Source organism: Rhyacophila brunnea, unplaced genomic scaffold (genome assembly GCF_057557595.1).
Source record: "Rhyacophila brunnea isolate RB1 unplaced genomic scaffold, BYU_Rbru_1.0 scaffold_8, whole genome shotgun sequence".
NCBI lineage: Eukaryota > Metazoa > Arthropoda > Insecta > Trichoptera > Rhyacophilidae > Rhyacophila > Rhyacophila brunnea.
In genome coordinates, this window is record NW_028233350.1 from 47,303,564 (window position 1) to 47,375,652 (window position 72,089).

The 72,089-nt window shown below is 34.5% G+C and overlaps 7 protein-coding genes across 11 annotated transcripts in view; 2 read left to right on the plus strand and 5 right to left on the minus strand.

Annotated features, from left to right (window-relative positions):
• Positions 1 to 228: 228 nt before the first annotated feature.
• On the minus strand, positions 229 to 10,549 carry LOC147064299 (coiled-coil domain-containing protein 22). The gene is made up of 8 exons (XM_085958966.1): positions 10,384 to 10,549; positions 10,027 to 10,195; positions 7,685 to 8,021; positions 6,779 to 7,092; positions 5,151 to 5,384; positions 4,642 to 4,793; positions 4,141 to 4,306; positions 229 to 962 (listed from the first exon to the last, which is right to left on the minus strand). The coding sequence occupies exons 1-8, from the start codon at positions 10,431 to 10,433 to the stop codon at positions 723 to 725; spliced, it is 1,662 nt and encodes a 553-aa protein (XP_085815092.1). The 5' UTR covers positions 10,434 to 10,549; the 3' UTR covers positions 229 to 722.
• Positions 10,550 to 16,858: 6,309 nt separating this feature from the next.
• Positions 16,859 to 30,922, minus strand: PRAS40 (Proline-rich Akt substrate 40 kDa). Its single transcript, XM_085958701.1, has 7 exons — positions 30,665 to 30,922; positions 23,802 to 23,969; positions 22,587 to 22,870; positions 22,087 to 22,258; positions 21,201 to 21,339; positions 19,062 to 20,294; positions 16,859 to 19,001 (listed from the first exon to the last, which is right to left on the minus strand). Exons 1-6 carry the CDS (start codon positions 30,785 to 30,787, stop codon positions 20,044 to 20,046), a joined length of 1,137 nt encoding a protein of 378 aa, XP_085814827.1. The 5' UTR covers positions 30,788 to 30,922; the 3' UTR covers positions 16,859 to 19,001; positions 19,062 to 20,043.
• A 1,094-nt stretch (positions 30,923 to 32,016) lies between these two features.
• On the plus strand, positions 32,017 to 42,221 carry Vps36 (vacuolar protein sorting 36). The gene is made up of 7 exons (XM_085958975.1): positions 32,017 to 32,245; positions 32,343 to 32,538; positions 34,259 to 34,596; positions 37,136 to 37,300; positions 37,381 to 37,481; positions 38,072 to 38,186; positions 39,339 to 42,221. Exons 1-7 carry the CDS (start codon positions 32,150 to 32,152, stop codon positions 39,507 to 39,509), a joined length of 1,182 nt encoding a protein of 393 aa, XP_085815101.1. The 5' UTR covers positions 32,017 to 32,149; the 3' UTR covers positions 39,510 to 42,221.
• Positions 42,222 to 46,424: 4,203 nt separating this feature from the next.
• LOC147064302 (piRNA biogenesis protein EXD1) lies at positions 46,425 to 55,068 on the minus strand. The gene is made up of 3 exons (XM_085958976.1): positions 54,457 to 55,068; positions 51,369 to 51,485; positions 46,425 to 47,337 (listed from the first exon to the last, which is right to left on the minus strand). The coding sequence occupies exons 1-3, from the start codon at positions 55,066 to 55,068 to the stop codon at positions 47,092 to 47,094; spliced, it is 975 nt and encodes a 324-aa protein (XP_085815102.1). The 3' UTR covers positions 46,425 to 47,091.
• Positions 55,069 to 55,149: 81 nt separating this feature from the next.
• LOC147064303 (vacuolar ATPase assembly integral membrane protein VMA21 homolog) lies at positions 55,150 to 55,599 on the minus strand. Its single transcript, XM_085958980.1, has 2 exons — positions 55,486 to 55,599; positions 55,150 to 55,395 (listed from the first exon to the last, which is right to left on the minus strand). The coding sequence occupies exons 1-2, from the start codon at positions 55,504 to 55,506 to the stop codon at positions 55,150 to 55,152; spliced, it is 267 nt and encodes an 88-aa protein (XP_085815106.1). The 5' UTR covers positions 55,507 to 55,599.
• Positions 55,600 to 56,002: 403 nt separating this feature from the next.
• On the plus strand, positions 56,003 to 61,277 carry EMC10 (ER membrane protein complex subunit 10). 5 transcript variants are annotated; one of them, XR_015072006.1, is made up of 6 exons: positions 56,003 to 56,130; positions 56,249 to 56,327; positions 57,767 to 57,931; positions 58,730 to 59,037; positions 59,220 to 59,553; positions 61,013 to 61,277. XR_015072006.1 is itself a non-coding variant. In XM_085958977.1 (6 exons), the coding sequence occupies exons 2-6, from the start codon at positions 56,274 to 56,276 to the stop codon at positions 61,184 to 61,186; spliced, it is 705 nt and encodes a 234-aa protein (XP_085815103.1). In that variant the 5' UTR covers positions 56,003 to 56,130; positions 56,249 to 56,273; the 3' UTR covers positions 61,187 to 61,277. The 5 variants fall into 5 exon arrangements, 3 of the variants coding, with proteins under 3 accessions (XP_085815103.1, XP_085815105.1, XP_085815104.1); XR_015072007.1 differs by having other exon boundaries at positions 56,003 to 56,039; XM_085958977.1 differs by having other exon boundaries at positions 59,220 to 59,316; positions 61,106 to 61,277.
• Positions 61,278 to 69,313: 8,036 nt separating this feature from the next.
• eas (ethanolamine kinase 1) overlaps positions 69,314 to 72,089 on the minus strand; it is a 13,501-nt gene continuing 10,725 nt past the window's right edge. Inside the window, exons 5-7 of the mRNA XM_085958784.1 lie at positions 71,735 to 71,961; positions 70,216 to 70,435; positions 69,314 to 69,845 (exon numbers count right to left, since the gene is read on the minus strand). Coding sequence (XP_085814910.1) covers positions 69,776 to 69,845; positions 70,216 to 70,435; positions 71,735 to 71,961 — 517 coding nt within the window. The 3' untranslated portion in view covers positions 69,314 to 69,775. The remainder of the gene's footprint in view (positions 69,846 to 70,215; positions 70,436 to 71,734; positions 71,962 to 72,089) is intronic.

The window sequence follows — 72,089 nt, forward strand, 5'->3', positions numbered from 1 at the left end:
TACTACAGGACGCATACATTGGCGAGAGCGTTGGATAAAGTGTGAGTTCTTTCGCCGAGCACCGCATCTCACATTTTTCTTTTTACTTTACGGTCCAAGTCATCTTAACAGGATAAAGAGAGAAAGAGAATATTGGAGATTTTACTTTTGTCCATTTGACAAGAGATATAATGGAAATATACCATTTTGAGGATTCCTAATAATGAGTGCAAATATTTACAAAGATTATATTATATAAATACTTTATTTGATCAATGCTCTTATTTCATATTGTACAGATATCAAAATAGTATGTCATTATATTATGTAGGTACATACAACAAAATGTAACTTACTTTGTAATAATAATTATACAATACACTTATAAATACTGGTGAATACAATTTTTTCACATAATCATACAAATCTGCAGTCTTTGGTCAAATTATGTGATATGTAATAAAGTGAAAAATTGTTTTGAATTTTGATAGAACATTATGTACATAGAAATAATACCACAATAACTGACCAAACACTTCACTCTCTTCAGTCTTTTCTATTCTTCATCCAATGAAATTTACACAATTATATTGGTCATATTAAATTTACTATGTTATGATATGGGACTGATTGAATATAAAACACGTCATCTAGCATAACAAATATGTATGTATGTAATTTGTATGATGTATTAATATTTAGCCCAACAATTTTCTTATAGTATGTGCTGTACGTCAATAACGTTAACTTTCTTTTTCCTGTTTTTGTTTATTTGACTGCTCATACTTGAGATCCAAGTAAACTCGTTCCATGTTTTCTTTTATCTTTTTCTTCCTTTCGGTTTCAACATTTTTCTCGAGGTCTCTGATTTCTCTCAAGTGTGACCCGATATCGTTGACCATATTAACGATATCTCCGCAGTTAGTGTGGATATACGCCAGCAGTTTGTAAGCTTTTCTAGCATGTTCATCTTTTTTAGCATCCTTGAAAAAATACCATAATATGAATTAATATTATTACATAAAATTGATCACATAGTGTCCGCTTACACAAAATGAAACAGTTTTATTCACAACATGACAGTAAACAGTCTACAGAGTAAACTAAATAAAGTCTATTTAAAGAATTTATAAAACAACATTCATCTAACTGAGTAACTCAACTCATGTGAAAGGAAAATATCAATATATAAGAGCAATCCAGATAGCCAGTGCTCTGCTCTATCAATTATTCATATATTAATAATAATTTATAACGGATGTTACACTACACTTTGGAAGAAGAATGAATTGATACTTCCGATTTCTCACAAATGCAGTTACAGTAAAACCTCGTTAATAAGAACACGGATAATTCGAAATTTTCACGAAAAAAAAGTCCCTTGAACATTATTTTAATATAAAACCATACCTTTAATTCAAAATGATTTCACAGTTCTGACATAAAAATATTCAATAAATCGTAATAAGGTACACTATTTCATGAGCCAGTCATTGAAAATTGTGACAGACTTTTCTTAAAATATCATAAATTACTTATTTTATGAAGGTAATAGAAATAATCCTGACATTTTATGAACCATTAATACACACAGCGGTTTGTCATAAGAGGCACAACTGCACTCCACTCAAAGGAAAAACAATAACTCACATGTTTCAGGGCTGTAGGTATTTAATTGTTGATTGTTTATTGGATTTTCACATAGTTTTACTAGAGAACCATTGCCAAACAATTGTGTTAACAAATTGAAAAATAAAAAATATTTCGTATTTTTCTATAATTCTAGCTCACCACAATATGGTGGTAAATACCTACCGACATTACTGGGTAACTTCAATTAATGGATTAACGACGCATGGTATTTGCACAGATGTTAATTTGAAAGAATTGTATTGGAAATTTGGTAGGCAAACGAAATAATTAATGAAAATATATTTTTTTTTTTTCAATACTTTAATATTTTTCCCCCATATATTTCGTAATTCAATTTTTTTTCGATTTTCGGTCCCGCGGAATTCGTATTAACGAGGTTTTACTGTATCTATAAGTTACACTCAACTATTCAGAATAGAAAACTTAGCAGAACTCTCATTTAACCAGATGCCACAAGCGTGTTTCCATGCGCACGAGGAGTGTGCTCACTCATTATACTAGCCCTGATTGATTGTTTTAAATAAATATATTGTACATACAACTACCATCTCTTGGAATTAAATATTTAGCTGAAATACAAGTCTTTATGATGTACTTTTAATATATTTCTAAAAAAGATATGTTCTTTCCATATAAATTCGCGGCCCATGCTGCGACAAATATTCATTACATTAGATTGCCTTCTCTTCAAGTGCAAGTGTTGAGTTTTTAAGTCATGTTTTGCTAATTTTACAATTTCAAACGGATGAAAAAAATTGACACAGATTGACATCCGGCATCTGCGTCACTGCTAAAAATGGGAGGGTCATTGCGATTTTATACCCGATAGTAAACACTATATACAAATATAACAATAATTTATGTCTTATTATCGATCTAATTTCGAAGTGAATAAAAAAAAATAGCTATGTATATAACTACCTACTCAGACGGTCGAGTTCGAAACTAAAATTGTCTATCAAGAATAGATTTCTCACAAACGCCATTTATTTTTAAAATATGTTTTTCGAATTATGGATCGCGCTTTCGATTATTTTGCTCTCGTGGCGTCAAAATATCCAAAACACATTTTATTTAGTGTTGATACAAATTTTAAAAGAAAATCAATAATTAAAAAAAGCTCTTCCTTTTAAATAAGAAATGTATCTAATACATAATTTTATATTTTTAAGTATTAATATAGTATTTTACAAACGACTATACTACTTTATATTTTCCAAATATTTCTGTTTTTTCCAACATATGTATTTTTTTCTCGTGCTTATAGCAGAGAATTTTTTATGTTTTGTTTGTATTGGGTAATACAATAAACTGTACATTAAAGGTTCGTTTCTTTCAACCTGAACGAAACAAATCAAATTAAACCATAGACAATATACATACAAATTGTATGAGTAGAAAGTTGACCAGAAATGGTTTGAGATTTGACATTTGGTTCAGTGTATCATTGAAAATCAAACCGTTCTCGGACCATCAGAAATGGTTTGACATGAAACGTCAAACCAATTCGGACGATCCATAGACTAAAGGCAATCTGTCAAAGTGTTGATAAGCATTATTCGGCATTTATATATCGTGAGGTGTTCATATTAATATGTTAGACATTTACACCATAGAAGTTTACTTGAATTATGTGTATTATAGATTAATAACCAATACCTATTATTCATAAGTAACCATACGCGAACAAGAAGCCGCTTTTGGTCTTATTATCTCAAAATCCAACCATATTTTCTATGCAAAGAGTTCGATTCAATATCATTTCTATAATTATTATGTCAGACTAAGAATTTATTTTCATTTTATTTATATTTTGTAACGGAGATTCTAAACTACAAACTGTGTTAAATCAACCCGGAATTATCTTTATATTACTTACCTAACGAATTTTATCAATTTAATATGTTCAATTGTCGTCTAAGTCACAAAATCATACTGTCGACATGAACAAGTGGTCAATTATAAAAAGCTCTTATCAAATGTAATTTTTAAAAACTTGTCATACCTATAAATCTTATAAATTAACTAAATGGCTACCTATTCACGAAGCATTCTTTATATTTTGTACATTTAAAATGAATGAATACGAATTTGTATTATTGTAGACAACGATAGGAGGTTAGAATTTCATAACAAGTTGACGTTTCAATAAATATGTTTCTGTTTTAGAGACTAATATGTTCTGAATTAATTTTAAGTACTGGCAACACTAATTAGTCGTCAGAAAGCGTTTCCGTGGACATTTACCAAACGGTCCCAAACCAAACGGTTCCGTTTCGTTTGTTTGATTCAGGTTGAATGATACAGACTTTATATGAATAAACAAATGTATTTGAAAAAGAATCATTTTGTTTTATGATGTTTATTACAAAAATATAGTGTCTCGAAACCCTGGGATTTTTTGTGATTCACTCCTATTTCCACTAATAAAAAAATCAAAAGAAAAAGTTCTATACCGTCTCAACCTAATCATCAATCGTTATCACTGAAAACTGTTATAAAACGTACCTTAAAGACCAGTTCATCCACAACAGCAAAGGATCTATCCAATTTGCCATTCATGGTGTTCAATTCTTTTTGAAGGACTCTGGTATCAGACAAAATTTTATTTATCTCAACTTTCTGTTTCGATATGTTACCAATAATTTCCATTATCCTCTTTGTATAAGCTGATCTGCAATAAACAATTCAATTTATTATATTAACATATTTTTAAATATCAGACCTTTTCAAATTTGCACACAAGTAGTTTTTAAAAATTACAAATTAAACAATGACGCTCACAGGGCTCCTCCAACATAACACTTAACTCCAAAATCAATAAAAATAGTGATTAAATGCTATGACGCATTCCAAGAGTTTCCATTTCTCAATGGCACCCCTGGCCGACGTACTATCTAGATGGACGGTAATTATATCTTGGGTTGCGCGGATTTGGAAAATTAAAACTCATGCCGTGCGTCATGTCAAAAAAGATAAATGGTAAGTCTTGCTTAAAATAAATTTTACCTTTTCTTCACAAACTTCTTCTTAGCATTTTTCTTCTCGATTTCCCTTGTCAAATGCAATTTGAGGCTGGTTTTCTTCTCACGTTCATCACTCATTCCCTTGATTTTTTCTTCCAGTGACTTGATAACTTTGGTTTTTTTAGACTGTTCTATCTAAAAATATAGGAATTGCCTCAATCATTACAATACAATAATACAGTATCTCTATAAAATGATAACAGGATATTTTATTTTTTTAATTGTATGAAAGTATGACACAATGGCCGAGCGGCTTACGCGTCAGGTTATTATGTCGTGAGTCGTAGGTTCAAATCCTGAGTCTGGCAAATACATATTGTTTTTCAATTTGTGTTTGATGTCAGAGTATGGACCTAATAGGTTAAGCAAGTGACTAACATCCATTTCTTGTAAAAAAAAATCTATTAATACAAACCTACACTCTGCGGAGGCCCATATGATCCTATAGTTTCAGACATGGTAAAAAGAAAAGAAAAAATATCAAACTCCTACCTTTTGAATTTTTTCAACCTCCCTTTCTTGAATGAGTTCTTTCTCGCGGACCTCATTTTCTTCTATTTCTTTTTTAAGGTTAGCAATCTTAGCGGCTTCTTTGTCATATATAGTTTGGAGTTTAGCCATATTATGATCGGTGTCCGGCAAAAGTGACGCCACTAGAGAAACAGTATCTTTCTTATCCGCAATTGCTTTTTTCTTAGATATTTCACTCTCTTTGTCTGACAACATCTGTAAAAATTAACTGTTCCATTAGTGTAATTTGTGAGTGCGGTGAAATTGAAACCAGAGAGCATGCTTTTCCTGGAGGAGTTTCAGCCATACACCAAACCGAGCTGAACAGGAGGCTGCTGCATGAATTAATGCCGTACCAGTTCCACTATGACTTGTTATATGACTAGTTTTATGATTTTGTTTTCTGGAGCATTTGTTTTTATAATATAATATTATGTAACTATGTGTCTAGAGATTCATAATATTGGTTGAACTTACAAGTGAGTTATATGTATAATTCTAATAACAGTTAAACATTTCTAAGTCATGCGTAGGTTAATAAACTATTTCTTTTATTCAATGAATAATTCACAAGATTCAGGAATGTGACACTTTTGAAATGTTATTATCCAAATTATGTATGTTCAATAAATCATGATGAATAAAAAAAATAGTTTATTAAATTATTATTTAAAATTTTAAGAGATCCAAAAGCCAGCTGAAATCAAGGTAAAATGGCTATTATTGGCACCTAGATTCAAAACCACAAGTCTGTAGCCAATATTAACGCTTCAGTTGAAAGACTATTAGTTGGTTTTGTCATAATTGAGGAGCAAACATTCAAAAAGTGATTTGTCACACATTTTGAAAAATGCCGTTTATTGTCAATTCTGATAGTCCATATTTAAATCTATGAAAGGAAACCAGAATCAGTGTTCCTTTTATCCTATAAAAAAAATATAATGCCTTGATTTTCATTCAAATAGTGTTTTGCCCACAAGTTTCATGCAAATCGTGTTTTGTCCAAATTTCAAATCAAAAAATGAACCACTTCCGCGAATTTTGGATTATACAAAATACCAGGTTTAAAATTCTTTCCTTAAACAGTTTTATAATAAAAAAACCATTTTGAGTACAATATGTTTTTCTTGATTACCTCAGCTCAACATTTGTGTGACAAATCACGTTTTGAATGTTTGCTCCTCAATTAGGTAGGGTGCTGGTGGCTAAATTGATAGAGTACATCTGGCGGATGCGGGTTCAAATCCTGCGTAGCACCACATTGTTTCAAGATTTTTTTTAATATGTGTGTTTCGGAGGTATTTCCAAATTACGTATCGTCGCTGTAGGAATGGTTTGTCGAATAGACCAAATGTTCAGGATACGAAAAACAAATTTCATAATCCTATATTTAAATACATGGAGATATTTAAATTGTTATTTTTACAGCATATGAATGATGTATTCATTACCATTACAAAGTAATTTAAAGAAAAGGATGGTTCTAGTCCATTTAGATACAAAAAAACATTCTGCAGTAAAAGGTCGATTTCGACAAAAACGGATATTCGACAAACCAATCCTATAGCGACGGTATGTTAAATGGTTAAATTATAAAAATAACTACATACCGTTTTTTTATTTTCTTTTAGGGAGTCTATTTCATTTTGAATTGATTTAGTTTTCTCTTCAATATCATTCATAGCACTGGTAACACTTTCAATTGATAATACTGCAGCTGTATCGAAACTGTCTTTGAATAAGTTAGTATCGCCAGGATACGGCAAATTGTCTTGAATCTGTCTAATGTCGCCCTTGAGTGACGATTTAGGCCGATGATCTTTCAATTTATTTATTAATACATTTGCTTGCACTATAGAATCTGTATTTTCAGAAGCACTTTTTAAATTCCCAGGCAGAACTTTGTTCCAATAGTCGATTACCACTGTAAACAAAAATAAAATGGCAGCGCTTTAAATTAAGTATTATAATCAAAGAATTCGGACTATAAATACGAGGAGTCTTTATAACACTTGGAATTAATTAGCTAGCGCATGAAGCATGGTTAAATTGGTAAACTCCACAAACATTAAGGACAAACGGCGCCAAATTGATGCCAATTGTCCAGAATCACCAAGTGGTCAAAGTGATTGTCTCCACTTTGCTTCAATTTTGTACATTTAGGCCCCCACCTCTATAGAAGAATGTTTTATTCAACATATATTATGATTATAATGAATTCAATACAATATTTAATTTTGTCAAACTTTAGGTAGACGATACTTTCTTTTCTATCATTGAACACGAAGGAATGCAATAGATGTATGATCATATTCGACACAATTTTTTAAGACTCGTTCAAGAGTTTGTTCCAAATCATTTATGTTCAGTATAATATTAATACTATCGACCAAAGGCACTTGATGGAATTTGAATTTACTCAAATGGAATATTACAAAACTTGAATCCATTAGAATTTATGTTCAGTATGTTTATTATTTTTGAATAAAAAATAATTTAATTAAGTAACCCTATACCTTGCACTACGTTCTCATCTTGTGGTGATATTTCCAAAGGAACTCGGTTAAATGGGTCCACATAGGAACAATCTGACAGAGACCACTCACAGTTGGATGTCAATTTAAGAGCTTTTTGTTTGCAATACGGCGGAGTCCACGGATCATTGAGTTCTTCGGCTATCTTGAGGCCGATGTTTTGCATGAGTAAAGAAAGACCATCTCTGGGAGCTGTTAGGTAATTTTTTTCAGATTCCTTGGGAAGCTTTTCGATCAAGAACATGAAGATTTTTCTGACATCATTCTCATTGGGATATAGAAACAGCTGATAGCCCAAATCGCCTTTGTAACCCAATTTCTGAAAATTAATAACATGTACATATTTAAATCTTATGCTTAGGTGAGTAGAATTTTGAATGGAAGTGATAGAGGGTGAAGACTGAAGAACATATAGCCGCTTATGTACGCCTGACTATATATATAGAAATACATAATCCATGAATATTTAATTAGCAAAATCATTGGAGTATTATTTATTGACTTTTCAGCAGAAGATCAAAGCTGTACATCTTTGAAGATTGTGTTCTAACAAAAAAAATGTAAGAATGTGTTTTGCTGAAATAAAATTTGGTACTAACCCAATTTCAATCTGGAAATGTTTCTTCAAAACAATCAATCCTACTCTACTGTAGGACCTTCCAAAGCATTTTCAAATATTTTGGGAGAAATAAATGCTTAACTTTTTGTTTTTCTTTTTACAACATTTTTTCAAATAAATACTCTAAGACCGGTTCAATATAGGAAATAGTATGTACATGGTATGTAAAACTCCCACCTCCGCACCCGTTATGTATATGCAGCCACGTCATATCCGGCCGCCTAATATAACCCTTACGTGTGCCAGATCAAAGAATTTAAGTCCTCATTTTGTCCCGAGCAGAGCCGCACGGGACTGGTGATGCAACCTTGCACCGAAGTGCGAATGCATGATGTTAATTTATATGGCAACTATCAGAGTGACTTTAATTTGAAGAGTCGCAAGGGGAGTCGAGAGTGTCCCGCTCCCCGTACGCTCTGGCGAATTTAGTAAAGGCCGCAAAATTGGCCTTGGTTGCCACCATGTCAGGACGTGCTCTGCATCCTGCTGGTCGTGTCCACATGAGCAAAACCAAACCTCTGCAGTTTGGCCGCAAAGTTTCCATGGCCAGTCATGAATTGACTGGTCCAGTGGGTCGGCATCAGTCTCCTCGTCATGTGTCTCACCGAGACATCTGGAAAGTATAGAAAAGTCTGGCGGCCCTTAGGGGAGGCCACCCATCTCGCCTGCCATGCCGCATATGCGGTCTTGTAGACCAGAAATAGTATGTACAATGAAATAACCAATAAAGTTATGTAATTTTTATTTTCTTAATACCACGTCAATATAGCAACAACATTGGCCTAGTTGTTCGAGCAGCTGCCTCTGTAATACAAGGTCGTGGTTCTCGGGTGTAAACCTGCGTCCGGTCAAGAAATGTATGTATTTGATCCAATGGCTGAGGCGATGTCGCTTGACTTCAGACAATTGGACTTCTCAGTTCTTAACCAGACACGGTGGTATTGCCTTCAAGCTCTGTCAACTTAGCCAAATAGAATCTCCGACTAGCCTATGTAGCGAATTGCAGTTTGCCTATCACATCCTCTGGGAGTGTCTCCATAAATCGGTTGAAAAGGAAAAGTTGGTTGGGAAGTTGCTCCTGGGGCACTCTCACAACATTGAAGGGTGCTTAAAGTTCGTTATGCCACGGTATACCTGTTATGTATGCATAACAGGTGTGAAGACGTGACGGGTGGTGGAAGGAAAAACCAGTATGGATGTAATAGGTTGAGCAAGTGGCCAGCATCCATTTCTCATAAAAACAAAAAATCTGTTAATACAACCTCTTATCTAATCAGTAGAAGCCATTTGATTCTCTTACGATCGAACATGATGATGTAATGTAATATTGCAAGACTTTCAAGGTTTTTTACGAGCCATAACGTTTGTAAACTCTACATACTTACAAATTTATGCTTAGTAAAAAAAAATCTGGTGCCATATTTTTCGAAATTGAATTTAATTTAGTACCATATTTTATTGAGAGTAACTCTCAATCTTTATCGCTTTTGGACCCTGCAAATTGAGCAGTAGCTTCATCTCCCTCAAGTTTTTTTTTTTATTTCATATTTCAGATCATGGTGTCCCTTTCAATTTGGGGACTCTGGACTATAGTCCCATTCAGCCCTATGGTAAATCCGGTCCTGTGAATTATGCCTATGGCCGTGCAATGGAAGAATATAATATTGTTTTATTATTATTTTCAAAACGCCACATTGTTACATACCTTGCAAGTATCTGCTAATTTAGTAGCAAGTAACACTTTTTGCGACATCACTTTTGGTTCGTCATATTCTTCGTTGTCTTCTGTTATTACATCGATGCATCTTTTCGCAGATTGCAAAACCAATTCATCGGGAAACTCATCCAACGTATCTATGTCTTCCGGAAATGGCCTGTAAAATTAATGGTTTTGTGTTTCATCAAACGAAATTTCATTTCAGTTTTAAGTTCAATATGGAATAGATGCCAGTATTATTGGCATAAACTAATAATCCACGATATTATTGATGGCTTCAGTTAAGTTATATTCCATAACCGGTTCTATCAACTGATACAATGTGATAAATATTTAAAAACCTACAGTCCCAACTGTTTCAAGGATAGCAGAATAATATGATCCACTTCTTCCATTTTTGTATCCACTTTGAATTTTCATTAATTGTTCAACCGAAAACAATATTATTCTCAAATTATGTACTAACAAAATTTACGATACACTGAAATGTCATTGATGACAGTTCAATTTCTGTCACTCTTGCCAGAAAGGAAAAAAATGAAAAATTATATTTATTTTTATTTGAAAAGTCTGTATCATTCAACCTGAATCAAATAAACGAAATGGAACCGTTTGGTTTGGGACGTTTGGTAAGGCCTACCGCGCATGAACGATTTCCTATCGTACGGTCAACAACCGAGGAGTTGTAACCATCGTATTGCAATGCAACCCCGCGCATGGACGATCGAGCGAACGGCCGAATTGAAAATCTGTGTTCAGACACAAAATTTTACACCGATTCGAACCGGCCGGGGTCCCATTGGCAATGCTTTTAAATGAGAGCCCGCACATGACAAGTCATGGCCGGCCGAGAGTGCACTTGAGTGCACTCATACATGCACGCACAAGTGACGCGGTCGTATGTAGCGCACGCATACATCGAACCGTCACATTTGACTTGACAGTTCATCGATGCGTACCTATTGGCTTTGCATGCGCGTACCAGTCCCATTTTTTCAGTTTCTTTCTTCATAAATTAATAATATAGGTATACACCCACATTTTAAAACAGTTTGATAATCTATACAAAACCTCTATATATTATATAATATAAGCTCTACAAAATCCATTTTGACGTTTCTTATATTGCGTCCGCCATTTTTCGGTGCGGAAGCATATTTTCAGTGCGCGCGCATTGCCTCCGATCTATATCACGCCATGCGCGCTCAAACATACTGGCCGGTAATAATTTGGATCATGCGCGAGCAAACCAACGATTGTCCGAATGCTACCGGCCGGTTATGTAATCGTCCATGCGCGGTAAGCCTAAATGTCCACGGAAACGCTTTTCTGACGACTAATTAGTGTTGCCAGTACTTAAAATTAATTCATAACATATTAGTCTCTAAAACAGAAATATATTTATTGAAACGTCAACTTGTTATGAAATTATAACCTCCTATCGTTGTCTACAATAATACAAATTCGTAGTCATTCATTTTAAATGTACCTTCAGTATGATTTTGTGACTTAGACGACAATCGAACATATTAAATTGATAAAATTCGTTAGGTAGGTAATATAAAGATCATTCAGGGTTTATTTAACACAGTTTGTAGCTTAGAATCTCCGTTACAAAATATAAATAAAATGAAAATAAATTCTTGGTCTGACATAATAATTATAGTAATGATATTAAATCGAACTCTTTGCATACAAAATATGGTTGGGTTTTGAGATAATAACACCAAAAGCGGCTTCTTGTTCGCGTATGGTTACTTATATGAATAATAAGTATTGATTATTAATCTATAATATACATAATTCAAGTAAACTTCTATGGTGTAAATGTCTAACATATTAATATGAATACCTCGCGATATATAAATGCCGAATAATGCTTATCAACACTTTGACAGATTGCCATTTATTAGTCTATGGATCGTCCGAATCGGTTTGATGTTTCATGTCAAACCATTTCTGATGGTCTGAGAACGGTTTGATTTTCAATGATACACTAAACCAAACGTCAAATCTCAAACCATTTCCGGTCAACTTTCTACTCATACAATTTGTATGTATATTGTCTATGGTTTAATTTGATTTGTTTCGTTCAGGTTGAAAGAAACGAATGACGTATTGGTTTACGTTTAGAAGATGATACAAATTTTAAAACTAACTAGGTACTGGTTTGTAGCCTATTATTTTTTAAATCGTCAAAATTAATTCCCAAATTTATCTTAATAAATGTTAAAGCAGGCAATTATTTCAGTATTTCTGTGATTCAGAAAAAAATTTGATATCATTGATTTATCTTCTTATACAACAGGTACTCTGCAAGAACATTAAAACATCACACAGATATAGATATGGGAAATGAGTCACTTAATAAGGACTCCGACCGAATAGGTCAATTACGGATAGCGATTTGTTCGGACAGATTAGGTCAATTGTGTCTTTTGTTGTCGTAATAAAATGTATAGTACTAGCGTGGCAGCGTGTCCTTCCCACCCACGTTTCTTCCTATACTGCGCGCGCACTCTCGCGAATCTCGTTCGCCTCGAACGACATATTCAGTTCGGCGGGCAGCGTGTCCTTCGCACCCACGTTTCTTTCTATACTGCGCGTGCACTCTCGCGTATCTCGTTCGCCTCGAACGACATATTCAGTTCGCCTGGCAGCGTGTTCTTCGTACCCACGTTTCTTCCTATTCTGCGCGCGCACTCTCGCGAATCTTGTTCGCCTCGAACGACATAAGCGCCAGGTGACACGGGACCGATTTGTTCGCTGGTTATAGGTTAGTTTAAAAAGATACGTTCGTTCGAGAACGACGCATGTCTACACAGATACTTACTGACAGTGTACCAATCTAAAAAGATTTAAATTGAGTGACGACGACTGATGTCCATGCGACGGTTACAAATCTCAAACTGTGTGGCATGTCATCAACATGCCCAATTGGTAGAAAAGGAGCGATGGACTCTCGGAACTCTTGTGTAGACGACATAATCATGAAATTGACCCCCAAACACCTCACGAAATACCAAACAACAAAACAACACGAGAGCACTACACAAAATATTTAATTCTGGCCATAAAGAAAAAGACATAATAAATGAAGGAATATAATTAACTGCACACTTTGCCTAAAAACTATAGTCGAGCAAATTTTTCAATATCACCATAAATGCGAATAAGTAGGTATGTAAATGACTAAATGTAGGTAATTAACTCTTTCAACCACATTGTACGAAAAAGCTAGGGCATAGTTATTCAAAAACAAAAATAGGTGCTTTAATTTAAATTAATAAATAATCATAAGGTAATCCATTGGTATACAACCAATGAGAAGTCAGCCGATTGGTATGGAATGATTTACATTGTTTGTGTCCAATAAAGTTTTATATCTAAGAAAGTCAAAACTGATAATGGGCTCTGTATGATTTTTGCTTGTATAGGTGTATTGGGTGTATCCATCAACACTGAAAAAATCAAAACTCCTTGTTTGTTATATATAGACAGACCCTTGTGATTGAATATTATTTGGTATGTAGGTACCTATCTACTATTGTTACAATATGGTCTTTTATTTCAAAACTCAAAAAGTAAGTTTAGTGTCTATCTAAAATATTCTTAGTTTTGGTGGATACATTGTTTTACGTGTGGTGTGCCGCGGAATTCTGGGAAGACCTTTGGTGTGTCGTGGGTGAGAAAAGGTTGCGGAGCACTGCTATAAACCGTTGTCTTCAATTTATAAACCATAAATTAATAGTGACATTAAAACAAATATCCCACTGAAGAATTCTGATAATGTAATGTATGGCACTTATTTTTTTTTGGTACATATAAAATAAACCAGTGTGGAAATAAGTATTTTGGTTTTTCCATTTTATTTATCTAATATGTGACTATTTTTAAATACTAAATAAATAAATTTGGCACAATTATTGGAAAAGGTTCACCATCCGAGTTTTAGTGAAACAAAATTTAATCTTGAACAAGCACAGATACAATATGTTGTAGTGCGCAGGGCGAATGTGAATATTATTGCGTTTGTTAGACTGTACATACTTACATCAAACTTACTGCGGCACTTTCTCTGGCTCGGCGGCACTTGCTTTGCAGCAAAACTATCGACTTCATGACAATATGGTGTTTATAAAAAAACTTAAAGAAAATTTGGCAGCACGCCAGTTAAGCAAACCAGCATACACTCTACAACAGTGCTTCTCAACCCATTTCGCATCATAATATACTGATATTTTTTTTTTTAAATCAGAACACTGAAAAATACTCTATACCTAATACCAACCAATCACTTTTTCTACCTCGTAAATGTAAATCATCATCAGCCTGAATCTATCCACTGCTAGATGTAGGCCTCTCCAAGCTGATTAAACTGTGCTTAAACTCAGTCTTGTGCGTTGTGTTGCCGCGTACTTCTGCAGAACTTAACCATTTCTTCGATCCAGCAGCCTTTGGTCTACCTTGCGAACATTTTGTACCTTTCGGGTACCACTGGATGACTAGATTTGTCCGGCGATTGTCCCTTCTTCGAGCTATGAGTCCAGCCCTTTTCAATTTGAAGTTTTTACCGAACTCTATTAGTAGTAGTAGAAAAGTATTAAATAAACATACCTACATGATATTAGTTTGTACATTTGCAATACAATATCTTTGCAGTGAAGCTTTCTAATAAAGCTATTTTGTAATTGTACTAAATTATATAAAAACTATAGAAAGCGTAGAAACCTATAAAAACTTTATGACAGCCAAATTTCATAACAATTAATAGTGCTATGACGGGTGACCAATCTTTCAATAAGATATCGACTTGCCTCATGGAATATGTGGCACACTAACTCAAAAATGTCAAAAAAAATTGAAAAAAACGTATAGCAAAAACCATCTGAATCATATTAAGTATATACTAATCTTTATCATGATATTAATTTAGGAAATAATAATCAAAATGTATTTTTCCACACTATATTTGACTACTAAAATATTCCATCTAGATTTGGTGTAATTTTTCCTGTTTTTATTTTTTCATAAATTATAGAGCTATAAATTAGGCTTACCGTACGTCCCGGTTTCACACATAGGTCACGGTGTCCCGGCCGGTTTGGCATTCTGTCCCGGCTGTTATTCCGCGTATGAATGATTGGCAATAATATCTAAATATTGTCATTATTGGACGTAGACAGAATACGTATTTTATAAGTGTTCAAAGATAAGTAAAACTACTATAGCGCCTGTAGTTGTTAGATACTTTTTATCATTTGAAGGTGTATACGTAAAATTACTGGATGTTGAGTCTGTTTACGGCGGCGAGTCATCGGAAATATTGACTGAAAACATAATTTCAATATTGCGTCGTCATGAGATTGATAAAAAGATAGCTGCATTTTGTGGTGACAATATTATTGTAACAAGAATTTTGAAGGCGAACATAGAAGAGGCCAAAATAACTTTTACAGCCGACTCAAACAAGAACTTTGTGTTAATATCGTCGGCATTGGATGTGGAGCACATATTGTGCACAATACACTTCAATCTGCTGTGGATGGTCTGCCAATTTTCAAGCTCTTGTTGTGAATATATTATATAAACATGTTCATATCTACACAGTTCGAGTAACTCAATTGGCCACTTCGGCATTACGGGCAATTTTTTTTATTAGAGAATTTAAAAAAAGTACTGAAAAAGGTTCATTCCAGCGAGTACGACTAGTACAACAAATAAATAAATTTAAGTTTTGCTGCAGCAGAATTCTTCTTTTATACATACTTTTAATAATAAAACAATTTTTAGTGGTTCAATTTGTTTCATTGGCCTATCTCCCGTTCCTGTCCCGGTTTAGAGTTTCATAATTATAAGCCTAGCTATAATACATGTTTAGTGTTATTCCACGTACTTAAGTATTTTTTTCTATGAAAAAAGTATTGCATAACAAGACATGGTGTTTTTCCACGATAATTTGGAAACAAGCAGTGATCAATTTTAAATTAATAATAATCGATGACGATCGTTATATTGAAAATGCTCGATTGTAGATATCACTGGTGAATTTTAAATTAAGATTTTTTTATTGGAAAATTGTATGATTGTGTAAGGCAACATCAAATTCTCATTCCTCACAAACTCAAAATATTTGCATTAACATTGACCTGGAAATCGCCCAAAGAATAGTTATATATTTATATTATTTATATAATTTCTCTCACTTGTACTTGCTGTTTGCGAGTTTTTAGTGGAATAGACAAACTGTATGAACTAGTCTAGATTCATAATGTTGTTAATAATAGGACTCCCGTCCACGGGGTTATTCAAAGACGACACAACTGAAATTTAAATTACCAACCGGCAGTCGTAATGCGTCACCGCTAATGTATCTCAATGGGGGTACGTTTACTGCGTGACATGACGTTATTAAACAGTGTGCAACGCATCCGCGACCAGCGTGACATGCCGGCTGCTGAGCTACCGGTTACAAATTAAAACAGCATTGCCACGGCAGCACTGTTTTATTTTGTAAATCTGTTACCCGTGTAACCCCGTTCATCGCGAATGTCTGAAACGTATCACCCGCGATCACATTACATGTAATAGAATTGAAATACCCCTACCTGTACAATTTTTTAGTATTCCCACAGAATGTTCCAGTTTGATTTCATTGATCGAACGGTATTGTCTTTTTTGAGTATCTCAAGAGAGCAGAAGGCAGAAAGACCCTACACTACACATTTATGAAATGCCATCCTGGACAAAATGAGAAATTGACCGATTTTATAATTTTTGCGGGCGGGGAGGAATAACATAAATAATGAGTCAGGCTATCTATTTTTTTAAAGATTTATTTTTGACTGTTTCATTAGTGAACATAATAGTTGAGAAGATATCTACCGTGAATCGGTTACTTTACAGTTTACACTTTATTGACTTACGAAAGAATGTTAGGATAGATCAATTGGACATTATTGTCTCAACACAGAAAAATTATGAAATACATCAACAATGATACTTAAAAACTAAAAATGATTTCAAAATATTCAAAACAGAACCGTCCGCTAAAAATATTTTAAGAACGATGATTTAAAAATAAATATTAAAAAATGACAATAAAAATATATCATCCGCGGCTGACGCCGGCTTAGATCTAATGAATAAAAAATTAATACATTCGGGGGATCCGCAATCGAAGACGAAACCCCTTCAATATAATCTGCTGTCAAAATAGTACATCTGTCAAAATTAGTCAAAGGCACAACCGATACATACGTGAGTAAATCGTAGACATAATTTTTTAACATATCATTATGAAACGGCGAATACATATTATTTAAAAATGATCAAATCGATTCAACCTTTATTAATGGTAAAGTTATTTTAATAAAGCTGCTATAAAAAATAATAGCTAACATCTATAAGTCTAATTCTAATGCTAATGCACCCATCAATGCCGCAACACTCGTAAACATGATTCAAATCATACATAATGTGAAAACAATTTTATATTTATATGTATACGTATAAGTATTAGCATGTAAAAATTTATCAAAAGATTTTCATTCACCCTGGATATGCAGCTGTACAATAAAATTCTAAACGTATTGAAGAATTTTATTTCATCGATAACAATACAACAAAATACAAAATAAGATTAGTAGACCGAGTAAACATAGATGTACGAAAACAGAAAACAATACACTTTTGAGACGACTCGCATACCTCGCATATCTACTCATTTATCCTTATTTATCTTTACTTCAACGCGCTCACGCTCGCACTCCTCAGTGTCGAGCGAGAAGATCAACGATGCATAAAATATATGAACCTAAATCTACTCCACGGGTCATCATAAACCGACAGAAGGCATTCTATGACCACGTACAAAAATACAATATGAAGGTTCCGACTGATCCACGTTTTGTACTGTTCCATTTGAATCATTTTTAGCGACCTGGGTTTCACCTTGACGGGCTCGTCTATGACAAATACATATACAACTGTCGACTGTCTATACGCTAAATTAATAAGTTAGAAAATCAAGGAAAGGTATACTTGACACAAAGAATAGAACTATCCAGGCATTGGAGAATCTAAAAAGAGAAGGGACAGATATTGTTGCATAATAATAAACTCATTATCCAAGATTCTAGAAATTTATAATACTTAATATCCAATACAGTAGAACCTCGATATAACGGACTTCGGATATAACGGACAAAATATCCGAGCAAATGTAAAAATTGTTAAAAACACACCGTTAATGATATACATGATTAAATCCAAGTGTCACCGCTTATAAACAATGTCCTACGCATGATAATCGCGTCATACCTCTCGCACTCCAATTCAAGTCATATCCTTCCCGCTCGTAGACTGTACATAACGTTGACGTTTGAAAAGCTGATTGCTAATTCACACAGCTGCACGGCAGTTTCATTTGTTTACTCAATGTGAATGAATGCATTTATTACTTAATTCAATAAGTTTACAATGGTCAGAAGTAGACGAAGGTGACCCCGGATATCATAATCATGACTGAAAGTGAAATAGCAGATGAAGTTATGATCTTGGAAAATGAGGATGGAAGTGAAGATAGCGAGGAAGGAGAAACAACATGCCCAAAAACAAAGTTATCAGTGATAAGATCGCATCTTGACGATCTAATAAAATTACTATTTGTCAGATAACGAAATTCAACTTATTTCAACATGTTACACGCATTTTCGTAATTTTAGAGATTTGATTATAAAAAAACAGCAGACTTCCAAAGTGCAAACAAAACTTGATTCTTTTTTCAAAACAGGATTACCGAAAGCAAGCGCGTCGAAATCGAACATTAACGTCACTCCACAACAAGTGTTATCCGAAGACGAATAAACAGGATCTTGTTTGTGTTTTTATATAACGGACCTTCGGCTGTAACGGACACCCACTCACCCGCATTAGTCCGTTATACCGAGGTTCTACTGTACCTGGGTGTAACGGACACCCACTCACCCGCATTAGTCCGTTATACCGAGGTTCTACTGTACCTGGGTTCGGTGGCATAATGAGGGGTGAGCGAGCGGGGCAGCCACCCCGGGCGCAACTCAGGTAGGGGCGCTGAAGTGGAATTCCGTTGAAAGTGCAAGAATAAAAAGTGAATGGAAAATTTCATCCTGATATGACGAAATTATGGCAAAAAATGCAAATTACTTTGGTGTATATTATCGTACATTATGTACCTATATAATATTACGTTTTCGATTATTGTTTATCAATTATTTAGCACTTTTGGATAATTATATTCAATGTTGAAAATTCATTGTTATTTCTATGATTTTTATGGGTACTTTTAGTTTTAAGAGACAATACAATTTGAAAATACACTTATTGATCCATAATATTTAAATATGTTAATGGTGACCGAGCACTTAAAGCAGTTAAACTTAATACTTATAGGTAGTAAGTGTGCATAGGTACAAGTTTTGTATTAGGTACCTACGTAGGGAGCTAATTTTTATTTATGCCCCTGCCTGAGCTTATGAATAATGTTAGCTTTTCAATATTGTAATGTTACGTCAGTTTTTGTACCTATATGTGTTTTAGTGTAAAAAAAACACTTGAGATTCTCCAATGCCTGGGCAATTCTAATGAACAATGTCATATCACAATCTTTTGACACATAATATATCAAAATAATATATAAGCAGGGAGTGAGTCCAGTCTGCGTTGGTTGTATATTTACCACAGGCGAATGCACCCAAATGCCTGAAGATGCCGAAAGATAAAACCGGGGTAGTCAAAAACAATTTGAATGGAATAGGTCAAAACTTAGAACGGTTAGAATTCAATTTCAAATTCCATTGAGTGCCCTCAGTCGATAGGATTAATTTTACATTATGAAGTCACTCCGGACGTTTCAAAGAATATACCTGAGGTACCCCGTGTCTCTTAAACGCTAACGCGAGCCTGCTGAGGCCCGCGGAACAGTCTACGCCGACGGGCGCGGCCGGGCGGGCGAGCGGGCTCGGACTAGATCTGCGTGCTGAAGCGCGGCCGGGGGAGATCACCGAACACGTCTTCGTGCATCGAGCGCGCCAGCGCTTTAATACTGGCCGCTATGTCCTGCGGCTCGTCCTCTCGCTCATTGAGGCCGTCCTGCGACAGGTCGTGCAGGTGCGCAAAAGACGGCACGCTCACAGGAAGACTTTTGGCGATGGAAGAATTCCACGGTTGAGCCGCGATTCGCTTTATGTGGATGCCTTCATCTCGGCTCACCGAATCTAAACATATTAATAATTGCTGTCAGTCGGAGACAATATCGTCAATCTACCTTGTAAATCTCATAAATCCACAATTGATTTTTCAGTACGTAGTACGACAGTCAAAACATCACATTTCCATGGAAATCTTATTTTGTAGATTGCTTTTTGAAACGATTGGACATGTCATGGGTGCGAGTGATTTACAGAGTTAGATTACCGATAATACAGGCATATTGGTATAATAATTGAAACACGGCAGCTCATTTATCACTTTTCGATAAGAACCCGATATGAATATGTTTTTAGTTTTCAGTGAGTACATAATATATGTATGTTGGGAATGTTCACGCACACATGTTCATGAATTCGCAAACTCAAACTCATCTAATATAATGTGAACAGTTACGATTCAATTTCATATTATTCAGAAACCATTTGTCAATTCATCTCTCAGTCGATCCTCAATCATTTCAGGATAGTCTGTTTTTCATTTTCCCTCATGCATAGTCAGATAATGTCTTATTGAACCATTTAAAGTCAGATCCAGATACTTTGTAAATTGGACAGAAATTGAATTGAATGTTTCAGTGAATCTAAAATTGCTCGCAGTTTTTTACAGATGCGAGTGAAAATTATGAAATTTGGCACATAAATCTTCAATGCTAAATGAGTTGTAGCTATTGTAAACAGAAGATAAGGAATCCTTTTTTCTGGCTTCATCGAAATAGATGAAATGGTTTTCTTCAACATCTTCGGTTAGAGACCACGTGAGCGAGATATATTTCTATTAACCTCTTATAAAGTCGGAAAAATTGCACAATAGAGTACTCTCAAATAGACAGAACTGAAAAGGAATAATGAATATTAGTCAAGATTAATGACATGACATATGAATGGAACCGTTGAAATGTAAAAGATCCTCACCGTCACCGTCAGTATCCGATTCGTAAGCGTCTGAATTGTCTCCATCGTGCGGCGGAGTGGACGAATCCATTCCTTCCAAATCAAAAATTCCTTCAGAGTCCAGAGAGTCTTCCTTATAACTCCCGTGGCTGACCGAATTCTGGAATAGAAAAGTATAGATTGAGGAAGGTTCGTCTTTCTTCGATTATTATCCAAGACTCCTCATACATAATAAGTGAGTACATATTTCTAGCTATAAATACAAAAAAGTCTTAGAGAAGAAAATGTATTATACAGTATGTATCCAGGGGACTTGGAATTTTGACCTACCTATTAGGGTGCCGTTACATGAAAAAAATTGTGAAACACTGATACAGACAGCACAAAATGGTAGAATGGTATCAATTCAATTTGTCTTGTAAGCAATGTAGCTTGTAAGTTATTGAAGTTGTTACAATACTCACAGACTCCATTGTAGTCCAATGAGTAATATGCCAACTTTTCATCCGGGGGCTCCCGGTTCTATCACGGTGTATGTCAGAATACATTTATGTACACAGAATAGTTCTATTACTACACTACTGTCATTGGGCCTCATGGCCTGTTGTATGTAGTGGTGTTAAAGCATATTATTATAATATACATATAGAAAAATATTAGATTTTTTATGATAATTTTCTACATCTGAAACATTGCATATACATGTAGAGATGGAGGCCAGCATAGACGTAGATAAAAGAATTTACTCATAGCTATGCGAATTGATATATTGACAAATTGGTTCAACATCCGGATGTCGGCGAATAGAACAGGGAAAATTTCTACAATTAACATTCGATGAAAGGTGGCATGGGGATCAGAGGTTTCGACATGTTCCAATGAGGGTTAATAGGATTCACAAGCTCACCTTAGTAATATTCTTTGGCTTAATTTTGATATTTCCGCGTGCAGCGTGGCGACGGGCCTCGGCGGGGGGAGGTATCTGTCGGTGGGCGTCTTCGCTCATAGCGGTGGCCGACGGATTTCTATCTATATTTGGCAAAGACGATTCTACATTCTCTACTCGGCTGGTGATCATGCTGAAATACAATAGGCGCAAATAAATTATTATTCAGAATTAAAGGATCACTAAAAACAATAATTAATAGACATAGGTATAAATCATTTATAAATAGTATTTCCACCACACCTTTGATGTAATAATGTACAATAAGTGATTCATATGATTAATCCAAATCGATGACAACATAATAGATTTGTTCCCGGAAGCGTTGTGGACGATTTGAAAACTGCTATCGAACGATTGGCGCTTGCGCAACAAGTAAACCGGAAATGATTTTATTTCTATATCAGCTAGAATTTCTACTACCACATTGTAATACAGCGATAGAAGTGAGGGTAAATTACCCGGCCAATATCCTGTGATCCCTGTGAGCCTGATCTTTGAACTGCTCAAATTGGGTGTATTTCCTCTCCCGGAAGAGGCGGACGGCTTCCTCGACGGCTTCCACTTCAGCCTGCAGCGCCCGCGTCAGTCTCTTATTGAGGTGACCGCACTGCAGGGCGGCCGCTGACCCCGCCGCCGCCTGCTTCTCGCACATCATCTCCTCGTTGGGAGCGCTAACCAGCATCTTGAAGACGGGGGAATACATCTCGCATTGACGCTGGGCTGCCAACTTCAGTTCTGTTGTCTGCGGATTAAATATTAATTCAATCGATTGCTACGACAATAACATGCATAGACTTATATGAAAGCGAGATGGGTACTTATTTTTGGAAGTCAAAAGTGTGGGAAACTTAAATGTGTCAGTATGTCCTCTCCACAAAATATATTTGATCGTTTAAAAACATTTTGACCCTAATGGGTTATGACAAACATTATGACACTAGTTAAGTGCAAGTACCTACCTAATTAGTGTTTTCGCTGACAATATTGAAAAAGTTTCCACGCATATGGTTGATTTTGCACGTAAAAAATCCAAGGTTTGTGAAGTCAGTAGGTACCTACCAGCGCTCATTACAATAAACAACTTCATTTGTAGTTTATGAACGTCATGGTTGTTACGGGGAAAAATTCTAATTGTGTATTTTTGTTTGAATTGCGACTTTTTGTGTTATGTGATCGCTCATTTAAAAATACCTATTCTCTGATATAACGAGTAACGCCTATAACGAGTAAATTCAGTCAGTCCCATCTTCCTCGTAATAACCAAGTTCAACTGTATTGCATAATATGTTGTTGCAGTCGCCAAAAACCTGTAGAACCTATAGAAGATCACTGATGTTTCATATTAGTTAAATGCAATCAAATTCTTGATATTTTGTACTAGGTACATAGTAAAAGTTTGAAATAATAATATTAAGCATTTCAATTGATTTGGAAGAAATTTCCCTGACACTCATACTCATGGTAAGTTTTTACAAAATCTCATTTTGATCAAGTAAGAACTTTTGCCTCAGAAATGTGAATTATCATATATTTTTTTTATTTGGGTTGGTGTCTGCACATATTATTTACTAATTACTTCAGCATTAGAATTTACATTACAATTACAAAAATATATGCAGCTCAAGAGAGAAAACTGACAGTTATAAGCTGAAAAGTAATGAAAATCAACATACGACCAGGGCAGCGTTGACAAGCATGTGGTGGGGGGGTTGCGAGTGCGAGGCGTGGGTGTGCGTCCGGCAGACCACGCAGCGATAGGTCTGCCACGCCCCGACACTCCGGGCCTCCACCAGCGACACCTCCTCGCATTGGACGGTCCATTTTGAAGCCGAGCCTAATGTCTGTAACAATAGCATCGATTCATACTGTTTGAAAAACATCACATCACATTGGCTAACGTATATTAATTACTAAGCGACAAAGATTGCCTGTCAGATGGAAATGAAAAGAATAACAACCGTGCACCGGTCACACACGGTGAAGCCCGACAATTCATTCAGATAAATTGTCCTAGGACAGCCATATTTAGAGGACTTGAATTTGAATTTTGTTTCACCTTCAGCCTTTTACTGACAATGAAATATTATAGTTTATTTTTTTATAAGTGATATTTCACTAAAAAAAGACAACATACACTAAAATAGATATTTTACAGAAAAAGTGATGCCCAAGCGCGATTTGAACATGGGTTAAGAAATTCTACAGTCTCGATAGTTGAGCTTCTCAATCAAGAGACCGTCGTCATCTAATGTCATGCGTAAATTAATGTATAGGTACATATTACATATAAAATTACATCGCTGTAAAATTAAAACCGCATAATTATATACGTAAAGATGAATATCAACATATGATTTCGTAAATTTATATATATTATTGTATATAAAATCGATAAGCTAAAGTACCTAAAACATCAGGGGACGTTATAGTATGACGCTTCTTCTGAGGTGTGTGCTTGTGCTTGTGTGGTGTTTTTTTTACAAAACGAATGTATGTTTTGTGTGCGTGAATTACTCCAAATCCATCAGAACCTGAATTGCTAGACCTTTCATTGTATCAGTTTATGCGATAGATAAGATGACAATCAATTTATAATACATATCTACAGAGAGATGCCATCGGCGGTAAGCAAATTATATTATTTTCGTAGAATATAAAATAATGAAGATATTATTTAAATATTAAGTATGTCATTAGTCAATTAATAATTATTTTTCATAAGAAGGTAGGCTTTAGCCGAATATGGTGTCTTGGCCGCTGCCGTCTACAGTGCACTGTCCAAACTATTTGTTTTTTTTGATAGAATATGTGTGTTGCATAGTATTTTGTTTTGATCTTAACAAAAACATCGGACAAACACCAAATGTGTTTGATGCGACATCAACATGAAGCACTCGATGCAACACAGGCCAACTTATAATGTTGGTACATATTGCTGGAGGGTGGAGGGGTGGAGGGGTGGAGGTAGGCTGTTAAGATCTGACATAAATAGTGCACATTAATCGTTCTCAGTCATACGTAAGACTACAATTTACAGATGGAGTTGGTTATTTAAAAAAAAAAAAACAATTTAACCCTGCCTAACCAACCCATAATAATAGTTTTGGCATGTTTTGGGAGATCCGACAAAATTGTTTCATCCATACTTGATTTGTTTTCGTTGAATTAAAAATACATATTACACATGTTGATGGTCGTCTTTTTTAAGTTCATTATGCCCTGCTTAAACTAAGACATAATATATAAAAATATTATCCAAAATTATGTGTGATTTAATGTCATAATTTTAGATATTTATAGATAAATGAGTATTCTATTACTATTATCTATTATCAGCACGATATCTATTTCGCAGGGTTGAATTGAATTTTAAGAACTAGCCAACACCATCTGTAAATAGACATAGGTACGTGTAACTGACAAAGTTTAGTATGCATATCGGATCTTAACAGCCTACCTCCACCCTTCGCCACTGCTGGATACCCACATTTAAGAACGGCTAAACCTGTAATTTTAAATAAAAAGACTCGGCTATACTAAACTCACAATCTTTCGGGGATCATCGAAAGACGAGGAGTATGATGCGGGGAAATGGCGAATTTGACTTTGTTTATTCGACGATTTGTTTGATAAATCATTACATCGCACTTTATTGATTTATAAATCAAACCAGACAACCGGCGATTATCACCATGCAATCGACTTTGTAAATGATGAAAAGTGGCTCTCAGAAAAACGTATTCGGAATTTCCGATTCACACATCACAATCACAATGTCGTGTTGAATTCTGCCCCACATCATTATCATGTAAAAACAATACGCAAAATAGGCTACAAACTCAAAATATTCCATTTACAAGTGATATGCAGAAACCCAAACATGAATTAGTGAAAAAATGTTAAGGAAACCATAAATTATTCATAGGATGCTAAAAAAAAGTGGAAGAAAAGACAGCAACGATTATGGTTAGAGGTAAAGAGTAGTCTTAAAATATTTAATCATACAATAACGTGTGAAAATGATTATATTATGGACACGGAGGAAGTCATAGACAACCTATCGGAGATGACAAATTTTATACTAATTTGAATAACGCATTATGTAGTGAGTCTGCTAGATGCAATGACATTAATATAGACGAAGCATCTGGAAAAAAAAATGACACTCACTTTTTTGTCGGGTCTGCCGAACGGCTTAATCTGTTCTAACGCCATTACAATTAAGGTGATATTGCTATAAACTCCCGATGCTTTTTGTCGGGTCTGCCGAATGGCATAATTCATATTTTAATATCAATATCGCGCTCAAATGAACATTGACACCAGGAACACATTACGATAAAGGTGATATTGCTATAAATTCCTGATGCGTGATATCGCATAATGGAAATTGCGAAATTTTGTCACGTGACGTCTACCTATACATGTGTATTGAGTGCGTTGTCCATTAATAATGTCATTGGCTAAATGTGACAGAGACAGCTCGCTAGATGGAATTGTAACCTTTGATAAATAACATTTGAAAAGTTAGGTACATATTACTATGTGGCAGTGGCGAAGGGTGGAGGTAGGCTGTTAAGATCCGCCATAAATAGTGCACATTAAACTTTTTCAGACATACATATTTGTTTTCATTGAAATAAGACTACAATTTACAGAAAATGTTGGTTAGTTTTGAAAATTCAATTAAACCCTGAGAAACCAAGTCACAATAGATAATAGTCAAAAAATATGTGTCTATCTATAAAATATCTAAAATTATGCAATTAAATCATACATAACTTTGAATATTCAATAGATAAAATAATATTTTTTATTTATTTTAGTTTGGTTTAGGCAGGGCTTAATGAAATAAAAAAATAAACCAACAATATGTGTAATATGTATTTTTAATCCAACGAAAACAAATAACTATGAATGAAAAAGTGTGCACAATTTTGTCGTATCGCCCAAATTAGACCAAAACTATTATGGTTTCGTTTAGGCAGGGTTTAATTGATTTTTAAAAACTAACTAACACGATCTGTAAATTGTAGTCTTAGTTCAATGAAAACAAATACATATGACTAACAAAGTTTAGTGTGAACTATTTATAGCGAATCTTAACAGCCTACCTCCACCCTTCGCCACTGCTATGTGGTAGGTATGTGTTTTATATTGATACACGGATTATATTGATGGCCATCCGGCTTAAGCGTCAGCCTATAGAGTCATGGGTCCCAAGTTCGAATCCTGGGTCTGGCGAGTACACATATTGTTTTTCAATTTGTGTATGAGTCAGAGTATGGACTTCATAGCCCCCAGGATGTTTGGCGGGCCCCCTTACCTATCACCAAGGTTAAGGGCAATGTGATGTTCTACAGTTGTGTTCCCCAAATGGTATTCCGTGTATTTATCTATATTTTTAAATAAATCGGACCTCATATCATATTATTGGTCGTTATCATACTATGAACAACTGGTCGCGACCCCCTATTGTGGTAGCCAAGTAGCATTCGACCCTTCGATATTGGATAAATAACCATTTTTATTATTCTAGAAACACTAAAAATAATTGTAATATAAAATGATACACGTGAATTATCATATAGTTACTTATATCATATTTTCATCATACTACATATTTTTTTAATGTTAATTTTGATGAAGTAGTAGAGCGCCGCATGCGATTTTTTATAATACATATAACAAATTTCTGGTGAGTGTTTATCTCACAACTGCTCGAGCCACCACGCCGGGCCCCCCTAAGCCTGGGCCCCCAGGCTGTAGCCTTGTCAGCCCCCCCTTTGTGGGGGCCATGATGGACCTAATAGGTTGAGCAAGTGGCTGACATCCATTTCTCGTAAAAACAGAAACAAACCTCCACTCTGTGGAGTCCCATAATATGATCTTATCAGGACCGGACATGGTCAGATACTTAGGTACTTTTGTGTATGCATATTTCCTGTTTCTTATTTTCTTCCCAAACACTTTCGGCTCATCCGGCGATGCCGAAGATTGCCGAATGGCCGATGTCTTAAGAATATTCATTCAACCTCTACCAACTCAAGCTTCGGTAGGTACCTACGATATTATTAAAACTAACAAGACTAAATTAATGGAGACACGGGCATCGTCTTATTTAATGACATAACAATATGAAAGACACTATTTTTTCGACCATGTCCAATCCTAATAGGATCATATGGGCCTCCACAGAGTGGAGGTTTGTATTGACAGATTTTGTTTTTTACGAGAAATGGATGTCAGCCACTTGCTCAACCTATTAGGTTGATACACCCCTGTTACAGGCGGGCTTCTCCCGGTGTAAAATAATCATTTAGTAGTCATAAGTCGAAACGTAACCCTGACCTCTAGAAACGGCTTCATAAAACATCTAATCTGATTCCTTGCTCAACTACGTAATTTTTCTTATTCATAAGTAAAGGCCTTCGTCCGGTGTGTGAAAATCACATATTGGGCGGAGGTGTAATTAAGATAAATTTAATTTAATTTAAAAAGTATAAATGATGATGGATGAAAGAGATAATTTTAAGATTAAATATAAGTACTTATTCAAATATAATAAATTTTGCCGCACTTGCCGGCAACGTTAAAATCTCTACGCGCCTGCGCCAGGGTGGTCCTCGTGATTCGTCAAATCAAAAGCATCACGCGATAAAATTTGGTCAATCACGAGAGTCCTTTTTGCTGGACGGCGTGGGTACGCGAAATTTGAAAAAGAGAAAGAAGTTAGTAAGCGTCCCTTTTCCAACATGTACGGACCTGCGAAACTTATTGTTAAAACAAAATATATAAACGTGTAAAGAAAATGTAAAATATAAGATAATACCAAGTTACGCACGAGACAGACGTGGTTTCATTTAATTTCTCCTCAATTTAATATATCTTTTTTTTTGTGAATCCGGGGTTCGATAGACACCTGAGCTAGCCGCTGGAACCCCGGGTATCTCAAGGTCCATACTCTGACTCATACACAAATTGAAAAACAATATGTGTACTTGTTAGACCCAGGATTCGAACCTGGGACCCACGGCGTTATAGTCCAATGCTTAAGCCGCGCGGCCACCGTGGGTGTGAGACACTATAGTCGAAGATTAAATGTATTCGAGTGATGTGATGATAGGTATAAGTAAAATATATATGTTTATGTGTAATAATGTTCATCCAATATGATAAATTTAATGTTTCTCTTCTTCTGGGATCTTTCCGTTATGAAATTGACATAGGTGGTGTGACACCCCCGTATGGTCCCCATTTGGGGATGTCTTTGTGTATATGGAGAGGCCCGAATCGGTATCAAATCCAACAAAGAGTAACGGCTGATTGCGAAAATAATTAAATAATGTTAAATATCTGCCGGCAACATTGTCTGAATAGCGTTAAAAAAAAATACGAATGGCAACGCCGCATTTTGTACGGCTCTCAAGTGACCGTTGGTTTTAGCGAGAGAAGCGTTTTTGACAGCAACGCTGTAAGCAGTGTTAACCTCGCTATCCGTCAAAATTAAATCGAAACGAATCTGTATAAAAATGTAACCATTTAGAATATATTAACTTAAATATATCTTGCCGTTTCCAAAACAACTCCGGTGTGTTATCTGTTCACCTCCACATCCCGAATCCAGACGAAAAACCAGACAACAAAATAAAAGTGACAGTTTGTTTTCACTTAGCAAAATGGAGGTAAATGATAGTGGGTACATTCAAAGATTCAGAAGCATTGTGAAGTTGAGTTATATTATAAACAATACTACGTCTAGACTTAGGACAGAATAAATTAGCAAACAGAAAATGAGTAGACTGGCCCTACCGGTAAAAGAGTTGTGCAGCGCTGTGACCAGTGATCGTTAGTTCCAACTTATTATTTGCTAAAATTTAAGGTAATTGTGCCGCAGATGCCGTCATGAGCTTGTATAATATTTTTTTTACGAAAACAGTTTATTCCATGTAGACAATTATAATAACTACCTTTTTCTGTCGGCGCATAGACTTTTCGATCCAAATTGTTAATTTAAAATTTGAAATTTTTATACATTTTGATGCATCATTATCACAAACTAAGATTATATTATTATTAGGTTGGTGTAGGTTAGGTTAGACTATGTGTGGTTAGGTTTGGTTTGGTCTAAAAAAAAGTTATAAAATCTCAAGACGGCATCTCCGGCACAATTACCAAATTTATTGACAAATATTATTTTAATATATCGATGTGAAGATATTTGCACGGTATGTAGTTTATCTAAACGAACAATTTTGTGCAATTATATTATTGATAATAAAACTTTGACAAGATAAAATTATGTATTAGTACTTCAGCAGAAATTTCTTTTGTCAATGTGTGTGTATAATAATATGTGTAGAAAACGAAATGAGTGTCAAAAACGTCGAAACCAGATTGCTTTTGGTCAATAACAGAGTACTCTTTCCATATCCCAGCCCTCGAATGAGTAAAATATGCACATATGACTGGAAGATGCAATATTTTTGAGAGTTCACCCTCACCCCCTAAAGTCAAGGTCAATGAATTTGTTTACCTCTGCGAAGAAAGGGTCTCTTTGTTCCGAGGGAGACAGCTCGAGCTTCTCCATTTCCATGTTGTCAACGAAGCCGTTTTCATATCTAATGAGCACATTTAAACATTTGCAAGCGATAATCATATCGTAAGCGGTTATTGCACTCCTTCTAATTGAGAAACACTAAACAAATTATCAAACTCTTTGTGATTTAGCCGGACTGCGGGAACAGAGACGAGTAGAGAGTTGTATGAAATGGCCGACAAATGACAATAAAGCAAACACAATAATATGTAAGTTTTTTCTCGTTTTTGGTCGGAGCGGAGCTCGGTACAGCTGATTGTCAGTCGCACCGCACTGGCTGAGTGGCTGGCAATGGAATCACACCACCAGCGTGCGTCTCTTTTACTCTTATCTGTGTTCCATATGGCTCGCGAGATAAAAAGATACGAGGTACCCTGCGAACTGCGAGCAAAATATACAGTGGAGCATATTTCGTTTGTTCGGTTGTCTCGTTTTGTATCATCCGAAAATATAATGTTATGTAAAAGCAGATACACGTACTTGGTATACCTGCCTATATTGTGCTATTTTCATAACATAATAATTTATTATGAATAAATTTTGGTTGCATGTTTGCACACAAAGCATGATAAACATTATAATATCGAGAGTGAGTTGCGTTAATGCAATATAAATAGATAATTTTAAAGAATCTATCGCTGTAGCCGTGGAAAGGATCAGAAAAGTTTAAAGAGATTTTCGGATGTCCCATTTTCAAATTTAGCATTTCAGTCGATTCGATAACGCTGCCTGTTGCCCGATCGCGAAAGAAAAATATATTTGCACAACATTGTAAATTGTAGAGGAGTATATTTTGATTGTAAATGTGACTCAAAATATTATAAAATTTTAACGTTACCTACAATCTGTTTGGATATGCAAACAATAGTGGTAGCCCGTCCCGATTTCACGTTAGAAGTTAATGAATAAATTCACAAACTTTGCTAACTACGTAAAAGGATGTTGAAATTCTTTGTTTGGAAACGATCCAAATTGTTAATATTTTATAACGTGAACTAGAATTTGATCTACCTATCAATAAAAATACTGACGATCTCAAACTCATATTTTTGTAAAACATACTGAAAATCGTTTGTGTACATTTGAAGATAGTGATTATATTTATTAATACTAAAAACCAATGGCATTCGGTGTTAGTGATCTCATAATTTCAACGTTTGTGGAAGATTAATTATATTCGTAGTAGGAAGACAAAATATGGGGATTTTTGTTTTTGAAGGTACAATGTAGTCTTTTTAATAAATAATATGTTAGTCTATGGTCAAAAGTATTGTCAATTGACTGACATTACGTCTGTCAAAAATGACTCAATGACTGCTTGTTCAAAAATAATATAAGGCTGTCGGCGGTTCTATAACAATTTTTATTCTTAAAATTTTGATGTCACTTATTTAGAAGAAGTAATAAAATTCGTCGTCAGCAATGGATAGGTTTGAATATATTCAGGCGAGGCTTACTGAAACCGAGAAGTATTTAAAAGGAGACAAGGGTGTTCGATTATACGACGGCGATGACAAGGTTTACATTTGTGCTTCATTTTTTAGGTAAATTAAGTTACCAAAAATAACCTGCATTGCCAATACGTGTTCGTTGATTTGTTTCTTATTATTTGCAGACCCAATTTGTGAACGGGGAAATTGTTTTGACCAGTCACAGGCTGCTGTGGGGCCATCCCGGCGATATTTCTCGCGGCCAAACGTGCCTCTCGTTAAATTTGCAATATATTTTTTGCTTGGCCGAAGAGAGCGGAGGACCTTTCGGTCTAGGGAGGATCAAAAAACTCTCAATTCATCTCTATCCTCCAATTTCTGGTAAGTAAAATAATATGAAGACAATTAATGAGTTAATTAATGTCTACACGTTTTTACACATGTTTGCCCATATAAGTTGTGTATATGTTGCCAGTATATCTGTCATAGAATAGATTTTTGTATGACGGCTTTGTGAATATCTTGAAATAAAATCTAAATGTATGAAATCGATCCACCCAAGGATGCGTCTAGAGAGGGTGTCAGGACTGCGATGCACTGGGGCGGCAGGATTCAGGGTCGGCTACTCCGAAAAAAATATTTTTAATGATATTATAAAATATATACTTACATAATTTGAAGACTCTGAGAAATATAATATAACCGATAGAAAATAACTTTTTGAAAAAAATACGGGACTCTCGGGAATCACACTGCCGACTATGCTATTGGTATCTTATCTAATTGCGACAAATTTTAACTAATGTCTCTTACAATACTCTGAAGGGCTTTCTAAATTGCCTTACTAATTGGCAATCGGCTTTTGTATTTTGAATCAATGTAATAAATTGCCTTAATTACTAACCGATATCGGGACTGCTCCAAGTTTTTTGTTATAACGTACTTGCACTTGCTAATAGTTTAATTAACTATAAAATATGTTATTCAATTACATAAAATGAACTATACGGTGGAAAAAGAAGACGCAGTTATCTTTCGTGATATTAAATATTCATTAATTATAAATGCTTCCATGCTTCCACGTTCTATCGATTTAAGATGCTTTGTATTATAATTCAGAATGTTACATTATTAAACGAATAAAATAATATGTCAAATTGTTGTTGACAATAAATGATTGGTTCAACTTTTCTTTGACCTCTGTCATATTATGTCCAATAAAAAGTAGTTATTATTTGGGGGTGGGACGGAAATTTTAGACTGGCACCCGGGCAGCAGCTACCCTTGGCGCGTCCCTGGATCCACCTCCGGTCTACTGATTATGTTAGCCGCAAGAGACTTCATTGCAAGTTCATTTGAAGAGAGCTTCACACTTCTACTATGAAATTCTATGGTAACTTCAGATTCATCTAATGAGTTATTAGAAACCTACATGATTCATTGATGTGCAGTGGCAGGTATTGCCAAAATAATCTTTGATTAATTAAATTCATAGAATTGGATATAATTAAATTCCACTTCAATTTTAACAATACATGTATCTCACGTATTGACGTATCAAAACAGACATTTCAATATCAAATTTAGCTATAAATAAATACTTATGGAAAGATACTCCCTCGTCAATTTTTTGTTGGCAGCCAAAAGCAATACATTGACTATTATTTTTAACATCATGAATAATCATATAAAACATTGAGAAATGCATACATAATATATATGAAAATAGGGCAAAAGACTTTAAACCATAACGCAAGCTGCCATTTTGTTTTTGTGTCTACCAATAGAAGAAGAAAATAATGAACTTGTTACCAATACAACCGCAAGTACAATCATTTGATTCGAAAATCAAACTGCCACATTCCTAATACAGAATGTATATAAGATTCTTCTAAGTCAAAATTATTCAGAGGTAAGTGACTCAGCATCCGACTTGTTTGTTGACCTGATTTCACTTTGTTAAGCTTGCCAAGTATTTTTTTTAACGAGCCTATATTCAAATTGTATGTTTGTCAATAACCATGATAAAGGATCGGCAATCGCGGAAATACAATAATTTGTACTGATCGTATTATAATATGCTGAACTGTCCATTTTTCAGGGAAAAATCCCGGTCCGGTAGTGCATAGTGCCAATCAATATATAAAGCTTTCATTTAAAGACGGCCTAGACCACGAATTCCTCCAGACTTTAAAGGATGCTTTCGAAGCGAAGAGTTGGGAAAAAGACATAGTGCCTAAGACGGAGCAAGAAATTCGAGACGACCTCCAACTTCTCGTGAAGACCAGGACCGGTATCGTCGGAATCGAGAGAAGCCTCGAACAAAAACACAAGGCGACGGATGAGAGCATTACGGTTGCATTTCAAGATTTGAGTAAACTTATGACCATGGCAAAGGATATGGTCAATATATCAAAAAATATTTCGACCACTATACGAGTACGAATACTTTCTATTTTAACTGCTACTTAGGCCGGTATTAGACTACAAAAGATCTTTGACAGATGTTTCATCAAATGTTTTATAGCATTTCCTTTAGGAGCATTCTTTTATAAAACACGCGAGGGCATATTATTACAATGCGTGAAATGTTTTATTAAAGTTATGTTAAAAAAATATTGCGCCTCGCGGGGGGGGGGCTGTGCCCCCTTGGGCCCCTCAGATGATGGTTACTTAAACCCTGACGGCTAAAATTATTAAACATGGATACATGCTTTGCCTGCTGATTCTCTGAATGCCGGTTGTCCAAATTTGAAAGAAAATTTATTTGTCAAAGTAACCGAATCCAAAGGATTCAAACAATTGCACTTTTCTGAAAATTAAAATTTATGAACTCGTATAGTAATGTTGGTGCGTAAGTATTTGCTACACATAATTGTTAGAAGTAATGGTTAATATGGGTTTATGATAGCTGAAATAAGTTATGTAATTTTTAGAATGAATTTTGTCGATGTGGCGAGCAAAGATCAAATCGATGCACGACCCACCACAAGTAGTCGAGATAGCTGGATTCATTATCAGCAGAAGTCCGAACGTTTCCTTCATAAAAGTGATGAAATGTTGGTTTTCTTTTTTCACTTTTTTACTGTACTGATACGCCTCTTTGACTGATTACCTCGCATTAAATTAGATCAAATGATATTCACTTGTATTAATATAATATGTAGTAATAAATAAATATATATATATAAAATATATTACGGAGTGCAAAATTATGAAGTGACAACTCTACATTTATCATAAAAAATGTTCTAAAACGGTGTTGAAGGTGGAAATATATTTTTAAAATTATTAATTGTAAGAGTACATTATTCTCAGAAGGAATATCGGAAAACCATCTTGACGAAGAGAACTTACCTTAAATACCTAATAAAAACTGCTCATGCATATTATCAAGACTACAAAAATAAACGACTCGTTTCGACGTCTTAAGATTTAAAGAAAAATTATAGAACAGCTTGAAATTTGTTATTACTTAATACCGCTCGCGGCTGACTGAAGTCTCTAACGGCCGGGCTACAATTGTGACATGAATTTATTTTACACCTGTACGATTTTTCGTAACGAATCCGCCCGGGAGGTCAAGGCAAAAGCATGTATCCATGCTAAAATGGACAACAAATGGTCGGCTTGTGCGTTTATGTTTCCAGTCTTTTATTTTTTTTGTAATCTGAGCGGCGACTGTTATTATAACATGTCATTTTTCGTGTTCTACAATCAATAATAAAATTGAGTAAATACCGTTGAAGAGATAGGTGCTATGTGCCATTAATCAAAAGTGGGGGAAATTAATAATAATAAATAAAATTGAAAATTTGTTTGTCAGTAAAATTAGAATGCAGCTCCCACATTACGCCTCATACCATACGTTACAATATTTATAAAAGCAATATGATAATAATATGTATGAAGAAAAAAATGAAAATTAATAATGGTGTACGACATGCAGTTATCGTAAAATTAGAAAGAGTAAAATGCCGATACAATTTTTTTCCATACTTATGGAGCTATGGCATTTAACGCATGATAGTACGTACTTGGCACCCGCTCCACACAAAATAGGGTTTTTTTAATTTTTGGTGGGTACTTGGCACCTTTCTACTCGACGGTATTCGTATTTCAATTGTGTGTTGGTTAGTTTATTGCCGTTTTCCATTTTGAAAGAAACTGTCACGAAAACAGTCTCTACCATAAACTAATTTTTGATAAAAGGTAATGTCATACTATTTATTACCTTTTATCAAAGGCATATTACAAAAAATATTCTAAAAGTTTTTATGAAATATTTTTTATGAATGATATTTTTCAAATATATTTTTTTGTGCTTAGGCATTAAGGCATTTAGTATGAAATAAGTGATCTGATCACAAATGTTGAAGAAAACCTTCTTCCATAGAGATTGAGCCTAAATGTATGAAAGTGAAGCTGCAAAATGACCCATAGTTTACTTATTTTCAATGAAAGTAATAGTCAGAAAGGCATTCATTGTTTATTGCATAGTAAAATGGTGCTTATAACAGACTAAAACTTGTTTCAGGGAAACCACAAAAGAAGGTTTTCTTAAACATCTTTGGATTTAGCAATTCGAGGTATGGGCAGGAAATTAAACATACCTACCTACAGTGGACAGCCTTAAACCTTAGATTCTATTGAAAAGTGAAACTTTTTTATGCATGGTATAATAATTTCACTAGTTAAATGTGATTTTTTTGAGTTCTCTACAATAACAATGCAGAAATTTCCAATTGACACGTCTTATGTTTTGTTAGATAAAACTTTGTCGACTCAATTCCGCCAAAATCGTGCACAAAGAGTATTGCAAAGGAAAATTTTCAAATGCATCTGTTAAATAAACTTCCAAAAGTAGACGATAATGTGTCCAAAGTCGAAAGCATGACACTAAGTTTAATTTCTGTCTTGTACTCGCCAAACACACTTATTTTTCAATAATTAAACACGAATTTTCTCTATTTTTTAGGAAAAACAGGGTGATATTACGGAAGATGATACATTGAGGTTTAAATCTTATCTCATGAGTCTCGGTATCGATGACCCTGTCACTCGGGATACCTTTAGAAACGATTCAGACTATTACACAGGGCTAGCTCAACAAATATCCGACATGCTTGTGGGGGCATTAGTGGTAATTTATTTGGTTTTGTAACATAGCCTTTTATTTTTATAATATTACAATGAGAGCACTGTTACATGGATTTGTTACAGGATGTCGGAGGTATGATGGCATTAGCTGATGTCTGGTGTCGTATAAACAGGGCTAGAGGACTCGAACTCGTTTCACCTGAGGATCTACTGAACGCTTGCAGGTTATACACATTATTTACGCAGTTTAATGAATGTTCAACAATACTACTTTTTTACTTTACTAAAGAGTCTAGAAATATCTGAATTAAATATAAATATGTCTTTTCCATGTCATCATGATTCAGGATGGGACTTAGGGTCCTAACAATAAAGTTATACTTATGCGTTATGTAATCGATTTTTGAAACTAAATGTAAATATAGTATTTGATGTCATTAACTCAATTCCGACAAAACAATATTGTATTGAGTACCGATTATCTACACAAATATGAAAGTCTAACAGTAGGTATTAAAATGTCTTCTTATGTAATTCCAGTTTGATATTTTATATGCATATTGACGTAGTGTTGCAATACTTGCAATTCGAGTATGTAGTATTTTTCAAATGATAGTGACCCTGTAACCGTGGTGCGTGCATTTGCAGTCTTAGATGACGTAATATACGATACTTAGATAACATCTTTGCATTTTACCCCTTAATGCAGAAGTATTTTCTGTCCTTCCGCACAGTCTTGCCGCTTAAATGAATTGTTACCATTATACAAATATAAAATTCACTATGTTGTGATTAATTTTGTTTCTTTTTTAAGGTTACTAGATTCTATAGGAGCACCGATGTCACTTAGAAAATTTCCCAGCGGAGTGTGCGTTATACAACTGCGCACTCATGATGATAATGTTGTAATACAGTCGACTAAAGAATTGGTAACTATTTGTTTGTTAGCAGTTTCAATACACAAATCTTTAAAAATACGTTAGATTCACCAAAATCAACACTGAGTAGGTATGGCGATTGAAGGAAAGCCAACACTAATGCCAACTATGAGTAGTAAGGTAAGTCATACAAAATGTTGACTTATCTGACTACTCATGTAACTTAACTAGGTACACACCCCGAAAAATAAAAAATATGTTTTGACTGAAAATGCATCTCGCCAGTGGTGAGACATACGACTTACCTGACTACACACAACGAAAGATTTTTTTTTTTTTAGTATATTGGCATTCATATCTTATTTTTGCTGTTTTGTGACTTACCTGACTAAACATCCCGACCCACGAATTATTATTAACTGCCGTTATAGTGAAAAACAACAACCGGCCATATAGGGTGGTATGGAATCATAAAAATTCACATTGAGTATTTTGTTTTGAGGTGTAACAAATCACAGGTTCCCAGCGTACGGGTCGGATCCTCCAGGGGGACTATTCTCTGAATATATCGCCGACTATTAAAATTGACTTGATTTAATTTAACTACATATTATAGTAACTAAACCTTTGACTATAATCCAAAATTCATTTTTAATTAGCATCTTCATGTTTGAATATCAGAGTGGATGTGTATCTTCTTCGGACAGAATTTCATATCAATGTTTATTTTGTGCATATAGTGTATGGCTGTATATTTATATGTATGTGCGTGCACATGTGTAGGTAATTGACATATTTGATCGAAACGTTGAATCGATCGAATGCACACCTCATTGGTCAAAAATCGAAGAGTTCGTTTAAAAGTGATTAATAAATGAAACCAAATGCAAATTCACATGTTAAACATAGACAAAGTGTGGCAAAATGTGATGATCGATAATTCACATGTAAAAGTTTATTTTATGATTATCCTTATATGTTTTCTTCACCTTATTAGTGGGCAGTCGCAGAATTCTTGACTATTACAAAAAGAGGACAGCTCGAAAAAATTTAGGAACCTTGTATTGGATTATAAAAAAGTTAGCTACACCTCTACGAGGCTTTCATAAAATGATGAATTGGAAATTGGTTGCGAACAATAATTGCTGTATAAAATGTTTGAATTGACATGTCAAGTGATATTTGTATGCATGTCTGTTACAGTTGGAGTCAGATGGGCCGCTGACTGCGGAAGAGTTGTCCCAGAAGGCAGGCGTGTCTCTTCTTTTAGCCAGAGAACGTCTCGCAGGGACAGAGTCCGCTGGCTTTGCGTGTCGCGATGATTCTATCGAAGGCCTTAAATTTTACAATAATCTATTTCTTACTAAGGATTGATTTGAAGATTAAATAATTGCTGTTTGATGTGTTAATTATTTAAAACCTTCGCTTTGATGTGATGCAATACATCATAAAGTAATTATGAAGTATTTAAGAATTATGGTTCAAATGCATAGAATGTCGACGTTATGTTAAATTAAAATTAATAACGATAAAAGCCATGCATATACAGTAAAACCTCGCTAATACGAATTCCAAGGGACCGAAAATAGAAAAAAATTCGAATTACGAATTATGAAATGTATGGGGGGAAAATATTAAAATTTTGAAAAAAAAAATTTTTTTGATTTTCATTAATATCGTTTACGATCATTGATGTGCCTACCAAATTTCCGGTTCCGTGTGTGTTAATAGGTCATAAAATGTCAAGATTATTTTTATTACCTTCTTAAAATAAGTAATTTATGATGTTTTAAGAAAAGTCTCACAATTTTCAATGACTGGCTCATGAAATAGTGTATTTCTTTATGATTTATTGAATATTTTTATATGCCAGGACTCTGAAATAATTTCGAAATAAAGGTATTGTTTTAAGGTATTTTTTATATGAAACTAGCTAGCCGGCAAACATTGTTCTGCCATATAAATTATTTCTAGTGAATATTTTGGTTGTTAAATAAAAAATAACGAATGTATTTTAAGTGTGTGGGGATGGGATCTATGACAGAAAGAGGAATGGAGCGCTGTAGACGATGACGGCCGATAAAAACAAAAATATACCAACCATTCATTTTCTCAATTCAAAATGAGTAATGATGGTCATAATGAATGAATTACCTGTGGCGGGATCTCGTTGTTTAATGTTATGCAATATCTGTCTTATCCCTTCCAGAAAATTAGCGGATATTGGAGAACGTCATATGAACGGTGTGTGTCAGCGATGAACTCCAGATTTTTTTTCTTCTTCGAATCACGATTTCTCGCGTCGATGTGCGGTCGCCAACCATGATTCCAGCAACGTCGTCAACAACAGGCGCATCGAATCGACGCACGTGCTCTCCAGCTGGTGTTTTATCAGGATTGATGACAATAGCGTGATTGTCACTTTGCAATTCATGCATGTGTGATTTGAAGAATTTCAATAATTCATTGTGCTCATTCAATAGGGCATCCAGTTCGCCGACGATGCGCCTGGCATTAGGCGAATTGAGGTTATTGTAGCCGCAACGTGCATCCACACGATTGATGTCCTCACTGCCCATGAAGTAGATTTGTAAAAATTTATGTGGTTTGTTTGGCATTGGCAGCAATGAGCCTACTTTGTGGTACACTTGGCCTTTGATTTTGAACGTTGAATGGAATTGTTGACCATTGATTGCCGCAGTATTGTGAACTATTTGTTGCTCCGAACGAAGTCATTTGGAAGCATGAATTGAATGTGCGAATGGACTTCAGGAACAGGTTTGAATCTGGAACCGTGCCGATGAGCAAGCCGTTCAATGGTTCTGGTGGTATCTCAATTTCTGGTAGTTGCACTTTTCCTGATGCACAACACGTCCCGGCTGACTCATGTTTGAATTTGAGCGCATGACAATGGGGACATTCTTTGTCCATAGCACCAATCAGCGCTTTCGGATGAGCGAAATATTCAATATCTGGCTCGTACTCGAATGCGAGACGAAGGAACGAAGCGGGTGCGCTTGGCTCCGTTCCAATTGTCGTTGATTTCGTTCAGCTCGTGCCTCTTGTGATTGAGATGCGCGCAATTGCGACATGCTCACACGCACATTTTCGTTATCTTGTTGGATTTGTTCGTCTGTTCTTTCTGCTCTACTATTTCGCATGTTTGTTGCTTTATTCGTTCTTGCGGGTTGTTGGCATTGTTCACTGTAATACACGCACACAAATAGATAAATTAAAATAAATCGTACAAAATTTTGCATGCACTGCGTTGTGATATGCAGAATGAAATGTCAAAATGACGCGACGCTTCTCTTGAATTCTTCTCGGACGGAGCGCCATCTGTCATTGAACAATATAAATAATTTCGTTCTGTTTGAAATACGAACGACGGTTAAATTTGTTCATACAAAAATACTAAAATCGCGATTAAAAAATGGGAGGGTGGGGCTACTCCTACGAGGGTGAAAATTTGGGGTTGATGCCAAATAAAAAAAAAAATGTCAAAAAAATAAAAGGAAAATTTTTCTGGATAGAGATACCCTAATCACCTAGCGGTATGAAATATACTTTACAACCTATTCTCATACCTAACAAATATACATAAAAAAAAATCATAAAAATCGGTCGAGTCGTTTCGGAGGAGTGCGACCACAAACACCGTGACACGAGATTTTTATATATATAGAGAACAAGGGACTTTTTTTTCGCGAAAATTTCGAATTATCCGTGTTCTTATTAAAGAGGTTTTACTGTATCACAATGGAATGACCGATTCAAAAATTTTCATTAAGGCAACATTGCTACCAATCTGCAATAAAAATGTTTAAAAACTATTTATTTGATAGTTGATTAAAACTCGCATTCATTATGACAGCTGTAAGACGTGCTGCTAGTGCAGTGGTTCTCAAGTGAAATTTAACTGTGGCCGCACAATTGACATTGACAGTTCTATGTAAACGTCTGGTGGCCGCAACAAATTTCACTTTTGATGTGATTGAAAAAATTAAAGCTAAATTTTATTTACTAAAAAAATGGATCAATTTATTTACAGACAAGTCCATTTAATAAAAGACATTTGAACATTTTAGTACATATCTATTTATTTAAAAATAATGCAAATGGAAATTCCTCAATACCCTTTTTTCAAATGCGAGCCGCATGGCTGCTTCTAAGTTTACATATCCTGTCAACTGGCTTCGATATTTGTTTTTTATGAAGTGCGTTAAACTGAATGATCGTTCACAGAATACAGTAGTAAGAAAAATCGACAATATTAATAAAGCAATTGCTGGTTGAAGCAATTGATTCTTGGTCAACGTGGATCATTTGAGCGTGGAAAAAAATTTAAGATAAGTCATGTGTATTCAACCAATTTTATAAATATTATTCTGTAAAGCGCAGTAAAATCATCTGGTGGCCGCACATGAGAACCACTGTACTAGTGGCACTACCGGCGCACTCTACCTGTCATAAGCATATAATGTACCCGAATATAAGTTGATTAGTGTTTAGTGGCCATTACATATTACTACAATGGGGATGTTTCATAATCATGTTATTTATAATTTTTTACACAAAAGATTGTCTGCTTGATAATAAATATTATGCAGTTCCCTGTTCTATTAACAAAAATACTAGGTAATTGAATACTGATTTGACTTCTCAATTCATTACTGATTACTGATAATAACATAATACACAAATATATTATGAATTATTTTTAATATTCTTTAATCTTATGAAGCCATTATACATCCTGTAAATTACATAAAAACACATAAGAAAGTGGGAATAGTAACATTTGCTGTAGTCAAGTAACTATAAATTTTGACCTATTTTATGGTAGGTAAGGGTCTGCGAGTGCAGGGTCGAATGCCGCATCTGGCAAAATTCACATGTTGGTTTTTTAATGTGTCCAGCAATGGAAATCTTTACCGACGGCCTCTGATTCGTCACATCATCCAATGGAAGGCGGTTATCAGTAATAAGATTCAGTCGGTGTTAATCTTCAGTCGGTTTATTAGTCAAATCTCAGAACACCTATACATGTTATAAAGGGGAAAGACTTCAGGAGAGTTCGATCGAAGTGAAACAATGAGAGTAGCCCTAAATTAAGTATGGATGATATTGCAATTATATAATATTGTGTCGTAATTAGACAAGACGCTCGTAGCATAATTGATTTAATGCAACAGTTGGCGCGATTACCAGTGGTTATACGGGTTCAAATCCCGTCGAGCTTCGTATTTTTTTCAAATATAATTTTTTCTAGTGGGTATATATGTGAGATGTTTTCAAGTTATGTATGTTCATTATACTGTGCAGTTTGGCACTAATTCCACACTTGACAATTTAAATTATAAGAGAATAGATATTTTAAAAATTGGTCATAATACTGACGTGTGAAGCAATGTAATGTCACCAATATTTAAATGCATTCATGCAAATTGGCATTATTTAGATTGAAGGTGATTTAATGTTCTATGCACGCTCCTCTAAACCGAAGCGACTCAAGACTCAATTAGTGTGTCGCTTTAATACATACATACTGATACAGGTAACCCCACCCCGTTCATCGCGGGGGATACGTTCTGGACATGGCCGCGATAAGCGAAATTTCAGAATCAACAGGGGGATTTCCTCGTTTGGCCTCTACGTTTACATATTGTGCAAACTTTGTTATTACTGTCAAGTAATGCATTGCAACCACGTTTTACAGCACTCACTCGTTCGTAATCTTCGTCGGTCTCTCTAACAACCCCATACATTGATTGTGAAGAGAAAGGGCCTTTTTAATGGTTTTAACACATAACTTTCGCACGGGAACAGGTTCGGATACATCATTTTCTAGGGACGTATGGCAGTCCATTTCCTGCAGCTCTTCATTAGTTACGGGTTCGCCGTGTGATTATAACAAAGTCTAAATATCATCTACATCAACACCTTCCATACCTCCGGATATGGCTATAAGACTAATCTATTCGATGATATTTTGAATATCATTTTCATTTGTAGTGAACTTCAAAATTTTCACTGAACAAGCTTTTCCAAACACCCTTCATATACGACTGGGTGACTTCATTCCAAGCTTCATCGTTGTTTCCGATAGCTTTCATAATATTAAATTGTTTCCACCAAACCCGCATGGCATCTCTATCACCTCCATCAGTTTCTTCAATGAGTTGAGAGAAGAGGAAATAAACATACGTGTTGGTATTCGTTTCCAATAGTGTCCCATCTCATTCACATGAAAAATTAAATTTGGTGGATATTTCCCATTTCCACAATTTCCAGTTTTAAAAAAGATCGAGATATAACGAATCCGCACTCGCCGGGGTTGCGGGTTACCTGTATATGGATTTAGGAATGGAGTTATTAAATTAATAATACACTTTTTTCAACTAAAGCTGTTTTATTGAAATGCCAAATGCATATGTAATAATATGTAGAGGATATTTTTTAAGATTAAGAAATACATATTAGTGTCATTATGGAGTCAAATCATTGTATTCTAACATAATTAAAATATCACAATAATTCATAGTTGTTGGTGTTTCTAATATAACGATAATTTAGAGTGATATTGTAATTTTCGCTAGTAATAACGTGACTCTAAAAGGTAATACAATAAATTCATGTCATATTTATATACAAATTGATATGAAGATAACTTTTATTATAAAAACTCATTCGCTACAATTTAAATTTGTGAAAGGATTAAATATGTTATACTATGCTAAGGTCTATCTATAATTCTATACCCATTGCAATAAGATGAGTATTGCATTTTTTATTAAAATCCAAGATATTTTAGAACCCATGTGAAAATATTTGATATCAATTTTTAAACATTTTTAGCGGGAACAAAAAGAACTACTTATATTAAATTTGACAGTTAATGTGATTCATTAATTGTTATTTGAACATACACAGTATGCTATCTGATAAATTTCCATTCATTAGGCTTCAAAATTTCATAAGACATAGAACAGGTGAAAAAATATTGTCAAGGAATTTATAAAAAAATATATCACTTCATTTCACATTGGAATTTTTAAAATGCTTAAAGCTTATCCATAAATAATCAATAATATCGATGTTTTTCTTCATTTATGTATAGATAGAATGCGAGTACATACATACATATTGCAATAGTAACGTAATGAAATAAACCTCATCACAGATATATTATATCTATGTAATGAGCAGAATCTAAAAACAATTTTGAAAAGTGATCCCTCAGGCCTAGTCCACACCTACCTACACGAACAAATTCATTTTACATATTGCACAATGTAAATTATTGAAAATGACGGTTGAGCGGTTACCGCGTCGGCAGATAATGTCTCGGGTATGGAATATTCGCATGTTTTATTTCAATGTGCGTATGGACCAGAGAATGGATAATAGGTTGAGCAAATGCCGAACGTCCGTTTTTTGTAAAAACAAAAATCTGTTATACAACCTCCACCCTGTGGAGGCCCATATGATCTTCTCAGGATCGGACATGGTTAAAAAAAAAAGAGTTTTGGCCTGTCGACACCTGCACACATTGCTATAAAATTAAATTTGCTTTGGACAGGCCACTTTGTAAAAATTTGCCGAAACAATAGTCCATGATACATCCAGAGGACGAATGTTTTTAATCATATTTTGTTTGCAGGCATATGTATGTAGGTCTGTACTAGGTTTTATAAACATGATAGAAATATAACAAAGCGAAAATGTATTGCACTCTGCTTTTCAAAGAGTTCTCAAAATTAGATTAAATATTCATTTAGATAGTACATATTTACCTATGCACGGGTCAATATTCTAATATTTAATTTGGTATAACTTGACCGGGGGGGGGGGGGACAAACAGACAATCGCTGTGTCATCTGGGATTTGCGGATGATATTGCTGTTGTCTGGCAAGATGCATGTGAATGCAGGAACTCCCAAAGTAAGCTTTAAGATAAATATCGGGAAATCTTTATCACCATAATCATCTCAGGCAAAAAAATTGTAGATTTTTGATGAGATTGTTCCTAGACCGAGCTGGGATTATTTTCAAAAGCTTCAGCTAATGAGCGGTTCCGGTGCTTACGGTCACGCATGTGTGCAAAACATGGACCCTTATTACAAAAGATATCTGAAACTCCTAAGTAGCACAACGTGGGACGGACGGTGCATGTTGGGCAGAATGCGTAATGACACGAAGAGAGAGGGACCAATGGGTGAGGGAATGTTACATGATTACAAACAAATTACCATGTGCACCCCTAAACAGGCAATATGGACCTCCAGTATTTTAGGTAATTAAAAAACAATTATTTTAATTGCATAACTATAAAATGCCTCATACCTATAAGAAAAATCATGAATTGAATGGGATTTGAAGGCATAGCAATTGCTGGTCGACTGCTTTAACGTTTAACCGATGAAGCTTTTAAGTGAAACGTTCTTGTGGATAATATTACTAATATCTTGGGCAGTAGCGGTATTCTTTGGTAGTGTAGTTAAAGTACTCACTCGGCAAGCGATGAATATGCATTGGAATCCCATTCAGCCCAAGGAGGCTTTTCCATGCTATAGGCTTTCAATAAAGAATGCTACATTCTTAAATCTTGCATATTTTCAGTCTTGAATAAAAAATAATCAGAATTAAAGACGATTACTGTAATAATTCCTTTGTTCACTAACCGAAAAAAAAAGTTTTGTTCGGTTATATCTTATTGTAATGACAGGCACGAAATATTTAGTAGTAAAGACAAATTACTTAGCCAAAATGTTTGCTTAATATTATATATCTTCAGTTTTTACACTAAAAATAGTTAATACTGGTTTAGATCGGTCAAGTTATATAGCATTTAGTTTCATATTGTATAAAATATTTGATTATATTATATATACTCACAACAACGATATATTCGACATGTAACATAGTTGATAAAATAGAGTATAAATATTTATTTTTATTTCAAGTTGACCGCATCTTGAAACGCCTTCGGCAGCTGTTTATTTTGGCTGCTGATGTACCAGGCATCCGAATCATTGCTCTGCCGTTGACAGTCCAAGAAATATGTCACTCCTTTTGTGAACGGCGCCATTAATTCTTCTTCGATAGTGGTCGACAATGCGTGCAAGTAGACAGCATTATTTGCAATGTACTCCTTGATCTCTGTAGATACCGGACGGTTTGCCAATTCTACTATATCCACCTAGTGAAATAAATATATTAACACAAAATTAGATATTTCAATTCAACTTTTGGATTTATCTCCCCTTTCCTTTCACATAAAGATCTACAGAAAAATCTACACATCTGGTTAAAGTGGATTGGAGTTATGGTATGGTGAGCAACGACACTGCTATACTCAAGAATTGCATAATGTAGCATTCTAGGGTATAGGACAGGGGTTCTCTACTCTTTTCTAATAGCGACACACCCAAAGATGTTGAAAAAACCTTCTATAGAGATGGAAAAAATGTATGAAATTGAAACAAAAAAGGACCAGTGGTCTACTGATTAAGTTACCTACATACAAGAGACTTCGCAATCAGTGTTGCCAACTTTCGTTGACAAAAACTTGCCAGAGGGGGTATGTAAAAAAGCTATTGGCAGGAAAAATGCTAGATTTTGTGAAAATGAAATTTTTTCTACCAAAAATGAAATCAATATCTTTATTTTGCCTGAGAAAAATTTGAAAAATCATTGACTAAAAATTCACACTATATTTTTCAAGAGACTTTAATTACGAATAGACGAAAATTTACAAAAAAATCCCTTTCTATCCTATTGTCTGTATACATTCAATAGGTACCGCACTATAAAAATAAATTCAATTAAAATGACACCTACTATATTATGTTGTTTTATTTCTCATATACCGACCTACATTCATTATCAGAAAATTGATATGCCTGAAATTATATAAACTTAACATCTATCGGATTTTCAGCATATTTTAGTTGTTGGAAGTATCAAAAAATGCCACAAGCTAGATGAGTTTTTTGCAAGCTAAGATGCCTATCGAAAAATGCTGGATCAGGCAAGAAAAATGCCAAGTTGGCAAAGCTACTATAGCTAAACAACTTAGAAACGGACCTGCGCAGAAGCACACATACTTTCGTGCGCATATAGTAGCTGTGTAAAAGCTGCGTCTGTGTGTGAAAAGTCTGTTTTACATGATACAATAGTATATTTACAGTTTTACAATGAATACCCCATCTCGATCGGGATATTACAAAAAACCTTTACAAAGACAAACATGAGAAATTATTGTTTTTAATGTGACCGAATATTTAAAAGTGATGAAAAAACAGTACAACTATAATGATAGGTAGATATATTATTTTTATAGAAAATGATTTTCACAGTATGCGTTTCATAACAACTTTACTAAAAATACCAATTAAAAGACATTATTTGAAAATTATAAAAAAATGTGATTGTGTCATCGATATAATATTTAATATGTATACTGTTCACTTCTATTTATTAAGCCATAATTTATGTTCTCCTAATTATTAAATTAATAAATATACCTGTAGCAATATAATCAGTTAATAAATGTGGGTTTAAAGTATTTCCTTCCAAACTCAATAATTACCCAGTATTAATTATCCTAACTATCGTAATACTAATAATTAAAAGGTGAAATTATTTTTATTTATTTTTCTATTGTTAATTATCGAATAATAATTGAGCTTCTAAGTGAATTACTAAGAATAGAATTGATATAAATTAAAAACCTAATTTCACTGATTTGTTTTCTCAAAAAATGACAACAAAATTTTTTTTATACACGCGACTAAAGCGACTTTCTATTATCGTCGAAATCTTGTTGTGGACACTATTTAATAATCTATTCATATTGAAAGTAACTTTGACGATTTTCTACGTATAATACGGTCTGTTTCCTTCTTAGACACTCATGTGCTGGCCGAATATAGCCGAACACAACCGAACATCAAAATGTTCACTGTTATGTTGTTGCACTATAGCAATGCAAGTTTATTTGCCCTTTGCAGAGAACTTCACACTACTGCTATGACATTTATTTGCCAATGTGTAGGGCATATACAATGACGATCTGTCACAATGAGTAGATAAGGAGACGACAATAATACTACACTTCAGCATTATTATTCATTTGAAAATTTGTGTAAAACTGCTTATAACTATCTACTCTCGAGAAAGTCACCACAATGAACATAAAAAATGGCCGCCATTGCTTTAACATGGGCATCCGAATGGCAACTGAGCGATCACTGCTGACCTTTTAATTCCCACATTTAAATAACACGTTAATTATATCTAATGGCCAAGTACTCCAAACGCGCCAGTCGTGGTGTTAGCACAAAATGAGTTAATATTTGTGAAGTTTACCAATATAACCACACGTAATGCAAACTAAATCCAAATGTCATAACAGAACTAATAATAAGTCTCTTTCTATCTGTAGTCCAAATTTTTTGGACACACCACATATATGTTGGCCCATGGCTCATGGCTATATCGTGTTGTGCAGCTATTGTCTTTAGATTTTGTATGCAAATGATCCATTCTTATTGTATGAATGATGGCCGAGCAGCTTACGCGTTGGCTTATAATGTCATAGGTTCCAGGTTCGAATCCTGGGTCAGGAAAATACACATATTGTTTTTCAATTTTTTCAATTTGTGTTAGTCAGAATTTGGACATAGGTTGAGCAAGTGGCGAACATCCATTTCTCATAAAAACAAAAATCTGTCGACCGCTAACGTGCTAACGTGATAATGTGTTAGTATTTGTTACATACATTTTATATTGAAATATTATAATTGTAATTGTATTGTAATCAGTTAATCAGTCGAAACTGTCCCTCTCTCGCTCATGCTCTAAATTTTAGCACAGGCAGGGGGCATGCCGTTAAAATATATCATTTATTGCAACAATTAATACCGGCTAATTATAATTGTTACAATACGTGTTAATAATTTGATACAAACTTACCCTAGTTAGCGGTTTTAGCGGACGAAAGCAGCCTTTTGTATAGAATAGACCCGCAGAGGCGTCTATTTTTAAAAGCCGAACCACCCACAATACAATATTTGTAATAATTAATGTTTTTGAGTGTTCGTGCGTAAGTGTATGTCTTGATTTTAATTTTAGTTTATTTTTTCCAATAGAACAATATGTATGTATTAATTGAATTGGTATTTACGTGATTATAATGGAACTCCATTATAACAGTTTTCCTCTTGAAAATGCAACACATGTTTAACCAAGGAATGTCTGTTCATTTAAGCAATCAGCTGTTGCAATACAGCCATTTTGTTATACCACTGGAAATAAATCAGATGTCCCATAATATAATATTTACAATCAAAAATGAAGATAATTAATTCCACGTAATAACACCTTCACAAGGTACATTGACATTCTAAGTTGTTGAAATGTTGAGTAGTGACTCTAATCTAAGCAGAGATTGCCACCAAAAATGCCACTTAATATTTAGATATTTCATAACCCTGAGATATGAATTTTTTAATTAACTATCTCTTTTATTCAACGAATAATTCACAAGATTTAAGAATGTACCATTCTAATTATTGAACATACATAATTTTGAAAAACACTTATATTATATATAACCAATAGAAAAAATCTTTTTGAAAAAAGTAAGAATTTTTGAATAAAAGAAATATTTAATTATAAATTATTAGCAAGTTCAAGTAAGTTACATCATAAAAATATTGGAGAAATCCACAAGGTCGGTTAGTAATTGAAGTAATAGGTATCTACTTTGATTTCATAAACAAAAACCGATTGCCAAAGAAGCTTGATTTAGAAGAGCGCTGATGAGTAGGTATTAAAAATTCCAATAGTTAAAATTTGTCGCAATTAGTATGTCACCTTGTAGCATAGAGGTAATGCGCGGACGGGGCATAAACCCAGGAGATGCAGGGATCGATTCCCTGCCGGGGTGTCTTACTTTTTTCAAAAAATTTTTTTCTATTGGTTATATATAATATATTTTCTCAGAAGTGTTTTTCAAAATTATGTTTATGAACTTTATGTTCGGAATACACCATAGCACATGGAACATTTTTTTATGGTTTCGGAGTTAAGTGTTACGTTGGAATAGATTGTTTAGTGTCTCTGGATAAGATCTTAGAAAAAATTCCAGCTAGTAAACACAAATTGAACATAAAATCAAAAAAATAAAACACAAGCAAACAAACTTTAACTCTTTCAAGTTGGTACCTTAGCGTTATCAGGCTTATCAGGAAACCCCAAGTGGTTAGACAAACATTCCTGCAACGTCCTCACTTTGGTAGGAAAACGGCCACAGTTGTTTTTGTATACAATAGCATCAGCCACCTAAGGAAATAAATTAGATATAGTTATCTACATAAATAGAAATTCTCGTGTCGGGAGAGGTAATGTTTCTTTTACACCATGGGCACCTATTGAAAAATTCTGGTATTAAATGTCTTTAGAAAGAAGTTATTAACAGAATTAATATAATAAATAGCAGAGATTCTGGATTATTGAATATTGGATTTTAGAACATTTATTATCATAACAAAAAAATAATATTGTATTTTATATTTTTTTAATTTTCAGTTTGAGACATCTGTCGATTGAATCTTTAATACAATATTTATTAAAACAGTGAACCGCATAGAAAAAAATTAAGTATTCATGTTTCCAACCAAATTTAAAATGGAATGCACTTAATAATCTGCTACTAAGAATATTGACCTTTTTTTTATTGGCGTTGAGAATGAACACTTGTTCAAATATTAAATAAACCTTTAAAGGGATTTTAGATGCAGGATAATACAGGGAATGGTTTTATTAAAAATCATCATTATTTGTATTTTCACGTATCGGAACAAGAAATCACAACTTAAACATAGAAATAAGTTCACAGAGTTAGTTAGTTATTGCTATAATATCTGAAAATTACGACATTTGTCAATAATTTTCAGATATTTTATGGGTTATCGTATCGTCGCTTAAGAAACAACACCGCGGAAGTCAATTAATTAAAATATTCAGGGGCAAACAAAAACCGTCTCAAAAAATTGAAAATTGATACCTTTTAACTTATTTTTTTTTGTGTTTAGTTAAAGTAGTAGAAATGATATCTTGGAACATTTCTGCATACTTAACTAAAAAATGACAAATTTGGACTTGTGCCACTATTATTCCCCGGGTGCGAAATGATATAACACATGCTTTTTGAGTTATCAATATTTGATTGTTGGGAATCAATTAAGTATTCTATATACAAAAATAAAGTCGGCAGTGAACAGGTTAGACACACCTGCAAATCATACATAATATATTCATGAGCAGGACATAGACCTCATAGGAGGGAGGAGCGCTTGGCCCCAGTTTTGAGGTTGTGATTTTCAATGTATATAAAAAGCTCATTGTTTTACAAAATATCGACTAACACATAGTGTTAATTATAGCGCACCAATTATTTTAACCATGACAGTGAATGTAGTATAAGGAGGTATATCATTTATTGTATTGTATTGCATCTATTGAAAAGGATAAAAACTGGCGTTTAATATTGATAATTTAATAATTAATAATAATTTCATTGTCCAACACAATTGTCATAATAATATTATGATATCATTCATTGAAAAACAAGTATAGAAGAACTATATTATACTATTCATATTATCCAATAGTAGAATTTAAATTGGTTTTCAATTAGATACAAGACGACAGGGATTCTTGGAGGCACCATGCGATGTCCATATGTTCCAACTAAGGAGAAGACGTAGACTAAGTAATGTTTTAAATCAATGGTGACCAAAATGTATAATAACAATGCACAGTGAAGCCCCATAAAATTACGCTCAATCATAGAGCAGAAATGATGTTTCACGTCAATGAATAACAGGTTGCATGGATCTGCAGCATGCTCGACTTCACTTTTCCTGTACCTATGTGAACGCTTGAGGGAAATCAGCAGTGAAATGAGAAAAATCACAAGGTTTTCGAGACATTTTTATGCTCCGCTCTGTCTGCTATGAATAAAAGATAACATATATTTTTTAAATATTTTATGAAAATAAGTTAAGTAAATATTTTTTCGATTTTTAGTTTAGGTAGATGTTGAAATACTACACAGGTGGACTCGTAAGGTGAACCACTCGAACATCAGTAAGAAATGTAAAAGTCAGTTAGAGTGCTGTAGTGGAATATGCGACCGCAATAGTCCGACAACATAAAACTGAACATTTTGATGTTCGGTTGTGTCCGGGTATTGTCGGCGAGTACACGAGCGTCTAATAAGGGAAAAGTCCATATTACACGTAGAAAATCGTCAAAGTTACTTTCAATATGAATAAATTATTAAACTACTGTCTACAACAAGATCTCGGCGATGACAGAAAGTCGCTTTCGTCGTGTGTAGAATTTTTTTTGTGTTAGTCATTTTTTGAGAAAACCAATCTGGCGAAATTAGGTTTTTAATTTATAAAAATAATTCTATTCTCAGCAATTCACGTAGAAGCTCAATTATTATTCGATAATTAACAATAAAAAAATTAATTAAAATTATTTCACCTCTTAATTATTAGTACCTAGTATGATAGTTAGGTTAGGTTAACTGAGTAATTATTAATTTTGGAAGGAAATTAATCATTAAACCCACATTAACTGATTATATTGCTGCAGGTATGTATTAATTAAATAACTAGGAGAACACAAATTATGACTTAATAAGAAGAGGTGAACAGTATATACGTTTGAGACTTTCACGGTTGTTTTTTATCGTAGTAGATTTTTGGGTTTCCACCGTGTGTCCTTCCTTCTTTCCTCGACATTCCGCTTGTTGCAGAGGCCATTATCTGCTCTGCAACGAGCCCGAAACGTAGAGTAAAGAAGGACAGACGGTGGAAACTCAAAAATATACTACGATAACAGTATACATATTAAATATATCGATGACCCAATCACATTTTTTTATAATTTTCAAATAATGTCTTTTAATTGGTATTTTTAGTAAAGTTGTTATAAAACGCATCATTATAATTATACTGTTTTTTCATCACTTAAATATTCGGTCACATTAAAAACAATAATTTCTCGTACTTGTCTTTGCAAAGGTTTTTTGTAATACCCCGATCGAGATGGGGTATTCATTGTAAACTGTAAATATACCTACTATTGTATCGTGTAAAACAGACTTTTCACACATACACGCAGCGTTTACTACTATATGCGCACGAAAGTACATGTGCTTCTGCACAGGTCCGTTTCTAAGTTGTCTAGCTATAATTACCATCACCGAGTTATGATATATGTATTGATACGTTCATACCTGTATGTCGAATACGTTTTTCAATTGGACTCTGTGTTTGTGGAATAGACAATCGGAAAGCTTCCGGCAGTCGTGAATGATTTTTTTGATGGCGGTGCTCTCCAAAAGGTTTCTGATTCCACTGTCGAAGGCGTTGTCTTGCATGGCTTGAATGTCAAATATATAAATTTGTTTCGGCGTCGCCAGGCTGAGAACGGGCAATTTACATTTGCGCCCCATCTCGGCTCCGTCTGTCCCTGCGGCTACCGTCGAATACTGCTTGAGGTCGTCCATCGCTTCGTAGAAGGTGTTATCGGTTTGATTTATGAATATATATTTTTTTGACATCATTTCGAAATTCTGGACCTCTTCTTCGGACAGTTTTAAAGTGTCAAATTGGGCAGCTAATTCTTTGAAACCGTTAAGCGATTTGTCCACTCGTCTCAACGATTTTATTTCATTATCGTAAAAGTGTATGAGGGACTTGATAGCGTTGCCTTTCGGAAGGCAAATCACTTCCGAGAGAGTGAGCTTCTTCTTGTCTTTGCTTTGGCTGAAGAAAATGCCATAAAAAACTTCACCGTTTACGGTTTCAATCTCCAAATGTTCCCCTTTCACGAGAAGCGGATCCATCGTGATTCTGTTTGTGATAAGTACTTACTAATATAATTTTAATCTTCGAACTACTTTAATAAATTACGGTAATGTCGACGCTTAGTCTAGCTTCGCAGGTTTCGGTTTGTCAGCCTCCGAGTACGCTCTGATAATAAACATCGCGAGAGCGACGTGAAGCACCAATATTGCCGAGATGGCCGCGTAAACATTGCTGGGAATCGAATCCAAATGGAACAATGCGTCGAATATTAAGACCTTTGACCCGAAAAACGTCGCGACGGGGAGAGCTATTATCACTATGCAGTAATAGAAAACTGTCCTGAAAACCTGAAAATCCGGCAATTCCTGTCAAAAAATACATCATGGCTCATTAATTATTTTATTATACGAAAAATTGATTTTTTTAGTAAGACAGAATGTCAAAAATATACTTACATTAGCGCGTCCTTCAATCATTATAATATTTGAGTATAGAAATCTTCAGTACGCATTAAAAAATATATTAAATAAAAATGAGCGGACGGCGAACACAGTCATCGATTTCGGCGTGAAAACAGGTGATTATTAATTTTTAAGTTGCTACATGCTAAAAATATAATCAGTGAAATTATATTATTATTTTTAATTCTTCTATTGATGCAATTAAAAGTTGTGACAATCATTATAAGCCTTTAATTATTTTTATTAATGAATTTACATCTTGGGATGTGTTTTCAATATTGTTTGTGTTGTTGAGGTATTGTATTGATGAAAAGAATGAATGAAACACCTACCTAGGTATTTAGGTATCTCTGGAAACAAAGTTATTTTTATAAATTGATCAAACAATTCATGAAGTAGGTATAAATCTTGGTTTACAAAAATATTTCGGAAATAAAATATAATTTTATTTCATCATCATCCATGGCTTAATTTCTGGTAACCCTAGAATTATCTGTCATGCATATTATCTATGGTCTACGCTAATAAATCTGCAAATGTGATTTGAGGTTTGTTTCCATCATTTCCTTACATTTACGTCAAGTTATTGGTGAGAGTAATAGATTTTACAGCGATTACCTATAAGAATTTACGCAATAGGTAATTTCCCGTAAATTTGCGACCATCGTCACCCTTCATTTGTGAATTATATCAGAAAATTATTATATATTTCCTATTTTACTTATACTAATAGTATCATTATTGTTATTATTCCCAGGTAATTGACAAGTTAAATATTCGAAATGGAGCATATACGTACTGCACTTATTCTATCTCTAGTATCAATAACGTTTGGGGTAAGAAGAAATCATTGTTATTCATAATTAAGTATTTAATTCAGTTTTAAAAGACCTGACGATAACGTGAAGGGAGGACGGATGCATGTTGTGGATACACTTGCGGCATCACACCCACACATCTGTTAAAGCTTTCTCAGACGCTTACATCGTACAATGTGAAAAGTTCCCTGAAGTTCAAATATATTTTCAGCTCTCTGGGGCTTGAAACCTTTAGAGCACGCGTCCCTTCCCGTCCAAACTCTACGGGAAACAGTTAACTTAAAAATCAGTGAGTGTTGGGGTGAGTATCCATGGCAACGGATAAGCTTGGAAATACAAAACAATAGAGGTCATGTTTTGCGTAGGTACGCTCGACGTCGCAATGGAGTATTATTTTACCAATCAGGAGCCAACTAGGATGTCACCCAGAGCATGAACCTAATAGGTTGATCAAATTACTCACATCCACTTCTCGTAAAAACAAAAATCTGTTAATGCAACCTCCACCCTGTGTAGGACCATTTTCTCCACTTAGGATCGAACATGGTAATTTACTTGTTATTATGTGTGTATTAGACAATTGTCGAAATATTATTAATAATTTAATATAATATATTATAATAATATGTAATTTTAAATCGTCGATGGAGTGCAATACTAGTGACAAGACCAGTCCAGTCATATTAGGTGAAAATACTGGAAATAATTTCCCTGAAATGGAGACTGCATATTATGCATAGTGCTGAAAATTAACACTCGTACATGCTGTGCTACGACTGCCATCTTGGAAAATAGCGGACGATTTTCAGTTTTCCAACCATATCTCATTAACATCTGATGCTATCGAAAAATGATTCAAATAAAAGTTGAAGTACAAAAAAAATACACATTATTTAGTGATATTAATATTTTTTATTGTATCTGCAACAGTTATCAAGCTGTAGGGTAGGAATGAGAGTAAAACAGATTTTGAATTTATTGAAGTGACAATAATTGTGCTAAGATACTTTTATATCGGCTGCAGTTTTTCAAGATGGCGGCAGTAGCACAGGTTGATTTTTGGTATGTTATTACTAGATACTAGCACTGCATAACATTCATTTTTCATATAATGTAAAGCCTCCTCTTTAAGGGAGTCAGTACCAAAAAAACCCAGGGGCAGTTGCGAGGGCATGCAAAATTCCAGACGGAACGATGCTATCAAGAACACGAATGAATTAACAATAACTGAAGCTTTAAGATCAGCGTGGGATCGCTCCAGATAGAAGGAGATTATTGGCAACGCTTGTAATTTCAGTCACCAGCATCCTCAGTAATGAGGCAAAGGATATGGAGGAGAAAACCCTTTTATGGCTTCAATGTATTTTTTTATTAATTTTGTTTTTCTGTGGTGTTGCATTTACATAATGAAATGTTTAGTTGATGCGAGTGCAATTTATTGGTCTCTTCTTTCACAGAGTAATATTGAATATGATGGATGGATGAACATAAGATTACAGCACTCCTTCGGAACCGATGGTTTATTTTCTGAGCGAGGCAACATCAGCATACAGAGTATACGTTCCGGAGGATCCGTCGTCCACCAGAATCCATTATCACCCAGTGAATTGAGCATTTTAAAGGTTAATATACATTTTTGTATACACATGATTTATTTGGTGGCTGCCTCCGATGAAGGGCGGTAGTTTCATGCCATTTCTATTTTGCCCACTTGAAGATTGCTATATAAGGATTCATTACGAGGTGGCCGATTTGGTAGTGTTGACGGTGTTTTTTCAATGTCTGTTTGATTCAATGCACGGATCCAACGGGTCGGGTAAATGGCTGACAACCATTCATTCTTCGTAAATAAAGTCTGTTAATATATACCCATTCTGTGCAGGCCAAAGATGTTGAATCGTCTGTGGTTTCCCAATAAAAATCGCTGAAGCAAGTTTCAGTTTGTTTCCTTTCAGAGTTTGTATGAAAATTAGACGCCCAGATGTCCTTTTTTGCGTCATTTCCATGTGGAAGAATGTTTTTGGTGGAGGCCCATAATTTTCGTCCGCTTATTAATATGATGATTCACTTTTATTTAGGAAGGAAAGATTTGAATTGGCCAATTAATATAATTTAGAATGATTATTTTACATTGTGAGGTAATGAGAAAGAGAATTCGGAAGATGTCCATTCACAACGTCTCAAATGACAAGAGAGAACTACTTTCAAGTACAAGTCGTACATCTATTGTTTGTATGGTGCAATTTTAATCATGTTTGTCATTATATTATATACATATTTGCTATCTCATGGGTTCAATCAGATGTCACTATTACTATTACCATCACTATAAATGGCCACTAAAGAAAAGGGCAATAGTGTATCGACACATTATGGATACCATCGACTGCAAAGTATTAATTGAATTTCATTCTCCTTAGGATCTTTCAAATGCCGATGACTTTTATCAACTAAAATCAATCGTTCAAACGTCTGATGGCGGAGATACGATGTTCCTGTCTTCCATGAAAGCGGAGACGCTGCTGGAAAACGATCTGCAGGACTGCATCACCATTTGGGTGGTGCACGGCGGAGCGGTGGCGGCCGTCGGAATCACTCCCGCCATCGTGGACAGTTTCGCGCAAAACTCCGAGACGGGAGAAAGAGTCGACCTCTTCCCTCTGCCCATCAAATCGCCCAACAAATTTGCTACGGATGTTTTCATAAGGCACATGGAGCAAGCGCCATTGTGAGTCATAGTTAATTTTCCTTTATATAAATAACATTACTGTCATAAGTGACCTTTCCATCCTGACCGTCAATAAAAATCTTACGTCAAACAGTGGAGATGACGGCTTCCGTATAGTTAGTGTAATCCTTCCTTTATTAATTATTTACTCATTTTATACATTAATTTTGTTATATTTTCAGGCCAGACACGGCGAGCTACATACAGAAACTAGAACGGGAGAGAGAGGCCAGGGACAAAGGAGAATTCAAAGACAATAGATCTTTCCTCGCTAAATATGTCAGTAATTAAGGATTACATTATGTGTTTCTTCTTTAGAATAACTGATATAAAGACAACAACAAATATCAGGCCGCCCATACTGGTCTTTCGATGTGTTTATTTCCTAAGGAAATAATTTTATAAATTATTATGAATTAGCACCAGGTAAACGCTAAATATCTTGGAAAAATCAAAGAATAAATCACCACACGAATGGATAACTTTGCACGACTGCAGATTGTATCTCTTAACCCGGCCGCCGCGTCAGTTTCAATATGAAAGGGGCTCTCTCTGCGGTACCATTTTTCTAAATGCTATGCTTCGCTATATTATGATAAATACGGCAATTAAAAATAGCTGGTATTACTGTTATCATGCCTAGATACATAAGGTTCGAAGTGCCACACTTAAAAATAGAATCGATTGTTGAATTTAGCTGTGAATGCTTGAATAAAATCGTCCATAGTCCCTTGTACCGAAAAAATACGCAGCCATGTTTGTGACGTAAAAACGCGTCATTGAGATTGTGCGCCTATGAAAAGAAATAAATCACTGACACTAATTTTATTTTAGTCATGTTAGAAACACTTAAAAATGCCGTTAAAAATATTGAAAATAATAGCTTTTATTGTGTCGCATATTATTACAAGTTTTATGGGTCGCGTAAAGTTGAGTCCACAGTGGTGGAAATATTGTAATAATTTCTTATGTTCTTTTTTTAGTGTAATTTGGATTTTTACTAGATTAAACTTTTCAGTTTTATTGAGCATTGTGTTATGTTAGTGATTGTCGTTTTATGTTTTATAAAAAAAAACAATATTTATTTTGTAAAATCTGCTGCGTGATTGTAAAAGTGCTATAAAAACATTTATTGCGTGAGGTTTTAAAATTTCATAAACATTAAATTGCATACAAAGATACTATGTAATACAGTTGAAAAGTCAATATTCCATGATTTACATTTTATATTATGTTGTATACCCGTGTGTTTTTTTTTATACTTACGTTTATTTATACGTTTTATATATTCCTTCCTGTAATTTATTGGTAAAACTCGCAATCGTCCTAACTAAAATATAATAATATATTATATTTTTTCATTCCGTGTGGACGTATCTTTACGACATATTTACGACTTTCAATAATGAGCTCGATTTATGACTTTCAAACAATTGGGGTGACACATGACGACATGACCATGAGTAATAAAAATAAATGACATAATCCAGAACACAAGTTCAAGTACATATTTATAAATATTTTGACGACACAGGTTCGTTTTTTTGGTTGTATTTTATTCCCGCAAACATGGTGTTGTAAAGATCGCGGTGAATATTCAACTTGACACGATAAATCACTCGGCGCACACTCAAACTCGAATGAAAATATTTTGTATACCTAGTGCGCAGGCGCTAAAAAATACCGCGTAGATTTGAACTGATGCAATCGTACCGGCGAATCTCAATAGATCGAGAGGGTTCGAAAGATCGATGTTTATGAAATTAAAACAACATATTTTTGACAAAGTTATATAGGTGGAAGTAGGCGGATGGATCGGGCTATTTTTTAATAAAATTCTCAATGCCGCATGAAAAATATTTCTTGCGTTATCCACAGGTCAAGGTTTGCGTATCTGACTGCTATACGGTCGCCCATGTGTTACGTACTAGCTGTATCCTACTGGAATACGGTCGCCGGGAAAGGGTTAAATCAGAAAGAATTTATTTATTTTCTTGTATGGGAACTATTTGTTTTTATCATAAATTTTATATTCTCTTTTCATTACTAATGACTAATTTGTTTTCAGTGGATGTACATTGTTCCAGTGGCAATATTCGTCCTGCTATCTGGGGCCGGTAACCCGGACCAAGCTGCGGCGGCACGTTAAAGGTTGATGTTAGCTGTAATATCGGGTGTACCAAATTATTTATATCTAAAATAATTTTTCCAGGTAAAGGAATAAAGTTTATCAGAACACAGTATTTTTTTACTTATTCCATTCTATCCCAACTCCGCCGACCACACAAAAAAATGTCCCTTGAATGTGCTACTGTGCATGCACTGCCTGACATACCTTAGCTCCTTAGCATAACCTTGGCCATCCGAAACTGTAGGGAAGTGACTTTGGCTTCGCTAAGTAAGTCATGCTTACCGAATGTGTGACAACAGTAGAGTTACTGTTAATGAAATAGGTACTAGCAATTTCCTCTCGCATATCCTGTTTTGATAATAGAATATTTTAATTCGTAGATAATAGTTGACAATTTCGAAGATAGTTTGTCATAAAATTAGTCTATAGTCCGACAACATAACAGTGAACATTTCGATGTTCGGTTGTGTTCGGCTATTTTCGGCCAGCACACGAGTGTCTAAGAAGAAAACAGACCGTATTACACGTAGAAAATCGTCAAAGTTACTTTCAATATAGATACCAGATAAGGTCTCCCACAGGAGACCACCTCAAAGGGCGGACCGAACCATCAACTTTCACAAAACACCACAGCCTATGTCCACTCTTCGCACCCCCACTGAAATTTCCGACTTTAAAATTCATCTGCGCCCCCGCCAAAATTCATACAGACTGACACAACTACCGAAAACGGTCGCTCGAAACAGCGCCAGCACGAGACAAAGAAATCCATCGGTAAAACAGAGAGGTTCGCGACCGACAGAACAACAGGGCATATCCCACACTTTGATACGCGCGGAATGCTCTCCCGCCCCGGACGTCGAACAGCCAGGAAAACCGCGTCGGCAGCCCGCCAAGCCGCAAGCTCTTTTTCTGGCCTCGGACGTCCTACAGTCAACATCTCTCTCGCGTACCACAGTACAGAGCGCCATACCGCGTCTGCCATTTTTGACTATTTGCATATCACCCTCAAACCAGCGGTGTACCTACGATCCAGCCAAGCCGTACACCTACTGCCGTGGCCATCAGCATCATTGACTTCCTTAATTGCTTGACTTAGAACTTATAATAAATCAGCATCAACAGCCTACACCGTGCGTTTCTGTCCCCCCACACCCGCATTTTTGGCCATGACATTAACACGGTCTGCCATCTCCGCCTAAGCGCAAAGATGGCCGGTGATAATATGAATAAATTATTAAATAGTGTCCACAACAAGATCTCGGCGATAATAGAAAGTCGCTTTAGTCATGTGTAGAAAATTTTTTGTGTTTTGAGAAAACCTATCCAGTGAAATTGGGTATTTAATTTATAACAATTCTATCCTCAGTAATTCACTTAGAAGCCCAATTATTATTCGATAACTAACAATAGAAAAATAAATTAAAATAATGTCACCTTTTAATTATTAGTAATATGATAGGATCATTAATACTGCGTAATTATTAAGTTTGGAAGGAAATATAGTTTTAAGGGGGGACATGCTCAGCGTAGGTCAAAATGGAGCTTTTGTTCTATTTTCAAAGCATGACCCTGGACATACCTTAAACGTTGTAGATAATCTATTTATATAATTTTGAAGCCTTATTATCCTTTATATTTATTTTAAACATTTGATGACTGCATAAAGTATTTTTATTACATAAAATAGTATTCTTTTAAACCTCTCGCTCTAATGTTTTAGAATATAGTCATATTTCAGTACATAAATGTGCAGTGGTGGTAAGGTTTTTTACATTTATTAATTTTTAAACGCATTTATAAAACCATCAGTATAATTTATATCAACATTATTATAGTGAAATATTTACGATAAAAAATTATATTGATAATCTCTGTGATCCCAAATTTGACAAGAATTAGGCATTTTATTATTCAAAATAATCATTAACAAAATAATCATATAACAGTCATAGACTAATATAATAACAGTGCTTGCTTAACGAGGCAGCATACCTTTCTAAGATCTATCAGTGTCACAAATTTGTGGCATTTTCACAAATGACTATTATTATAAATTTATTATGGAACCAAATAAATAGTAGTACCTACTGACCCTTTTACCCATAGCAAATATTAAGTAACGAATACATACAAAGAGTGCACGATAAAAATCAGCAAATTTCGGTTGAAAAAAATTTAAAATCATATAACTTTTGAACCTAACTACTTAATATTATATATTTAACATTTTTCAAAAACATTTATATGCCTACTGTTGGTGATGTCCCTAGGCAGGAGTAAAATGCTGTCACCTTTCTGTAATAAATAATTATAGGGAACAATTAGTAACCCAATTTGTTATTTATTTTCGGTAATGAAAGTCTTTTAAGAAAATGACATTGGAGGATTTCCACGAAACCCACTCAAACAACAGTATTTTTAGGTACGTTGAGGTCTGTGGTGATGACAGGTTTTGAGGGCCACTTGTGAAAATTTTGCCTGTGCAATAAGCTGCCATTGGGTACTACAATATAAAAATTGGATAGGTTACCGGAATTTTTTAAGTTTCCATAATTGCATGAACTAAGATGTCGGCACTGCTTTATGGAAAACCGCCGCTGCTCTGAAAAGTTACAATATTTGTACACGTTTCTTCATTTGCCACCCTTAAGTAACGCTTACTATGCCTACCCCCATGCTACCTCACCGAATCCACCAAACACAGTTGTCATTTATGGCACCACAACCTTTAGAGGGTTTTGGCCTCCTTCAAAAACTTCTTGTATCCTGGACAATCTGGCGCTGATACTCTCCGGTTACTTTGACCGAACATTCTTAATCTCATTTTCGAGATTGCGTACATAGCCCGCATTCTATGGACGTGGTCGATCCAGCGTATTGATCTTTTCGCCCCCATAAAGTATGTATCGCTCCTTATTATATTGTGACCTCCAAATGCCATCTTCTTGAACAGCCTCAAAGGTTTTTCTCAAAACTGAAAGATATCTATATTTCTCTCATCCTGTTTGCTCGAGTTTATTTTCTATATTTCTTTATTTAGTTTGCTTTTCCTGCCCTGCTAGTGCCCAGCATTCTGATCCATACATTAATACTGGCCGCAGGGGAGTTTTATATAAGGTTGTTTTGGTATTCCTCGAGAGTGCCTTGTTTTTCAGAAGCCTTTGGGGACCAAAATAGCATCTGCTAGTGAGGTTGATCCGGCGATTTATTTTGTCGCTTGTGTTATTAGTGTTTGATATGGGACCCTAGATGAACAAATGAATCCACAGTTTCAAAAGCATCGCCACCAATATTAAGTCTGTTGTATCATTTATTGCAGTGGAGAATTGGTATGTATTTAGTTTTACTTTTGAGTATAGAAAGTCCCATGTTTGCAGCAGCTGACTTTATGGCAATAAATGCCTCTTTGAGGACTTCTGGGGACTGGGTAATGATATCAAACACAGTTATTACTGTACTATAACATTAAAGATTTCAAAACACAAGCATGGGGAATAATTCACATTTTTAATTTACTATTTGCGAGCAACTTTACTTGCCATCACCTTGGAATATAATTTAAGACTTTACTAAAAATTCATACATCTGGCAGGGATCATAATATATAAACACAATGCAGTGACCCACTGTGGGGTTTGATGGATAAAAATAATGACAATATGTAAAACAAATTTAGAACTGGCATAATACTAGTCACTCATTTCACTTATTTTAAGATGAATTCATACTTTGAATGTATGTTGAACGATTTATTGACAAAGCAAAAACCGCATATCGAATTTATTTTGTATACCAAAGTTATGTGTTTAAACACACCAATGTGGCAGGTGTGGTGCATGAAAATTAGTGTTTTTTATTTCATTCTAAATCATGTCTTTCCACCAAGAAATAACGAAAGACTTTGGACTATCAATAGTAGCCTCATACGTCATTTCTGCTATAACATTTGAAATCAGTAGGATTTTTCAACTAAATAATAATGCTGACGGGTAAAGATCTACGATCGTAAGTTGGCAGCCGGTCGAATTTGAAACTAAAATTGTCTATCGAGGATAAATTTGTTACAAATGCCATTTTAATTTACAACATGTTTCTCGAATTATGGATTGCATAATATTTGTACAGAAATCTACTACCAATAAAAAATTATAAATTACCATTTTTTTGTTAGTTATGGTAATATTCTCAATGTCATACTAGCGCCCTCGCTGAAATGCCAATTTATGGTGGTAGATCTATAGTATTAATTATTATTGTCTGCTTATCTACTCATCGTGACAGACTATCTTTTGATATGCCCTGTAAATTGGCAAATAAATGTTATAGAAGTAGTGTGAAGTTCTCTCCGAATGAATCTGCATTACAAAGTCAATTGCAGCTAACTTAATTAGCGGATCACTGGTCTTTTTTTGTTTCAATTTCATACATTTAGGCTCCATTTCTATAGCAACACGGAAATAACAGTAAAAGAATAACATTCAATATTTTTAATAAAGATTTTAATGTTTTCAAAAATTAAGTGGGTGGTTCTTATCATAAAAACAAAGCATAAAATATTTAGGACAATGGACACAACATTGAAATTATCTATTACAAATCATACAATGTACAAATTAGTATCCCAGAAATAACTGACCCCCTAGGAACGCAATATCGCGAGGGTCACATGCGTCCAATGATCGCCATCGCTGGTATAGATTGATTGCATAATATAAAAATAACATTATTATCACAAAAATTAAAATAGTGCAAATAATTACCTATTATAACTTAAGTACTATACATATGTACATAAGACAATATTATTTTATTTGTAAAATAATTATATGACTGACAAAAGTATGTACATACAGGTTATTAGAACATGAAAATATTCGAGAATGACATAATATAATATAGTACCTACATTGAATTAACATTTCCGGAAAATTGTACGCATGTAGCTGGCCATATCACAGTTCAGCATGACATGTATCGCAAACCGATGGCTGTTTAGCATTGAGATCAAATTTATGTCTACATAAAACACTTAAAAAATACATAATAAAGACAGAATAAGATAGGTTGGTAAATAAATCAGAAATACAATCATATTATATACAAATATATATTTAAAATTCTGAATGATTCAATATGCGGTCGTAAGTATCAAATATTCGTTAATAATGACAGCGTTACAAATTACTATGAAAATAATGTTCTTATTGAATCTAATAAAATTAGAACAATACTGTGCAATGCTCCACGAACATTGAATCATTTTATTATCTCAATGCTATACGGCTATCTGTAAACTGTGATATGGCAGAATGTAATACGTACGATTTACGTTCAACCTTGAAATTTACTAAGAGTTTGTATTTATTTACAATATTCAGTTTATTATGAATTTTATAAATATCTTCACAAAAAAATTCATTTAAAAACCTTTTTGATTTTAAATATTATCGAGTTGTTTCTTGTGATGGTATAATTTTATAAATTTCTTTTTAAATTCAATAGAAACAATTATTATTAGATACAAATTTCTTTTAGACTCCAAATGCTTACTTTATAAAAATTTCATATTAAAGTTTTAATTAAGTATTCAATCCATTTTTGGTACACAATTACAAAAGACTATTGTATTAAATAATCAAACAATCGTTCAACGTGTTGATTGAGACTTTGATATGCATAATATCTGAAGACGCTTAACAGTATATAATAATATAGGTAATATATAATTTAAATTATTTGGGCCGCTTAAGTTATATTCGTCATTGTTGGTTCCACAACCGGAGGAGTGGGGGGGGATTCTGAGACAGAAGGTTCCCGCTGGCGATCACCCATCACATACTGATGCACTTATCCCATCGATTTTAGACCTACTTTTCGGATGGCTTCAGGTTTTTCACACGTCTAGTCCGCAGACCGATCAACGTGCTGCGTAATGAAAATTTAGCGCTCTGTCCAACCGAATCGGGCTGTTGATTTTTCACACATTCTCGCTTGCCTCTGTTACCGTCCAGCACTGTGTACCAGTTGGGCGAGTGTCTCGTAGACTTATACGGTGACGCAGTTAGCATCGGTGGACAAAAATTACTGACTCTTTTGAAGACGTATTCATCTGTATGTGGCAGTACATCACTCCGTTAAAGTTATTTAAGAGCCATAGGCCTTTACCATAGGACACACGATTGACATAAAACAAAATTCAATAAAACGATTCGTCGATTTATACGTAGATTTGAGGAGATGGGGCTCAATGAAAGCGACATGAGTATCTTCAGCGTACCGGCAACATGGCACCCTGCTTACAAAAGTATCAATAAAAGACCTTCATTCGAATCGACGAATCATCCAACTTATAATATTATGTTCGATTCAAATTAGTTCATTTACACGAGTGAACATTACAAATTCTGTCATATTAGAGTTTTGGATTGTCACAGTTTGTTCTTACCCCTACTTTCCTCGACATTTCGGGCTCGTTGCTTATTTGACATACGTAAGAAAAAAACACTACCGATGCCACAGCCAGGATACTAAGGAAACCCGAGGTAGAAACGGCGTTTGCTACAGCGTCGACTGTAAGGAATATTTTAACACCAAAAAAAGACTGGCAGCCTTCGAATTCAGCGGGCATTTTTCAGATAAATTGTCTCGGATGCTTGAAGAATTACATTGGCTAAGCATTACGAACGGTCAAAAATCGTGGGAGTGAACACGAGAGATCGTATCGATTAAAACACTAAACAATGTCAACGATTGCCGGACACTCTATGGACACACAAAATTGACTTTGAAACCGAGATATTGGGGCCCGTGAGGGATATTTTTCTCGGTTAGTAAAGAGATCATTTGAATTCACAGGAACCCTGACAATATTAATAAGGATGGTGGGACAAATTTTGAAACGTCATGGCTTCTGACACTTTCGGCAAAATCCAATAGCTGATCCGGTATCTCCGGTCATGGCAATTGACACAGAACACTATCACCCCGGTTCGCTCTCAGCCAAATAGTCTCATGTTTAGGAGCACCATTTGTATTCATACTTAACTTAAGCAGTACAATACATTATATCTTGAAAACGGTCTGTGTAATGAGTCCGAAACATTGATGAAAGAAGGCACTTGAATGACAAAAAACAACCGTGAAAATCACAAAAAATATATTACAAATTCTAGATGTGTACACAACATAATATAAAGAAAAATAATTATAAAATATGTAATGATACCGGCGACATGTATATTATAGGGAAAATATGGTCATAAAAAAATATATAAAATGAAATATGTATGTATAAATACGAGGAAGTACAGGGTTAAATAGAACCTATTTATAAAAAAATCTTAAACAACTTCCAACTCACTCTCGCAAATGGAATATACCACTTTACAAAGAAATTTGGTTGACGACGGTTATTGCCCTCCTGTCGGCGTCACCAATAACAAGTTAGTTCTGCAGTTTGGGAGATCAGATTGATGACAGGATGTCTCCGATTTCTTAGATAGTCGTCTAGACTCTAGTTCAGGGTTGGCGAACCTTTTTAAGAACGCATGCCAAAAAATCCTAAATATTATTTTTTGACTGTCTGACGTGCCGAGCAGTTTTTCAAAGAGAAAAAATAGTTATAACAATTCTATTTAAAAAAATATTATTGAGTTCCTGAGTATTACTGTATGTATTACTTAGTTTGGTACTTTACGCACAAATTGACGCCAGAATTGCTCTGATCAGATGGGGCATTTTCTCGCTACAGTGGTCTCAATCATTGTAAAATTACTGTAAATCGGTCAAAATCAGAGGATCGCGGTGCGGCCTCCCCCGCTGCCTGGTCAGTACGATAATATTATGTGAAGCATAAAACCTAATGACCAACTTATATAATTTAAATTAAACATAATGCTTATTCTTGAAGAGTATCAGCCTGCTATATTTTATACAATGCGATTTGTCATGTATGCATGAATTTCGTCGTTTCCGTTTGCGCATCGATTGGTAAATATTATTGGTAAAAATATTATTAAAAACTGAAAAAAAATACGCATGGCTATGCGTCATTATTTGTTAATATACTATATATTTATTTGTAAAACTTTTATGTAAAAAAAAATATTTTTTAAAATATTAAGTAGGTATATCTATATTTTTCTCTTAAACATTCACGTGCCATAGGTTCGCCATCACTGCTCTAGTTGATTAAAACAAATTATAAAAAATTATGTATTCGAGTGGAATGCAGAACAGCAACCTCATATTTGGACTAGAGTCAATGAAGATCTAACAAAATGTTAGATCGTCTGCGTCCATTACGTCATAAATAATTATTTAGTACTTACTGCTAGATTTGCCTGAATTGTTGCAATTTACATAATAGAATATTGGTATCAGTGGAATAGTGGAATGTTTCAATCCAAGTTGTAATGAATGGAAATCCAGATTAAATGAATTTTTATGCAGATAAAAGATTCTTAAAGTTCTCTAAAACAATACACAGTGATCATATTCAATTTGGCATTAATCAATCATCCGCAATGGTTAGGCATTAAGGCTTCCGGTAAATCTTAGATTAAGTCACGTCCATTTTATGCTAATTCTATCAACAATTGTACATCAACTGGAATCGTTTTTATTTAATATATCTCTCTTGTCGTAGTATTCCTTGAACCGAATCGCCGCATACCTGGAAAAGTAAAAGAAATCGATTACAACAAAAATAATTTATATTTATATTATACCTGATCCGATTCACTGTGGCGGTTAGCCGGAATAAACATGCTGTCCCATTTTGACATTTCCCTCGCGCGTTGACCAATAGGTTTTAGCATAACACGTGATATCTAAAATGAATATTACTCAGTCCGATGTGACATTTTATTCGTGTCACCGGTCATCAATTAAGAAAAAAAATAGTCATTAAAGAATAGTATTACGTAGATATCGATTAGGTGTTTCATTTTAATTAATATAATGTCTTTCTGGCGAGTGTTGACAGCTGACATCGTTAAAGTGACCCATTTGAAGTATTATTAAAATTGTTCAAATTTGCTCACTCGATAAAGTCAAATTGGATGTTGGAGTGTTCGGCTTGTATGAGTGCCCAAATTCCCCAGAAGAAGTGAGAGGCTAAAACAAATCGATTGACTTGTTCGTAGAGCTCTTCCACCTCCTCGATCAGCACGTCCCGGTCCAAGTATGTCACCAGGTATTCCGACAGCCACGGCAATTGAAACTCTTTGGATGGATAAAGAGAGTAATCGACATCCGATAAACCTGCAATCGCAAAACAATACCAAATCACTGATCATCCTCCTGAAGTAGAATATGTCAGTTTGGACTATACCTAGAAAGAATCATACGACCGTGACATATTACAAGATTTGATAGGGATGCTGATCGATTTTGGTCTGGTTGAATTGATAACTACAGAAAAAGTAATACAGGTATGTATTTCGTAATTTAAAACCGAGTTATGCACTTTGGTCATAAGTTGACTTTTATACAAAATATTGTAAAATCTTTTTGACCGCTTACATTTAATAATTTATAATCCAATTGAAAAATAATTAACGAATTAGTTTTTTACCCAATTGCATACATTACATTAGTTATATTATTATCTGCAATGTAGGCTGTAAATGAAATCTAATCAGAATTCTAATTTGATGAGATTGCGTCACGCAAATTTTTAAATGAGAAAATTAGTGTTAATGTAATAATTATTAGTGTAATGAAATTATCATAAATAATAATCATTATCTAAATTCTAAACAAATTTGTTCAAAATGGTGTTTTCCGTCAAATTAAGTCTGGTTTTTAATTAAATCGCCTTTCAGTAATGCAGTTGGAGTTTCCAAATAATCATTCTACATTAGAATGTAATTAAAAGATAAACAATGTATTCTAATTTATCGATACTCTATAATTGCAGGTCTCTGTCTCTGTATACCTACTGATCTTATGGTATATGGTATATGTATACACCCAAAAAAGATTAAAGTTAAACCTGAAGAGGCGAAACCTGGGTCGCTAAAACTAATTTATAATATGGAATATTTTAGTATAAAACTTTCAGCGATTAAAATTTAAATCCAATTTCCGACGAGTACCTACTCTGAATAATTATTATTTGCATTTCCTACAAATTAACTGCAAAGTTATACCATGCGTATAATAGTTTATAGGGTTTATTTGACAACAGATCAAGCTGCCAGCTAACAAACACCATATTAACGCAACTCAAATTTGTCAAATACGCTTTGAATGTCACGGAACGAGGTCGTCTCCGAGCCGTATGTTTCCATGAATTCACTTAGATTTATGTATTTATTTTACAATACGATTAGAAAATTAATTCCTTGGAAAAAATAATCGTTCTAATGAAGAATCAATATATAAATAAATATGAAAGACTATGGTGCAAATTAATTTTACATACAGCATATGGCTCGCGTTATTTTTGTGTTTTCAAGTCATATCAGTATTTATGTGTTATTATAATATAATTAACAAAAATGTTGAATTATAATAGGTCATCGTACGGTTTATAAGACGCATAAATAAATATCTCACCAACGAATTCTGCAAAATGGTTGCCTATATCGAACGCCTGATAATTATAATCGGCGTATTCATAATCGATGAATGTAACCTTTTGCTTCTTTTCATTGTAAATTACATTGCCGAGCAGGAGATCGTTGTGCGCGAAAACGATCGGGCTTCCGATTTTTATGAGATGACTTTTTAAATACTGCAGTTCCTTTCTCAGCTCAGGTAATGGCCTGATCGTCTCTTCAAACCTGAAATTTAAAAAAAATACAAACTTAATCTTAATAATTTTAAACATAAAAAAATGTAAACCGGTTATGATAAATGTCGTGACAATGGCAGTGAATATAATTGTACACATTCTCAAACAAAGCAATTA

What these genes read in the sequence shown, in the direction of transcription:
- LOC147064299 (XM_085958966.1), bottom strand. Translation starts at nt 10,433, where the DNA reads ATGGAAGAAGTGGATCATATTATTCTGCTATCCTTGAAACAGTTGGGA. An exon ending in AGATGAGAACGTAGTGCAAG is followed by an intron (nt 7,093 to 7,684) that starts GTATAGGGTTAC and finishes TTTTGTTTACAG; the next exon opens with TGGTAATCGACTATTGGAAC. An exon ending in AAGAAGTTTGTGAAGAAAAG is followed by an intron (nt 4,307 to 4,641) that starts GTAAAATTTATT and finishes TGTTTATTGCAG; the next exon opens with ATCAGCTTATACAAAGAGGA.
- PRAS40 (XM_085958701.1), bottom strand. Translation starts at nt 30,787, where the DNA reads ATGATTATCGCTTGCAAATGTTTAAATGTGCTCATTAGATATGAAAAC. An exon ending in TTGTCAACGCTGCCCTGGTC is followed by an intron (nt 22,871 to 23,801) that starts GTATGTTGATTT and finishes TTTAATCCGCAG; the next exon opens with ACAACAGAACTGAAGTTGGC. An exon ending in GATCACAGGATATTGGCCGG is followed by an intron (nt 22,259 to 22,586) that starts GTAATTTACCCT and finishes ATTGTATTTCAG; the next exon opens with CATGATCACCAGCCGAGTAG.
- Vps36 (XM_085958975.1), top strand. Translation starts at nt 32,150, where the DNA reads ATGGATAGGTTTGAATATATTCAGGCGAGGCTTACTGAAACCGAGAAG. An exon ending in TATACGACGGCGATGACAAG is followed by an intron (nt 32,246 to 32,342) that starts GTTTACATTTGT and finishes TATTATTTGCAG; the next exon opens with ACCCAATTTGTGAACGGGGA. An exon ending in TACAGTCGACTAAAGAATTG is followed by an intron (nt 38,187 to 39,338) that starts GTAACTATTTGT and finishes TGTCTGTTACAG; the next exon opens with TTGGAGTCAGATGGGCCGCT.
- LOC147064302 (XM_085958976.1), bottom strand. Translation starts at nt 55,068, where the DNA reads ATGGATCCGCTTCTCGTGAAAGGGGAACATTTGGAGATTGAAACCGTA. An exon ending in AAAACGTATTCGACATACAG is followed by an intron (nt 51,486 to 54,456) that starts GTATGAACGTAT and finishes TTATTTCCTTAG; the next exon opens with GTGGCTGATGCTATTGTATA. An exon ending in ATAAGCCTGATAACGCTAAG is followed by an intron (nt 47,338 to 51,368) that starts GTACCAACTTGA and finishes TTATTTCACTAG; the next exon opens with GTGGATATAGTAGAATTGGC.
- LOC147064303 (XM_085958980.1), bottom strand. Translation starts at nt 55,506, where the DNA reads ATGATTGAAGGACGCGCTAAT. An exon ending in TGATTGAAGGACGCGCTAAT is followed by an intron (nt 55,396 to 55,485) that starts GTAAGTATATTT and finishes ATTTTTTGACAG; the next exon opens with GAATTGCCGGATTTTCAGGT.
- EMC10 (XM_085958977.1), top strand. Translation starts at nt 56,274, where the DNA reads ATGGAGCATATACGTACTGCACTTATTCTATCTCTAGTATCAATAACG. An exon ending in GTGAATTGAGCATTTTAAAG is followed by an intron (nt 57,932 to 58,729) that starts GTTAATATACAT and finishes CATTCTCCTTAG; the next exon opens with GATCTTTCAAATGCCGATGA. An exon ending in GATCTTTCCTCGCTAAATAT is followed by an intron (nt 59,317 to 61,105) that starts GTCAGTAATTAA and finishes ATTTGTTTTCAG; the next exon opens with TGGATGTACATTGTTCCAGT.